Raw genomic sequence first — 72,089 nt, 5'->3', positions numbered from 1 at the left:
GTATTCCTTAGGAAATGGACGTAAAGTAGAGTCTTACAGACCCCAAATTTTAGCTATGCTTGCCTAAGCTAACCTTACCGTGAATGGTTATACGACCCCAAAACACAAGCACGACGGTCATGCAAGCAAAGAAAGGAACAACAATAATTACTCGTAATATGAAAAATTGAAATTATTTTTGTGAGAAATTCATAGTTACACTTTATAGAATGTTCCACAATGCAGAATAAGTAAGTAGCAATGTTAAAAAGGATGAAATAAATGAGTTACAGGTGTTTTGACTAGATGAAAGTAGTAATGAAACTATCATTGTGACACTATTAACAAAGATGTTCAATGGCATACATTTTTACACAATGGAAGTTAAGTGTTGACCCAAATGCAGGCTAATTAGGTTTGCTTTCTAATTCAAGACAAAGACAACTTTCTGAATAAGATCATAAGTGCGAGATACAATAACCAAAAAAAAGTTCCTAATATACGGATATAGCTGCGAAATTTAATAATTTCTGAGACAACTCATCTTGGAAGTTTTTTTCAATGTCTACAATATACACTTGAAAGTTCTAAGGTATTAATGTTAATGAAAGCATTAATACAGAGGAGAAAGAACTCCAGAATATTTTTAATGCTTGCATTTAGTTTTCATGTTATTGTTCCAAATATTTCTGCTCAGTCAAATTGCAAATGGTGGATATCACATTATCAGATTTCCAAAGCAAAGTGTGATATCAAAATTGCTGTTTCAAAACATCTGATACATACAATTTCTCGCAACAATCTATGTACAAAAAGAACTGAAGTGGCTCATAAAAATTGGCACTGAGTACTGTGTCCTTTTGTAAAAATATTTAAACTTCATACAAAACAAGATGACACATTGTTTGTGTGGATTAGTGTGTGCCATTTTTTACATCATATTTTTTGTGAGGCATAGATGTATAAATATATCTTCCTTAAAAAACTTGTGGCCTCATAATCCTGCTATATTGTATGTATACTACAGAAAGGAAGCATTTATGTTTAAAATTTTTCTTAATTCTTCTCCTAATTTGGATATTTGCTTCTCATGATATAGTTTCAATGCTGAACGACTTTTGTTTGTAGTTCATGTAACCATGTAAGGGATTTGAGGTTTGCAAGTTTTATTCAGAAGCTTGAGTTTAACAGATTGAACATTTACTTATTAGGGATCTTTGAACATTTACTTATTAGGGATCTTCAAGGTAAAAATAAAACTGCAGACATTTTTGGCATGGTTGAATGAACTGAAAGAATTTTATTTGAAAAAATGTCATTTTCAAAATGTTATATTCCACTTTACTGGAAAATGTTTGTTATTAGTACTTAACACTGTTGACTGAGGTGAGGTAGATTTCCATATAAGGAATTAATTTAGATTAGGATGAAGAATGATAAGTGTAATTTACATGCGGAATTTTTTTAGTTGGACTGTTGCAGTTTAAATTTTTATATGTAGAAAAATGAAGTATGTTGTGTAGTTGACCTTGTCATGTCTATGCAGCGTGATATTCCTAGTGGGAATTTAGTTAAATGTATCTTCCACTAAATTAGTGGTGTACTGTTGCTTGTGCCTTGCAGCATGTTCTGTATAAATTTCTATCCATGTTGTATGAAAAATTTATCACCTTTAGATGGGTCAGCTTGTTATTTCATGTGCAGTTGCGATAAGCGATGTTTAAGGCTATTCAGAAGGAAAGAAAGAACGACATGTAAACTAACATCAATTACAATCTCAGGTATGTTGTATAAGTTACAATTGTGCTATATGTATATGTTGTTCACTTCTTTCTTGTGTTCTGTTAATTGTAGTCTCTCTGTTTACAAATGCAGTGAATCTTTGGATATATTGCTGTGTGATGAGGATGTGGTTACTATTGACTTTGGTAGTGGTAATTGACGAATAGACTGCAAATGTTTATTTTCTGTTGTATGCTCAAATATTTCTTCTGTTTGAATTTGTTTCTTTGTCATCGATTCCTTTAATGTTTATTCTCTTTATCGAGTACATGTAAAGTATTATATGCATGCAAGTATTATTCAATTAGAACATTATTTGAATTATGTGTAGTATGAAAATTGGAAGTTTTGAATCTCGAGAACCATAATACAAGTATTGATTGGTATATAGGAGAGTATTCTCGCATAATTTTTTTCTTCACAATGATAAAATATTAAATCCTATGCCACATTAAAATATACGTATAGTATACATATATAAATATATACTTTCGAAGTACTGGTATTCCTTCCTTTATATCTCTCTCAAGAATGAGAACAATATTATGTATTATTTTGTGTATCTCTATTGTAAATAGAAATAACTTTTTACCCTATACATATATATTTGATAAATAGTGGGTAAACAATTGGAGTGTGTGGATTGATTACTTGAATGAACAGTTTTGCAGATCAAATTTATGCATTCAAGTAGAAGCTAATAATTTTCATAGTGATCATTTTTTTATGTACACATGTGAGTGTATGTATGTTCGTGACTCTATTCTAGAAAGAAATGACAGGGGTAGAAATGTAGCAAGTGATTAACCTTTCTTTAATTAGTATTTTTGTTTTAAATGGTAGATTTCTTTTGCCAAGGAAATACTTTTTGCATATTCTTAAACATCCCAAGATGAGGGGAGTAAAATTATTTGGAAATACTAAATAGTAAAACTTAAGAGAATGTGTGTAATGCTTCTTCACATGTGCCTAGCTTTTCCTTTCTTTTTTTAGAATTTTTGACCATTTTGTAAAAATGTTTTATGTATAGAGTTGTTTTGTCACCATTCATTGTACCAGGTATGATAATAGGAATAACTTGTCCCCCTATACACACACACATATTATGTGTATATTGACTATCCTGAATTATATAAGTAGTATTATTGCCTGAACATTTCATATATCCTATTATTCATAAATTTGGATTAGAACACACTTTGCTCAGTATTATCAAAGAATAATTTCTCTCTTCTACTTTTGTCCATTCTATGGAGCATTAGGAATAAATCTGTTGGCTTCCCACCGATAAGTCATGTGGATGCCATTACAAAAATGCACTTGCATCAGGTTATGCCAAATACTCTATAAAGAATGGCTAGCAAAAGAAGTTTATGGCTATTTTGTTTTTACTTTCATTTCTGTTGTGTTTTTTTTTCAGATCTGCATCGCATTATGTCTTTTAGCAATTATTGGTCTGTTGCTTTTGTATTGGCAGTGCAACTTGGGTTAATTTTATATATATAGAGGTGCGAGAAGCAATGTTTTATATCACTTCCTTTATTCATAAAAGAATCGACAAGATAATACTCACAGAATCTGTGATACTTTTTTGCTTAAGGCCAAGTACTTCATTTTTTATTTTTTATTTTTTTGTATTTATTATAAATTTACCTTCTGTGCTGATGTTGCCTATTGCTAGAATCAGTGTGCATAATATGTGTGCACATCAACCTTTGCAGTTATGGAAGTTTTCAGATCTGTATAGCATGTTAAGTTGGATTCATATGCATGGATTGCTGCTTCTTGCCATTTCAGTTTGTCCATTATGCATCTGTTGTGTATTTTGTGCCCTTACAATGGACCAAAAGTGATCCTTATTTAGATAAAGGTGGAAAGTTTCAGGTAGCAAATCTTGTCCAATTCTTGCAGGATTGTACGTGCACGATTTTTGTTTCATGTTTCCACTGTATATTTATATATATATACATACAAATAATGTCCATGACCTTCCATGTATTCAGTTTTGTAATGAAATAGGAATGTTTGCTGTAACTTCCTTCCTTTATATAAGTGATATATGAATATAATTTGTATATGTTGGTATGGAAAGACTTATTAATAAAGCATATATATTATTAAAATATATATTATTTTGCAGCCTCGTAGACAATAGCATTTGGTATTTCACAACAGGTTTTAGAGGTGCTTATAACTAGTGTAATATTGTAGATACATTAAAAGGGAACTATTTCGTAATAGGCTATCTATACCACGTTTGTTACAACCTGTCCCGGTTCCCACGCTAGTTGCTCCCTGGCTTTTCTCGGTGCTGGGGAAAGTCAAAGCGAGGCAGCCAATTAAAATACGCAACAGCGTCTACGTAAGCGCCTCTCTTCTGGCTTCCATTCGCTCCTCGCTGCCCAGCAGACGATTTTTTCCTCGTTTCTCATTGGCACCGAAACTGTCGAGCGCTCCCTAGCACGGTAAAGGGGACAGGTTGTAACAAACGCGGTATAGAAATAGTTTCTAAATATACATTGTTGAATGTTGCTAATTAAATTCAACATATGATGTTCTCAGAGACTTACTGTCTGTTACAACAACAAATAAAACTTCACAACACCTTCATTGCAACAATCAAACATTTGCAGGTACAAACACTTTTTTGATACAATTGTTACTGAAATACTATGTCATTCTTAAAATGCTAAGATCCATGTGGTGTAAATCTTGCAGGAGTATGCACACATAGGATGATGAATGGGTATTACAGATAGTCTGCTGGAATTATAATTATTTATTTCAGAATTATGTGTTAATTTTAAACAAAATTATGGCATGAGTTTACAATACCGGACCACTCTCCAATTTCTATAAAATTTCGTTTACTTACTAATTTCGGTGTCCTGATGACGTATCTGTAGTTCATATTTGGCGGTCACTTGTTAAAATGGTACATTTACGTGTAGAACTTGTAAAATAACCTTAGATTTACCACAGTGATTGTCCATACACAGCAATACGGAACCATCTTTCTTTCGCAATTCGTTAATGGTCTTCCTTTTCGCACAACAATCTTGCTGACGTCAGACGAGGAATGCCTACGAGGTTAGGCTCCATTAGCATAAATACAAAGAAAAAATAATATTTTAGCTAAGAGAACTACACCATGTCTTGCCTGTTGATTTCTTCGTGTTGGGAAAATGGCATCTTCCGTGGAGCTATTGTTCTTATGGTAGGGTTACGTTAAGAAAACAGTTTTATTTTTTTCTCGATTTCCATACTTGACCGCCAATTATTACATGCAGATTCGTGATTAGGAGTTCATAATTAGTGAGTAGGTGAAATTTCATAGAAATTGGAGAGTGGACCGGTATTGTAAACTCTTTCCCAAAATTATATTTGAGAACCTAACTCTTTACCCTGTCACTTTCATAGGATGATTTGATTTGCTTTATTTCACTTCGCTTTGTGTGCCAGTTTTGGCTAATTTGTGAAGATGGGGATGAGTGATGATATGATGAATGGACACTCACAAATATCCATGCCCAGGCCAGGATTCGAACCTGGGACCCCTGGCATTGTAACGCTTTCATAGGATGATTAAGTACAGTACGACTAAAGAAAAAAAGTTTATATTTTACACCACGTGTCAACATCTGAATATTAACCAAGACAGTAGTCAGTCACAGTGTGTACCTTTTTTTCACATCCTTCACTCCATTTTCAAATTAACCTAAATTTGAATTCTTTCTAAAAATCTCTTTGACCTCGAATGATGGGAGGTTGAACCAAAAATTTGGGAAGGAAACAAAAGGAAGGTATGAGCTGCAACAACTGACTGGGTTGATAGTGACTGAAATTTTTATTACTCAACATTTTGACATATTTCAGATGTGCTTCTTAAGATATATGAGGAAAATATAGTACTTGAGAAACACACCAAAATGTGTTGAAACCTTGCGGAAGAGAAAAGTTCAGTCACGAATCTTTTTCTTTGTTCAAAAATGATATATGTTTGTGGTTCTGATTAGTTGACTCAAATAGAAAAAACTTTAATTTAATATGCTTTCTTTCAGTATAAAAGTTCATGTGTTGTCATGAAGTCTAAAGATGGTTATTTATTTGCATTTCACTGTTGCATCACTTTTTTTTTGAGCTAATCTCAGTGGTGGTGATCAGTGGCGCAGGAACGTTTTTCATTTGGGGGGGTACAAAATTCCGCCTCCCATATTATATATATATATATATATATGATAATTATATTTAATTAAATTAATATATTAATTAATTAAATATGTACATTAATTAATATTGTATTATTATTACATGAATAGGTAAAAGATAGTAAAATAATAGAAATATAACAGCAACTATTCATTATCTAGCGTACGTGTAGTTAAGATCGCCAAGATTTGCACAAAAACAACTGCCCTGGCAAGGAATTTAATGTCAGGTAGAGAAATAATTGAATATTTATTGAATAACAAAAAAAAAAAAAGAAGGTAGATCCAATTAACGAAAAGTAAAGTTCCTGATTAATATTTTATGGATATTATCATTAGTAGTGTGCATAAATCTTTGGAATCCTTCAAAGCCGTATGAGCCAAATTCCTTGCCTTCCAATAAGTTCAGCGGAGAAAACCATCGAGTATACAGGGTGCAGCAGAAATAACTCCCGGATTTCATTCGTGAATAACAAAGCAACGATAGATGTTATGCAAAATTTTATTTCACAGTTGGAAAGAACAAGGATTACCATTTTGTTTCCCAAATGTACCGAGACAAGTCCACGAACGCCCCACTTTTTTGAGGAAGACGGCACGCAGTTAATGTAACGTCTGACAGTTATGTATGGATGTTACGCAACTTCCTGCAGCCGCAATCGAACGAACGTGGCAAATTGGCTGTGTGGTTCCAACAGGATGGTGCCACAGCACGCGTATCGATGAACGTGCTACGTGAAATGTTTCCAGGGCGTCTGATCTAACTTCGAAGTCACCTTCCATGGCCAACTCGTTCCCCCGAGTTCGCACCCTGCGACTTCTATCTGTGGGAGTACCTGAAGGCTAAAGTTGACCAAGGAAGGCCGAGGACAACCAATGATCTGAAAGATGGTATCAGACAGGAAAGAGCGGCAATACCGACCAGACATGACTAGGAGGGTAATGCCGAACTTCAGGGCGAGACTTCAGAAATGCGTACACTGTGCAGATCGGCATTTGCACGATATCATTTTAAAACAAAGTCATCTATGTCACACAAAATGGTGACTTGTGGCAATTTTGACAAAAAATAATTGGAACATTTTGTTCTTTGCAAATGTGCAATTAAATGGTAAACCTTGGTCTTTCCAAATGTGCAATAAAGTTTTGCATAACATCTATCGTTGCTTTGTTATTCACAAATGAAATCCGGGAGATATTTCTGCCGCACCCTAACTTTTAATTGTTACGCTGTTCAAGCATGGTATTGGCATTGATGGAAATTGAGTATAACAAATGCTAAACAATTATATTTTGATAAATTACTTTTACTACTTGGTAAGTCTTTCGGGGGGAAGGGGTCCGGACCCCCACAAAAACGTCCTTCATACCTAGGTATAATGTGAAGCCATGAGAAATATTCTCTTTTAGAACAGCACATGAATGTCCTGTTATTTAATGCAAAATATGCATAAATATTTTTCATTGTTTCTGTTAGAATTTAAGTAAAAGAAAAACAGATGTTAAAATCAGATAACAATTCTGAAACATATAAGGCTAAGCTCTGGACCTCATTCTGAGCTTATTTGGATTTCACGGAACGGAAAATCAGGAGTGAGGGGGATCTTGAGCCACCCCAACCAGGAATAATCATCTCCCACCCACTGGATATATAAACTACATTATATAGAGTTCCACTTCAGTTCCGTTCATTCTAATTTTAAAAGTCCCATAGCTACGCATAAAAATATCTTTAAACAACTTATGGCAGATGTGTACCACATCCAATGCCTTTTAGAAGCCATGTATTTGGTATTTTCTCAGACATCTATAGGGTGTTGTATTAAAAAAGAAAATAATGAGTTCAGATGGTTCCCAATCAACTCGTAAGAAGTCTAACTTTGAAATATTTGTGAAAAATTTGACAAATCATTTATTTGTAATATAATTAGCTGTACCTAATGACGCTCTTCAAGTACTGAAAGTAATATCATTCGGTAAATTTACAAAACCGAAATCCTTCAGCTCTCAGAAGTAGCAAGGAAAGCCATACGCTCAAAAGTTTATTCTTTCTTTTCAATTTTTGGTGGACAATGTGAAGAGCTGGCCAAGGTTTATTTTCGTATGTAGTGGTATTAAATGCAGACACATGCGTGTGTTTTAGGATGACATGTCAATTTCTCGTTTATGTGAAAAGGTAAACTTTAATGTAAGCAGAAGCACGTGCGCGTCACAGTTAAAGATTTTCGCATCTACAAAGAAAGTCCAAAACACATTCCCACCTAGCCGGACTTCGTAGCGGAGGGGTTAGCATAGCACGCTATGACGCCTGAGGTCCCAGGTTCGAATCCTGGCATGCCCATGGGTGTTATTTTTGAGTGTCCATCAATTTCATCATATCATCATCACTCATCCTCATCTTCGCGATTAGCCAAAAGTGGCAGAAATGCGAAGTAAAATAAACCAAATCAATCAATCAAATATTCCCATCTTACTCCCAGAGACCTTGTGAATCCAATCCAAAATCTACCAATAGAACCTGCAGTGAGTCTCATTTATCTCGTGCATTCATCTGACTAATGTAATTTTCTTACAATTTGAGTTTAGAGTTTAACATAAAATGGCGTTGTGTTTGTGTTGCATTCGATATCACAATTAGATTTTAAGCAATTAATGTCCAATTATAAGTATACCTAATACATAGGTAAAAAATAGTCCCCCCTCTGATAAAATCGCAAATTGCACCCTGTTTAAATGTCTAGGAAAGATTTCATTTCAGCTAGGAATGATACCGCGGTGCGATCAGTCGAGAATTGTCACAGCCTCATCTCGTCTCCTGTGTGGTGAGGTCCTTCTCGTTCTTGTTTGTGCTTATTTTTCTTTCGGTTTCCACTCTGAAGTTATGAAAACTTATTCCAAATTCACCTCATTCTCAGATAGGCTATTTTTTAAAAAATATATATATATATCTTAATATATAGGTTTAAGTATAGTTTTCCCAACACCCTCTTACAAATTTATGAAAACTATGGGTGAGGTACAGGAGTGCATTGTAACCCCCCCCCCCCCCAAGTTGGTCTGTCGTGTCTCGTATCGTTCGTGTAAGTGTTCCGTTTCGGAAAATTCCATTATAAATATTCAAAAGAAAATGGGGTCAGTCATATACTCTTCTGATGAAGATTTGTATCTTATCTTCAAATCGACGCGACTACTGCTTTAGAAATGTGTACCCCCCCTTACGCAAAGCAGAAATCGTCTGCAGCGTAATTGTCTGAGAGTCAATCTGATTCCATCGTTCCACACACATTTTAAACAATTTTCATCTCCTTAAAGAGGTTTCCAAGAACTTAGGTCAATGAACTAACTAGTAGCAAGCACAATGTAGTAGAATAAGTTTACAATTAAATCTTTTGAATTTCTGTAGTAAGGACTATAATGCTTAAAATGTATAAACAATAATACATTTTTTATTGGGTGAATTGATAATAGGTAACTTTAACAGTAGCACCTTCCGTCTGCTGTCAAATTACCAAAGGGGGGTACAGGGGGTACAACTCGATTTACGGATTTAGGGGGGTACAGTACCCCCCGTCAAAAATTTGCGGGGGTACAATGTACCCCTGTACCCCCCCGTTCCTGCGCCACTGGTGGTGATGAACGCTGATTAGATGAAATTGCTTGCACAAAGTAGTTTCTGCTTTTCTTAGCAGGCAAACTTATGTCCCATGTGATGATGCTAAATCATTCATGGATAAATATAAGGTAAGGTAATCATTAACTGCTTTCCTTGCCTTTTATTATTTTTAAAAAAAAATCTCATCAGTGGCATATGAACATATTTTATTTGAGAGGGGAGGGGGTACAGAGTTCAACTTTCACCCCCCCTTTCTTTCACAAAAAAGGTACAGGAACTTAATTTTTTATCAGACTGTTTTCCAAAACCGAACTCTTAAAAAATATTCAAAAGTTTTATTTTAAAAAAAAAATGCCTAACTAGACTAGTAGCAAGGAGTTGGAAACTTTTAAGCTAAAAATATGTATTTTTGAAAGATCAAAATTTCTCTCGATCAGTAGTTCATATCTGAAAACTAAATATTTTCACTTGTCTCCCAATGAAAATAAGAAATCAACTTATAGAGTCGGGAACTGTAGTGAATCCATTGAAAGTCCGTGGGATTCTTGCAATGCAGAAGTGTCCATGACTGTAGAGTGGGATGCGTAAGTATTATCATCATTATAAGAAATACATTTAGACAAAAAACAACAAAAAAACAATACTTCCAGTCAATCATGAGCAAAGGCATGTTGTACAATCGTAGACACTTCAGGTTTTCCATTGAAAGTTAAAGGGATTGTTACAACCTGGAAGTTTCCATGAGTGTATTAGCTCATACAATATTAATTTTCTCCGGGCTCAGAAGTTGTTTATAAGTAGACAAGCTTACATCAACATGTATTTTGTCCATGCTCATTTCATTTTCTACATACAGCATGCTTCCGATTCTGTTACTAGTTATTTGTTATACGGCGGGTTTTATTTGAATCTTTAACAGTTGTGATAAAATTCCAACTGGCAGTATCTGACATTGACGGTTTCCTGTTGCCATGGGACTAGTGACTCAGGCTGATAGAGCACACACACACATTATGTGCTTGAGTCAGCTGCACATGTAGGCTCTGGAACAGCTGGTGATTCATTTCCTTATCACATTGTCATGTGATACTTCTGCAGAGTAGGAGAGGAAAGAATGACTAAAGAACATCTGCTTTGAATTAATCGACTAGATATACACTAACAGATCAAGTATGTGGTTCTTGTATTGTTTGCATGACCTCAATAATGCTGTGGTTATCACTATCATTATTCACATCCAAGTTTAACTTATTACATTTCTCTGTTGGTGACAAAATACTTTGGGATATTTCTTCTTTATTATCAGAACCTAGAAAAACTGTAATAAGTGCAGATGAATCGTAATTTCATGAAATGAAACTTTAAAATGTGAAGAATATTTCTTATTTTTACATTCCAAATAGAGACGTAAACTACATTTATATCTTAACATCACTGTGCACACGTTACATGTTGATAATGCAATTACATGTGTGTGGTGCTCACCAACATCTTTGTGAACAGTTTCCTCATTTTCAGCAGCCAAGTTGTAATCACTTATTGTAGACTTTAATGGAAGATTTGGTTAAGCAATTGTACCGTTTCGAGTCATATTTTTGTAACCATTTCTGCCATTTATCAAGCAGAAAAAAATAATTTTCTGCCATGCATATAATTTCATTGTCATTACATTCGTGGGTGGTGGGATGCTAAATATATTTATTAATATTCAGCAACACGTATGGTTACTATTTTAAGTAATTTCCATTGTTTGTCTTAAGTGAAAAAAATATTCACAACCAGTTTTTCCCCTAAGAAATACAGTACTTGATATTCAAGTGGTGCAGAACTGCATGAATAAAAATGACACATATTAACCCTTACCATTATATTCCTACTACAGCCATAATCAATTCTGTGAACCAATGCAGACAAATTACTGAGACCTGTCACTGGGTAATAACCAAGTGGCACCAAGTTTCATCGAAGGATCCTGGGATCGATCCCTGGTACACACACATTGCATAGTGGTTCAGATCCCACTTTAAATTATAGGTTTAGCCCTGATTAGTCTGAAAATAATATTGATTTAATATGGCACAAAAAATTTCATGGGGCGTCATGGTCTTCTCTTTTACAATTTTCTTTAATTTAGATCTTTCGGCACCCACGGCCAACTCCTGCTGCCCCCAGCTACAGCTCTGAACTTCACAAGACGATAAGTAAAGCGAGCAAGAAAATTTTACAAAATTTATTTGTATAAAATTTGATATCGAGGGTGGCAATTGCCCCTTTGTGCCCCCTGCATGTGCTCTTGACCAACTGGAACAAATAATGCAAGAAAGACATGGAAACTAATTCCATCTTGAGTATCCTTTGTCCTGCTACTCTTAAATTCTACTAGTTTTACTTTCTTTTACCTCAATGTTTTCCTCCTAGAATTGATTTTTCCGTCCAAGGTTGGGGAGGAGCAATGCTCATTGGCTTTGAACTTTAATCAGCTTAAAAATACTAGATTTTCTTTAAGAGTATAATATCTTTTAATAACTGTGATAAGATTCTTCTACACTAAATTTCTAGGTGAAAGTATAATAATGTAGGGGCATTGACCTCTGAAAGGGGGCAAAGATGACCATACCCCCCCTCCTTAGAAATCGAATGTGAACCTAAAAGTAAATATTTTTAACGTATAATTTGATTTCAGTCATAGTAATTTACATTAATGCGATAATTTCAAATTCACTTTTATCAGGTAATATATCTCATGGAAAATACCTTGCTTGTCCCCCCGTGGTAAAAAAAAAGTCTGCGGACGTCCATGATTAGGGGTGCAATTGCCCTTCCTTCCTCCCCGTGTGCACGCCTATGGTTATATAACTGGTGGTTACTATACATTAAACTAGGATGTTTCTAAAAAAACTTGGTTCATAATACGTTCAAAACAGTTTTTCTGTGTGGTGTGACTATCAGATTAAAAATTATGGACACTAGAGTTTGGACTCCCAATTAATAATTAACCAGTAGACCTACATAAAAATTTAGCTTCAATTCTGCGTTAATCTAAGGTAACCAATTTTTTTTTAGTATGCCTTTTATTTCTTACCTTCGCGAGAACAAAAAAGTACTTTTTTTTGGTGTTTTGCAAATGATCGCTGTCCTTGAAATTCCATTAAATAAAAAATGGGTAGTTCGATCATGATGGCATTTTAATATGGTGCAGCCAGAAAAGTTTTAAACACAATTCCAAATTTTCAATGTTTAAAATTTGTCAAAATACTCGTTCTTATCAATTTTGTGAAACAACTTTTTCTTAGTATTTGATAATTCTACAAATACAATATTAGTCTTGTTTTGAAGCAAATTAATATTTACTTTGGAGTAATTACCATACCCTTTCATCTAACACCTTATTCCATGGCTTCTGTCATTGATACATTCGGAAATTAAAAATTGCATTCATGCATGTTTTTATCAGTGTTTTGATATCAATGAATTGAAATAAAGATGTATTAGTGATTTACCTGAACACACCAACTTTCTGCAATGCTCTGCAGCAAATCCCCTCCCACACACACCTACCACTGACTAACCACCCTTTTTTCCCCACAACACTGGCTTTTTAACAAATGCTTCATGAATGACTATTTTGCTCATAACCTTATCTTTACACCCTTAAAAAATCTTTACAGCACCACATTTAATCTTAACCCATGATTTTTCCCCAAATTTTACTGAAAGGTGCAAGTTACTTACTTCTCTACCTCTTGCATTTATTGGGACTAGGAGGATTAATGATGAATTGCTGATGGGACAAACTCAATATTAGACCAGGGTTCGAACCTGGGATCTAGTTCTGTATGACCACTGCAATGGGGGCCAACTAAAGCAAGTTTATGATCGTTTGGGTGGTACCATTTCCTTCCAGAGTGAAAATTGTTAACTTTCCATTCATTGGTAGTACTAAATTTCCATTTATCACTCAAATTGCCTCCATCAGGCATTGAATCTTGGACAACTTTGATTAGCTACTATGTCAGTGAAGTCCTGACAGTTTGTACTTTCAATATTGTAACACCCAGTTTCATGAAGACAGGTATACATAATTAATAGAGGCACATATTTTTGGTAAATAAAAAAGCAAAATTTCGGTACAAAAACAGTCAATTTCAGGTTCAAAAGCGGTAAATAAAATGAAATGAAATTTTGCTGTCATAGCGGTATATAAAATTACATTTTGGTTTTAAAAATGTGAATATAATCCCAAATTTATTTTAAAAACTGCACTTACTACACAAAATAAACATATTCCTTTTAATAGCACATTCAATCACTACCAGAATATTAAGTTTATTCCTGTATAAAGGGGTCCATTCTTGCTTCTCAAATATTTGCAGCAGAATTAATCAATTTTCCGTGAATTGCATAACTCACAGGATACTTCAGACTTCAGAAAATGTCACGTCTGTATATAAATGGTTTGCAGTTAATTTCGCAATAATTTCGTGACAAAACAGGGTAGCAAATTGCACCTCGCACCTTTCAGAAACATGAAAAATTAACATTGCAATGTGTTATTTCACATTTCGGGTTTTTGTCAAAAACTAAATATGCATGCCTCTATTAATAGGAACTGAATTTTAGGTGCTAAAAGAGATTAAGGACTTTATAAACTCCATTTTGGGGACTTATAATAAATTAATAGGTATAATTATTAATTAATAATAATTTTATGAAATAACTGGTTTTAAATGCAATTTGTATACAAAAGTTACTATTTTAGTGCAATAAATACTATTCTTTGATTACAAAAAAATATACACTTTGTCCAATGTAAAAACTTTGAAGTACTGCACTACCATATGATTTTCAATATTCTCAGTGGTGAAGTTCTTCGAGTCGGCCTTCTCTATATGCCGCAGGAAGTTATTTGTGCAAACTTTGTAAATGCAAGTGCTGCTGATTCCCAAGGCAGGTTTGGTTCTGCCAATGTCGTAGTGGTAATGTCATCACCTTGCAACAAAAAGGTTGTAGGTTCGATATCTGTTGGAAGCATATATTGGTTCGGATCCAACTTTAAACTGTACATCAAGTTCCGAATAGTCTATCTGTGCATAAACTGTGCTATAAAAACTCAAACCACAAGCAGGTTCGCAGTGGTTCTCTCCTTGATGAACAGCCTCTATACTAGGGCAGTTGTTGTAGTTTCCAGTGCACACCCTCACCTTTTACCTAACTGTTGTCAATGGGAAATAGGAGATGTGATTGGTCACTTGCACCTTTCCTACACGTTAGAGCAAACACACTAAACAGCCAATCAGATGGAGGTCTTCTTGGAATCTTTCAGTGCTCGTACACTATTGTTAATGCCGGCCCTGTTTTAAGAACAATGATTTTGTAGCTAGATTCAGTCCCAAAACAGCCAGCCTTTTTTTCTGTGTTTGGTTTGCTACACCTATGGTTCCTTTTATTCCCCCAAAGTTTGTTCGCTCCACATTTTTCCAATGTTGTGATGCAAGCTGGAAGATTTGCACAGACATTGATACTCCTTGCTGTTGAATTGCTTCTTTTGCTGCTCAGATTTGTTCAAAGTCAAGGATCGGTGGTGAAAATCAAGGATTGCTCTTAATGTTATTTTTAAAGTTACGCAAAAGGTTTAAAAGGCATTTTTCAAGTCAAAGTAGGGCTTTTAGGCACTTATAGAAATTTATAGTTCATTTAGGCATTTTTAGGTCCTAGAGAATTTCAGTATAGGGGTGATGTGTACATGAAGTGCAGATGTCTAAATAGCATACATCTAGGACGTAGCGAAAAAGAATAGGTATGGACCAAGAAATCTGTTCCCTAGTAATTATGAAATTGTTTATTTATTGGAAAGTTTCACGTTTGGATCTGTGTGTCCAAATTCTTCAATAAGTCTTGCATAACAAACTTTCATGGCAACAACAAATCTTTATCTCAGCACACACCATATTTGAACACATAATAACCCATAAATGCTGCCACTTGGTGAGAAAAATATACGGCAGCTGCAGACAATAGAACTGACATTTCTGCATCAGGTTGCCCATTGAGCGAGCAGTCATTCCTACTAAAATAAGGCCTAAGTTGAATATGGAAGTTTGCAGATAAAAACAGGGGAATTTAAGTAAATACACCATATCAACACAATGTATTCTTTATTTTTTCATGAATGTATGTTTTAAGGTTCTGTAATGGAAATACTTGTAAAAAAAATACCCTTGGTAACCTTCCCCCAAACCACACAGACTGGACAACAATTGTAAAGGAAAAAAATGCTACATGCATCAACTGTAATGAGAATGGTACGTACAGCTGATAAAGAAAAGTAACATCACAAAAACTGACAGGTTCCAAGTTCAACAAGGAAGCAAATTATACAGATAAAGATGGATAATTTAAGTCACTTAATTCTAAAATTTGTCTATACTGCATTTTCTCTAATTGACCGTACCAGTTTTTCCACACATTAACTGTCAGTATCAATTATCACTTGACTCACTCAACACAGATCCACTTGAAAGTCACAAATGTGCATCACAACTCCATTCACACAGGCATTCAACAGTCTATGTATTATGTCATTTTCTACTATTAATATGAATCATTCTTTCACAACACTTCTTTTAGAATGGATTTACAGCTCCTCTTTCTTTGCGTTGCCACTTCTGTCCCAACCCTTGAGTTCCTCTGTTGCGTGCTCTGCAATGTACTTGATGAAGTCGTCAACCTCACGGCCACCCTGGAAACAAGAAAAGCCTTTGTACAATTTGCTAAATGTGTGCACTGATCCACTGGATATTTCACAAAGGTTGGAGCCACTTGATGGTTGCCTAATTTTGAAAAATATACTTTCTAATGCTTACAGACTGATGTAGTTACATGATAAAATTCCTTGGATGTCTGTTGGTAAAAAATATCGAAATTACAATTGAAAACCTTGTAGTTAGTGAGCTACATAAGTAGAGACATATTTTGGTAAATAAAAAAGCATTACATCGATACAAAAACAGAGTCAATTTCAGGTTCAAAAGCAGCAAATAAAATAACATTTCGGTGTTATAGCAGTGAAAAATCGACGGGGTGGGCTGTGCCCCCCAAATTTCCATTAAAAAAGAACAAAAATCTGGACATCGCCCCATTTTTCCCCACTCCTATGGGAAAAGGACGCACTTTCTTTTTATAGTATGGACCTTTCGTAATGAAACGAAAGTTGTTTCATGTTCCTAGCTGGCACACATTTACACCGCCGGGCGGGTTTGCCAAATGTAACCCCTGATTCACAGAAGCTTTTCAGTGCAATTTTTAAATTTTATTTCTGAAAAGTTATAACTCAGACTATTGGACCAATCTGCTTCAGGTATGTTTTGTTTTGAAGCTAAGACACCAGGGCATGCAACTGTGTACAATTCAGAATGCCAAAGTAAAAACAATGGGGTGGGGTGGGCCGTGCCCCCAAAATTTCCATGAAAAAATAAAAATCAGCACTTCGCCCTATCTTTCCCCACTCGTATGGGAAAAGGATGCAAACTTTAGCTTCCTTTTCATAGTATGGACCTTTCCTAATGAAATGAAAGCTGTTTCATGTTCCTAGCTGGCACACAAAATGTAATATGAGCCAATATGTTGAAGTCTGCATGCACAGCTCGAAAAACAAGGTTAACAAGGACCTGAACATGTGACCTTGGCATATTGAAAGGGGGGAAAGTGCTTCAACCATGACAAAGGCTTTTCCCAGAAAGACTGTTAGTGTTTCTACCACAATATAAAAGTACCAAGGTGCAAATAGCATGGGAATTTTGCCTAATTCTTCTTAGAGCGCCTCATTTTGGGCGATTTCAAGGTTAAGTTTATTCCCGTATAAAGGGTCCATTTTAGCTTTTCACATATTTACAGCAGAATTAATCAATTTTCCATGAACAGCATTACTTGCAGGATAATTCAAACTGCAGAAAGTGTCACGTCAGTAAATAAACACTAAATGTAGTTAAAAGAGTCTATTTCGAATTTTGCAGTTCATTTCATGGCAAAACAGGGTAGGAATATGTACCTCACCCCTTTCTCAAACATGAAAAATTAACATTACAATGTGTTATTTCATATTTAGTGTTTCATCAAAAATGAAATATGCATGCCTCTATACATACGTATTACCAAGCAAATTGTCAATCATGTTTATTCTCTTTTTTATGCAGTGGAAGCTTCAAGAATTGTAACAACCTGCTGACAACTTCTGCACCAGAATACATAAAAAATCCATTTCTTAAAATCATGCAGGATGCAGAAAATTAAACAGTCATGGCGAATTTGCTGAAGAACACTTATGAATCCCACTGTACATCAAGTTTGATTTGAATTTTGTTATTTAGCGTAGCCTTTCTGCCACTTTCGGCTAATCGTGAAGATTGGGATATGATGCAACCGATAATGAGACAGTCACAAAGAACACCCATACGCAGGCCGGGATTCGAACCCAGGACCCTTGGCATTTTAGCATACTATGCTAACCACTCTGACACAGAGGCAGGCAATATCTTCCTTCATTTTAAATTTTCTCGCATTTTAAGTTTTTCTCAGCTTGGTCCCTTGAAAAATGTAAAATTCAGGTTCCACTGTATCTGGTCTGCACAACCAACTGCAAAGGTTAATAGTAAGCAAATTGCCCATCACCATGTTTATTCATTCTATTTTCTACAATGTGAGGGTCATGAATGGAAACAATTTCAAGCAAGCAGAGGACAATGTCTAATTCTGCATCAACATGATTCCATTTCTTAAAACACAGAATGTCATCTTTGCTGCTGATTGTAACAAACTCGTGAGAATTTAACTAGATATGTACCTAGTCTTACCATAAATACTGTCACAAAGTTTTAAGTAAATTAACACAAAATGCTGATATATATTTTAATATCCTAATAACATTACTGAAATGGATGCATGAAAAATCACAAATCATTATTCAAAATGGCCAACCTTAGCATGAACACAATCCTTAAGTCTTTGTGGCCACTCATCAATTGAATTACGCAACACATGACTGGAAAATCAGCAACTGCCTTCAGAAGAGACCAAAGCGACTTTCAATATTGGGATGCCTTCTTACTGAAGCTTGGACCACGATTTTTAGTCTAAGGGTTTAGGTCCGGACTTGCAGAAGGCCAATCTGAAGTGGAAATGAAGTCTGGAACATTTGCCTCCAGCCACAACTGTGTTGTTCGGGCCTTATGTGCTGGGGCTGAATCCAGCTGGAAGCTCCAGTTCTGCCCATGGAAGAGGGCGTTGTTGAGATTCTTGACTAGTCTCTCAAGCACTGTCTTCTGGTACACTTTGGCTGATGTTTTGACCCCTTTTTCACAGAAATGGAGCTCTGTTGAGCCCTCATAGCTGACACCCCACCACACCATGACTGATAATGACCCCTCTGGTCCCTTGGAGCCTTTTCACCAGCTTCTCTAGCAGATTTGGCATATACCCTGTCATTTTGGGCATTGAAAGTCTCCTCAACACTGAAAATCTTTTCATCTGTGAAAAGGATGTGACTATGCCCATTTGCCGCGAAGCGCTGCAGTAAGTGCTTTGATTTTAGGAGCCTCTGGCACCTCAATTCACTTGTCAGGAGGTGTCCTTTTCATCGTTTGTAAGCATGGAGTCGCAGGTCATTGCTTAACGTGCGAGAGACATTTTTGATGTTTAGCTACGAAGGTAGGATAGGATAACATTTTGAAATGAAAAATCAAGATTAGAATGAACTGTAAACAAAAGTGACATGGTAATATATCATGCTGATATGATCCACATTTTTATGTGACGTCACCAGTAGAAGATATGTCACTAATGTATTTATTTTTGTAAAAGAAAGCGTAATTTCTTTGTTATTATATGTAATAATGCACCTTGTTTGTAATATATATCTTTTGTTTATTGTATTTTATGCTACATTATAGGTAATTTAATGTATCTTTGTTTGCAAGAGTGCACTATACGAATTTGTATTTCTAAAGATGTATAGATGTCAGTTTTGTTGATAGTATCCTTTAGTAGATAGTGAATGATTCATCTGTACTTTAATCTGTGTTCTCGAAAATAGTATAAAAGCGAGGATGTCGCGTAAGAATCATCACACTTTTTCGCCACGGATCGACGAAGCTTTTAAACTTAAAAAGAACTCCTCGGTGTTGTGCATACATCTTGGTATGGTAGTTCGGGGTGCAAGCTAGGCCTATGTGAACATAGGTACGCCGATAGCCATGCATTGATGATATGCACAATACTGCAACCATTCTACGTCAAATAATAAAGTTAGCCTAAAGATTAATTTGGAAATAAAAGGCTAAAGAGCAAATATTGGCTCAGTTATCATTGCATATCTCTTGGTGTGGTAGTTCGGGGTGCAAGCTAGGTCTATGTGATCATAGGCTTGCCGATAGCCACGCATTGAGTTTCATGCGTTTTAATTGAGTCAATTCATCGACAAAGCGAAATCCTCGCCCTCGTCTCAAGTATAGTTGCATTATAATTGCAATAAATAAAGAATAAAACTTTTCAGTTTATACATACGGCAGTAATGTGGTTTTATTTCTCTGTGCTGTGAATATTGTCTTTGCCTAACACTATCCCTGTACCTGAGAGGAGTCTGTGTACTTCACCGAGTCTCATCGTTCACCGCTGAGTATTATTAAGTTAATATTAATAGTATAATAATACGACGCATCTAAATAATAGTGCATTAGAACGTATCAAGTGGCAGCTCAACGTGTTGGCTCGATTTTGTAGTGTACAAGGGCAAGACAATTGTTTAAAGTTGAGATTCATTGTGCAAGAGCACTAAACTTTTATATTTGTAGAAAAGCACAGAACTACTTCGTTCGAAATGGAAAGAAAACATTTGCATAGCGCAAATAAAAATCTTGCTTCAAATTCAGAGCTTAATGTTCCCGATTGTTGTCGGAACATTGATAAAGATAAAACCACATTTGTGTGCAAGAAATGTACAAAGCTTCTACATTATGAATGTTGTGGCTTAGATGTTCGATCTGAAAGCCACGAAGCTACCGATTTAGTTTGTAAAGAATGTTAATGATTGTCTACAACTATTACATCTGATCCATTAAATATGTTTGAAGCTTTAAAAACCATGATTGAAGGAATTAGCAAGCAGCAAGTTGAAAGTATGGAAACATTACAGGCTGATATTAGCAAACAGTCTGAAACACTGCAGGCTGATATTAAACAGCAAGCTGATATTAAACAGTCTGAAGCACTGAAAGCTGATATCCGCAAACAGTCTGAAACACTGAAGGCTGATATCTGTAGACAATCTGACATATTGAAGGAAGATATCCTCAGAGAATGTGCGTTGCTAAAGGATGATATTGGTAAGCAGCACGATGAATCTATGAAAGCTTTAAGAGCTGAAATAGGCCAGATGGCCTGTGAAATACAACTAAAGTCTGAGAACGAGAATACTAGGGCCCGATTCTCTGAAGAAATTCGGCAGGCTAGAGAGATGGACTTTGATGAGTTCCGGCGTAGCTTGACAGCCGATGTTAATAAAGCCACGGAAAGTGTTCGCATCGATGTAGAGGATATTAATTCGAGATTCACTGAGGAGTGCAATAAGATTATTGAAAAACAGCTGACGATGGAACAGATATTGGCTGAGACCGAGACTGACAAAATACAGTTCCGGGCTGAGGTCCAAGAAAATATTAAGTCAGATTTCAGTAATTGTGTCTCAAAGAAGCAAGGACGTTGAGGAAATAAAAACTCAAGTAGAACAACTTACGAATCAGTTAGAGACCATGCACGTTACCTGCCAAACGGAAACAGAAACTGGATCTCGAACAGCTGGTCATCCGTCTGCAGTTGCTGAGAGTGCAGCGTTGCCAACCATGAACGTTGAACTAAATGAAGCGATGGACAGAGCCGGTGGAGAGAGAACTAGAGAAGACAAACAAGTCTGTCGCCCACGAGTTACTGCTGATTCAAGAGCTAATGAAGTGGCATCTGCTGTTCCACCTACCTTTAGTCTTTCGGGCGATGACAGAGGTTACAGAGAGGAATCTCGCAGGGCCGGCACAGTCTTTATGAAGAAAGGACAAAGAGGAAACGTCTAGAAAGGAAGAAAGATCGCAGTTCCTCCTCTTCCAGTACCAGCTCTGACTCTCAGTATCAAGCAAAAATCAGGAAGCGAACACGAAGGCATGGAAATTCAAGGAGCGGGCCAGATGAGTCGCCGCCAACAACTCCGCGATCAGCAATGACTGGAACTCCAAGGATGGCAGACCTTAATTCCTTGTTGAAGTTCAAGGGAGACCTGGAAGCCCAGAATGCTGAGCAATACTTAAAAGAACTTAATATCAATTTTGATTTAATGCAGATTCCATACGAATACCGATTGGAAATTATTCCTCGGCTCTTCAAGGGCCAGGCTGAGCATTGGTTTCAAGCAAAACCAGTTAGAGTTCAAGTCCTATTCTGATTTCTGCCGTCGTTTTCGCAAACAATATGCTTCAGAAGAGGCCAGAGAGGCAGCTGACAGCAGTGAGATCTCGCCGATACTTAAAGCAGTCCGGTATGAGCATGGAGGAATATGCCTGGTCTATTTACTCAGCCTACCGCAATCTGTCTGCCCATTACATAGAACCTGAGATTGTGAATTTAATCATCTCCCAGCTTCCATATAGAGCTCTCAGTCTGAGTCTAGCTAATTCTCCTCAAACTGTACGGCAGCTAGCCGACTTTCTGAAAAGGTTCGAGGTGCTTGAAGAGCAGGACAGTTGGAAGCCTGTGTGGAATAGGGAAGGTGAAGGCCAGGGAAATGCTCCCAGACAAAATAGAATTGGAAACCAACAACCCAGAGTCAGACAAGTTATGCAGAACCAGAGGAATGGATATTCCAATTACAACAGACGACGTAATCCTCCTAGAAGGGATGGCAGGAACAACTACGCACGTGGGCCGCGTTGTTCCAGATCTGATCCAGAAGACCATTCCCGTGACTCTTCACGTAACGCCTCTGAACCCAGTAATTTCAGAGTGACGGCGCCTCCATTTGAACCTTCTGCTTCACGTTTGACGAACTAGCAACGTCAAAGCGTCGACATAACAAGAGACTTTTGTTGGGCACCATCGACTAGTGCTAATCCGAGTGGTGTGCAGTCGGATTTAGCCAGTCGCCCAACGTGAATTCTTCGTTCCCGATCACGGTTGGGCTAATATCTTGGACTTCTCTGGGAACCGATGACAGCGATATAAATAGTGAAGATAATCATCTTTTTGTTGTGCTGACTCTCAATGAGGGAGAACAAAGTTTAGATAGAGCACTACAACAGGCAGTTAGAAAGGAAAATTTACCCAGGGCTCCGTTAATTAAAGCAACTGTAACCGGCGTCGATTTTATTTGTGTTCTGGACACTGGCAGCGAATGTAATCTCATGAGCTACGCCATTTGGAAGAAGATTAAAGAGAAGCTGCCATCATTGCAGTTACAAACATGTCCAGATGTTAGGCTGACTGATTTCACTGGGAGAAACAAAACTAGAGTTGTAGGATGTAGACAAGTATATCTGGAGATTGCTGGAAGAAATTTATTGGAGGACATGTTTGTCTTGAAGGGTCTCGAAGCTGACTTTATTTTGGGCTACCCATTCCTCAGGAAATATGAAGCAGGAATTGACCTACAGCGCGAGAAGTTATCCCTCACCGTAGACGGAGTTCCGGTAGAGCAGGACCTCGTGAATAATGGATCTTCGAAAGGGACGTATGTAAGAAATGTCCGTGAAGATTCCCATGTCGATCAGTGGACGGCTAGTCCTGACGACATTCTGCAGAAGGTCAATGCGAATGAGATTTTATGCGAAAGGGGTAGAAGCCAATTGAAAGAAGTCTTATTGAAGCATAGAGATGTATTTTCCGAGACTTAAGGTACTATTAAAAACATCCACTGTGAGATTGAACTCACCACCACAGAACCTGTGTATCGATCTCCATATCCCATACCGATAGGCTGAAGAAAGCTCCTGAAAGAAGAACTGAAAAAGTGGAGACGATGAGATGTTACTGTGCCTTGATATTCATCTTGTATGACCACCTTAATTGTTGGTAAGCCTGATGGTAACATACGCCTGCAGTCGTCCTGCTGATTAATTATTCCATTTCTGAGACTACTGGATATTCGCCTGCTGAACTATTCTTCAATCATCCTATACCCAGAGAGATCCTAACACATTTCAATTGGCCCAAACGGGAAGAAGCCCAAATTATTCTTAGCCCAAGTCAGGAAGAAGAAGAAGCTGTCGAAGGATTTAAAACAGAAGGGAAACGCCAAGACAGTGACAGTTGGAGACTTCGTGATGGTTAAAAACCATTCCTTAAGCTCCTCATTAGATAGGACCATTCAAAAGTTATTTATGTTGTGGATAGGACCTTATCTAGTGGACAAAGTGGAAAATAATGTGACATTGCTAATTCCAAGGACTAAAGAATTATATGGTAAGGTTAACTTGGATAACCTAAAACTGGTCCGCTTTTCGGAGGATAAAAAGAAAGAATTTGTACTTTAAAACTAAGTTTCCTCCAGGTAGATAACTTCCTTCCTGAAACTTAGTTTCCGAAAGGAAGGGGCAGATGATATGATCCACATTTTCTTTGTTATTATATGTAATAATGCACCTTGTTTGTAATATATATCTTTTGTTTATCGTTTATTGTATTTTATGCTACATTATAGGTAATTTAATGTATCTTTGTTTGCAAGAGTGCACTATACGAATTTGTATTTCTAAAGATGTATAGATGTCAGTTTTGTTGATAGTATCCTTTAGTAGATAGTGAATAATTCATCTGTACTTTAATCTGTGTTCTCGAAAATAGTATAAAAGCGAGGATGTCGCGTAAGAATCATCACACTTTTTCGCCACGGATCGACGAAGCTTTTAAACTTAAAAATAATAGTGCATTAGAACGTATCAAGGCATTACAGTAGGAAGCAGAGAAGAAAAACTCCCACGACCTCAAATCAGAATGTATATAAATCTGTCATCAACAACAGAGAGCCAATGCTCAAAAAATGGCTACAGGTCAGCACAATAATAGTTAGTAATTAAGTTAGGAAAGTTGTATAAAGAATGTTTTTCAATGGAACTGAAAAATCTGTCATCTTACTGGAAGATGTCTTCTAAAACGCACAAATAAATATACAAACTATTTTCCACCCCTGTTGACAGGCTAAACAAAACTGGACTTACAGTTTAAAGAGGCCCTTAACCACTGGATGCTCCTACATGGCATAAAATAATATTGCAAAATGATGCATTTGCTGTGGATTCATATCAGGTTTAAGGTGTTTCATATTAGGTAATTAATAACAGCTGTGGTACATCTGTCACTGAATCACCAGGTGTCTTACTTATGCTCTAATTCATGTATTATAGATACTGAACTACTTTCATACCTCGTATCTAACAGGGTTTGCTTTGTCATCACGTGGAGCCCAGTAGAGAGTAGGGAAACCTCTTACATCAAATGTAGCTGGAACATCATTGGCCGTGGCATCCATTTTCACAATTGCTATATCTTCATCACTCAGCTGAAAAAAACACAAATACTACATATTAGCAAAAACAAACATTAAAATGCAATAATAATGAAAGACCTTATACTGTATGTCAGTTTGAATCTGCAGTCACTTTTTCCGATGCAAAAACTTAAAACCCAACATATTAAGGTTTTGATAAAACTTGTGATATATGTAAAGTCCTCGAATATGGATGAGTGGCAAAATGTGGACCAAAAATATCCATTAAAAAGGAATAAATTTTAACATTGCATGCCTTTCATGCAAGTGAGGATCATGAAGATCACTAATATGCCTATTTGGATGGAAATTTTCATTTTAGGTAACAAGTTTTCAAAACAACTTTAATATTTCATTTGCCTTAATAAAATCAACATGACACTACACTCCGAATTCAAATTCAAAATTCAGGCAATTATTCTTATTCAAACCAGTTCTCTCACTTACTATAAATATGCATCTAATTATCTTAATACATAACATCTCTTCATTACAACTGTCATACAGAGGTTGTTCCGTCTACGTTTGGCCAATTTCGTTCCTCCCCCCCTGCACTCAGAATGAACTCACCCAACCTTGGTCAGGCATGTTTGTCAGTGTAGTGTGTGAGCTGTAAAAGAGTGGTTGTGTTTTCTCACTGGGCCAAAAATCCCACCAAAACTGAGCCACTTTTTGGGAGGAGTGCGTTGTATAACTTTCCAAGTGTTTGCATTTTCTCGCTTGGCCGAAAATGTTGCCAAAACAGTTGCTTTTGGGAAGGTTATGTTGTAGCCTTTTATGACGCAAAGTTCAGTGTGTCAATGATCAGGAAGCAGTGTAAGAGCAAGAATTGTGACGTTAGTTTGACTTTATTCAAGAATGTGATCGGCAAGTATAAGGATTGCATGGCCCCAGCGTTCGGTTCTCCAACAAAGGGGACGAGAACACGGCCGTGCACACAAGCCACCACCAGTATGCAAGTGCAAGGTGCTGTTAACAGTTTCCAAAATCATATTTAGATGATTTTCCATCTGTCTTTGGGTCGGTGGATTCTCTTGCATGCCCATTCTGCGAAGTTTCGCCTGCATACTGGTGGTTTGCTTGTGTGCACGGCCGTGTTCTCGTCACCTTTGTTGGAGAACCGAACGCTGGGGCCATGCAATCCTTATACTTGCCGATCACATTCTTGAATAAAGTCAAACTAACGTCACAATTCTTGCTCTTACACTACTTCCTGATCATTGACACACTGAACTTTGCGTCATAAAAGGCTACAACAAAACCTTCCCAAAAGCAACTGTTTTGGCAGCATTTTCGGCCAAGCGAGAAAATGCAAACACTTGGAAAGTTATACAACGCACTCCTCCCAAAAAGCGGCTCAGTTTTGGCGGGATTTTTGGCCCAGTGAGAAAACACAACCACACTTTTACAGCTCACACACTACACTGACAAACATGCCTGACCAAGGTTGGGTGAGTTCATTCTGAGTGCAGGGTGGTAGGAACGAAATTGGCCAAACGTAGGCGGAACAACCTCTGTAGCATCCTATCAGTTTTGTTTTAAAATATTTATAAGATTAAATTATGAGATCCCCAGGGCGGCCCTCTGCTACTGGGCAGGTCACAGGTGGTCGATAGCGAATGACCTTCAGATATGGTGGTTAATAAGGCAATGCCAAATAAGTCCTGGACTGAGGTGGCAGTAGGTCTTTGGGGAGGGGGGGGAGGGGGGGTTGGCCCATGGCAGGACTATCCTCATTAAAAATGCAGAAAAGCTCACTGACAACACTGTGACATGGCAAGGAAATGCCACCATCAAATAAGCACTGCCCCTGCTGCCTTACAGGGAGGGGAGGAATCCCCAAAGGCTAAGGGAAGGATACCCTGATAGAAAACCAAAGTTAGGGAGGATTCTTAAGGCATAGCGAAGCCATCCTTCCTAGGGGAGTAAACCCGAATTAAAAATCCTGGTCCCCCAAGTTCGGGGGTTTGGCATGGGACTGACCATTCCTCCAAGTAAAAACACCAATAGTTGAGAAGCCTTCAAATCAGAGCAGGACTGGAATATGTAAGACGAACAGGCAAGGACAAGGTTATGAGATTTGGAACATGGAACATATTATCCCTATACAGAACTGGGGCCCTAAAAAACCTTATCGAACAGTTCAATAAATACAAGCTTGATATTCTTGCATTAGGTGGACTGGGAAGGATGTGTTTGAGCAAAAAGACACAGCAATATACTATAGCTGTGGAGAAAGACATGAATTTGGGACAGGAGTTGAAAAATCTTGTAATGGATTTTAAGGCAATAGATGACAGAACCTGTATTTTAACCTTTACTCTGCCGAGGGGGTTGTCAAAAAGATACCCCGGTTTTGCCGAGGCCATTGTCCCGAAAATTTTAAATTCGTATACTTATTTGACAAAAAAGGTTATAACTCAAGACTATTTGACCAATCTACTTCGGGTAACTTTTGTTTTTCAGCTAAAACATCAGGGTACGCAACCGTGCAGAAATCAAAATGCCAAAGCCGATAAGAGGGGTTCGGTGGGCTGCAGCCCCCAACTTTCAATGGAAAAAAATCAAAGATGGGGAGTTTGTTTCACATATTCGATAATGTAATGCACCGAGGAACATGAAATTACTTTTTTGGTTGAGAAGGGACCATTCTTTGAAAATAAGGCTGAATTTGCATCCACTTCCCAAAATAGTGGGGAAGAGGGGGCAAACTCTCCATTTTTATATTTTTTTCAATGAAAGTTGGGGGCCGCAGCCCACCCAACCCCTCTTATTGGTTTTGATTTCTGCACTGTTGCATACCCTGATGTTTTAGCTGCAAAACAAAAGTTACCCGAAGTAGACTGGTCAAATAGTCTAAGAGTTACAACATTTTTTCGGTTTTGCAGAGGTCTTTTGGCATGAATTTTAAATTCGTATACTTATTTGACAAAAGCCTCTGAGATCTTAATGCAAAGGAAGGCAAGGAAGCTTGGGCTAGACAAGTGATTGGAATGCAAAGCTTACAGCATGGGAGAAAAGATAACAGAATAAAAGCTGATCGATTGCACAAATAGACATCAAAGCAGGCACCTTTTATCCTCATAAAGAACATGAGAGAACTTCTGATGGGGGATCAAGTAATCAGATAGACCATGCAATTTTAGATAGTAAACACAAATCTAACATTTTAGATGTACATAGTTTTAGAGGAACTAATGTGGATACAGACCAGTACCTGGTTATTGCTAAGGTTAAGAACCAAATATATTGTCCAAAAGGGAGGCGATGAAGTGAAATTGCAAGATATGACAAATGAAAGGAAAAAGACTGAAGGAAAAGGTATGAGCAAAAGATTGCTGACAGGCTGAGGAAATTGGAAGGTGGTATGAATAGTAGTAGTAGTAGTAGTGAGGGGTGGACCAACATAAGAGATAACAAAAGTAGCTGATGAAGAAATAGGGGAAATGAAGAAAAAACCATAGGGAGTGGTTTGATGAGTGTAGGGAGATAACCAGGCAGAAAAATGAAGCTTATCAAAATATGATACAAAGCTACTTTATAAGAACAAAGTTAGAACTATATAGGGAATTGAGGTAGAAAAGAAAATACATGAAAGGAAGAAGAGGGAGTATAAGGGAAATAAGATGAAGCAACTGGAAGGATATAATGCAAAATGAGAAAGTAGATGATTCTATAGAAATGTCAATGAAATGAGAGGAGGATTCCAAACAGGAGCATATATATATTTAAGGATAAGGATGAACGACTGCTAACCAATGACCAGGATGTTTTCACCACATGGCAGGAACATTTTAATGAACTTTTGAATGACCAGGACCACAAAGAGAATGAAAGGGAGCAAGGAGAGAAACAGGATAGGGAAGGAAATCAGAATACCACGAACCTCCAAATGAATGAACGGCAAAAAGATGGGCCCAGCCTTGAAGTTAGGAGTGCCATTGCAAAGCTGAAGAACAACCGAGTACCACGATCTGACAAAATAACAACCGAGATGATGAAACTTTATGGAAGGGATTTCATGGGAAGCATGCAAAAGATACTAGATAGAATTTGGAAGGATGAAGAAATCACATCACAATATATCACATATATAAGAAAGGAGATAGTCTACAAACAGGAAACTATAGAGGTATTAGCAAACTTACCACTGGATACAATTTTTTTTTTTCTAAATACTGTTCCGAAGGCTTTCCCCATATGTAAATAAAATAATAGGTGACTACCAATGTGGCTTTAGAGAGGGGAATCAACCTCAGATCACATACATACAATTAAAGAAATACATTGTAGAGTGCAAATAAGAAACCAGCTGACAAAAATTTGAAACCAGACAAGGATTGCATCAAGGGGATGCCTCATCATTAGAGGCACATATTTTTGGTAAATAAAAAAGCAAAATTTCGGTACAAAAACTGAGTCAATTTCGGGTTCAAAAGCGGTAAATAAAATGAAATATCGGTGTTATAGCGGTGAAAAATTGGATGAAAAGTGGTATATAAAAAGACATTTTGGTTTTAAAATTGTGAATATAATCCTAAATTTGATTTAAAAACTACACTTATTCCACAAAATTAACATTTCACTTCTAATAGCACATTAAGTTTATTTCTGCGTAAAGGAGTCCACTTTTGCTTCTCCAATATTAACAGCAGAATTAATCAATTTTCCGGGAATTGCATAACTCACAGGATACTTCAGAAAGTGTCGCGTCGGTATATAAATGGTAAATTTCGTGTTTAAGAGTTAATTTCGCTTTTTGAAGTTCATTTCGCATTATTTCGTGACAAAACATGGTCACAAAATGCATCTCACACTTTTCAAAAACATGAAAAATTAACACTAAAATGTGTTTTTTCAAATTTCGTTTTTTCGTCAAAAACGAAATATGCATGCCGCTACTCATCATGCATGCTATTCAATGTTGCATCAGAAAAGACTGTCAGGGAAGCAGGCATAAACTAGTGGAAAAATAATAAACAAATCAGTGCAAATTATGGCATATGCAGATGATCTAGTAATAATAGCCAGAACAACAAGATCATTACGTAAATCTGTAGCTAACTTTCTCACTGCAGCACAAAAAATGGGGCTCACAGTAAATGTAGCTAAAACAAAATATATGAAAATAACTAAAGTGCCTACTAATACTGCAACTTTTGAAGCTAACTGGCTCTGTTTTGAGAGAGTTTGGGAATTTAAATATCTTGGTGCATATATAACGGAGAAGGGAGATTTTCCACCGTATCGATCCTCTAATATTTTCATCTATCACCGTGAAGTCTTAACATATGAAGTCTCAGTACATCAGAAGGAAAACAAAAGTTTAACTATACAAAACGTTAATACGACTCATTTTAATGTATGGATGTGAATCGGATAATAACCAAGAAGGCTGAGTCAATGATCGGAAGCTTTGAAAGGAAGATTCTGAGGAGGATCTATGGGTCGATATATGAAAATGGATTATGGAGAAGATATAAATATGGAACTATATCAGCTTTATCAGGATACAGAAATTGTAAAGGAAATTAAACTAACACAGCTAAGGTGGTTGGGACATATATACCAAATGCCAGACAACATGGTGTGCAACAAGATCACATTTACAAATATGGATGGGAGAAGAAAAGTAGGAAGACCACCTTTAAGGTGGGTTGATTCGGTGTTGGAGAAGGAAAGTTGTGAATAGAGATGGATGGCGGAAGATTCTGAAGGAGGTCAGGGTCTGTGATGGACTGTAGTGTCAGGAAAGAAGAAATTATGAGATCAACTCAAAGTACAGTGGAACCTTGATTTTAGGTTTTTCAAGAAAAAAGGTGGGAAAATCTAAAATCGAGGAAAAATGTCATTTTGCTGCATTGGGATCAAGATTGAATGAATAATGTGGGGAAAAATGTAAAATTGGGGCTCCACCATGACAACAGGAAACTAACCTTCTTTGCTAATTCTTCATATGTTGGTGCAAGTTTCTTACAATGTCCACACCATGGAGCATAGAATTCAATAAGTGTATCCTTATTATTGTTGACAATTACTTCATCAAAATTCTTTGCTACTGCGACAATAACAGGGCCACTATTATCTTCTGGAATTGCTTCAGACTTCAGGTACGGCTCCAGCTGACCATCCTTCAAATCATTTAGGAACTTCTCGAAACTTTCTACCCTGAAAGAGAACAAGAGCTTAAAAACTACCACAATGTATAAAACTACTCACATCGTTTATAACACTTAAGTTTGTGCCACAGTGCACTACAATGCCAAGGATCCTAGGTTCAAATCTCAACCTCGATATGGGTGTTCTTTGAGAGTGTCCCATCATCAATTTCATTGTATCATCCTAATCTTTGCAATTAGCCAAAAGTAGCAAAAAAGCAATGTAAAATAACAAAATTAACCAAGCTGATGTTATTTTAGGAGGACTATCTAACAGCATCTGTTATCCAAAGCAATAAAAAGAACCTAGAATATTCTAGCCAACAAATACGAAAAGAATAAAGTGAAGTGGGTCAGAGCTCATGCCTAACTGAATGGCTGGCACTCTCGCTATTATTGTGATTAATGCGGGTTCAATCTCAGTGAGGAAAACTGCAATAGATGTAGACTCCAGTCCATGAATCCAGAAAACAACTGACTGAACTATTTGCGCAGACCATGCACAACGCACTGCAAAGCTGCTTTGCAGGACTGGTAGATACATGTTCTCAATGCCTGCTTGCTTTATCATGGAGGAGAGCTTGACAGTCCTGCACTAACCCTTTTACTTGACAAAAGTCTCCAGGAGCCTTTGGTTCATCCCTATGTTCATGTTTTACATAAACCTTCTAAACATGAGGCCTTGCGATACATAGAGGAAAGAAACTACAAAAAACATTTTGTAGCAAATAATTTTCAATATAAGAATGAGCACGTGGTGTTCTAACCACCTGTAATGCTTTAATAAAAAAATGAACTTTGGAAACAGACCTTTGAATGCTATTAGCGAGTCTTTGAAATTGATACTTTTTAACCAAGTAACATGTAACTAGCTGAATACAGAATAATAATAATAAAAAAAACTATGAAAGTAGATTTAAAAATGAGTGAAAAACATTTCTGATACACCATCATTAATATCCATGTCTATCCATACGAGTATGCGCACATGTGTGTGTACATTAGAAATAAAGGACTTACGTAAATTCTTCCTTCATTGCAAATTTCTGCTTCTTATCATCCCTGGCAAACACTATTGGCTTGTCTCCAGCCACGTAATCATACCCGAATTCATTCAATTCATGTTGGAAGTCATCTTTAGCACTCACAGCAAAGGTGAAAACATCATCGAAGTTTTGAGCAACTTTGAGAATTCTATTTCTCCAATAATTGGTTCCTGTAAAGTAATACAAAAAGTATTCAACTTATGCAATGCCACAAATGTTCATATACAGTGTAGCCTTAACCTGGTGTAATATATTCAGGAAATATTTCCATTATATTGTAGTTGAACCATGAATTTACAAATGCAAAATGTAAAATACAGGTTCCACTGCACATGTATAAACATGCTTAACCTGGGGGTTTCATGACCTTGCTCCATATCCAACAAAAGATCACCTTGGGCTCACCACTAATTAATCAACATAGAACATACAATATCATATTACTCTTTCTTTTTAACTCACTTTCCTACAAATTGTCACCATTAAGAGTTTTCCCTGGACACAGATTAGCACAACTTCTACATTGCACTTCATGCGGTACTCAACTTAAAGAAATTAATGAAGTCTACTGTACTCACGTGTGGTTTATAAGTTCTGTAAAGTCCAGACGTTTTGGGTCCATAGCCATATCCTTCCTAATGAGTATCCACAAATCACATTAAGGACAAACTTTTAAAAAAAAGTGACAGGACTAAAGGGTTTGGGGTAAAAAAACTAAATTTGCTTCATTATCACCTGCAGTTTGGTATGATCGATACACATCGATGGTGACATGTTCTTCATGCAACACCCCTGAGGAAGGATCTGGCAAAGGGCCTGAAACGTTGGAACTATTATAGGACTTATATAAACCAGACTGAATAGAGACTTCATTAATACCTGTAGGCTGTGGTTATTAGTGAGACTAATGTCTACATTGACATAAAATTTGTCTTCATCAAGAGAAATGTATATACTGACAGTTACAATGTTCCAAAATGTTTTTGTGCGATATTCCACCTCAAAACATTCATGGCAAAAGAAACAAGACTATTGTAAACCAGACTGACACACAATGTTTGCAACTTTGACATGTCAAATGATGCAAGGACCAAACTGAATTCTGCAGATGTTACATCAAAAGATTTGAATAGATTGAACAAATTGTAATACATTCAACAGGACACAAAGTTTCATTTCATTCAGCCTTGAAATAAACGGAAAATTTACATCGTTTCGGGGCTTAATGAAAAAATATGCTGAAATTTCTACAACTTATATTTTCCTAACAAACAACATTGCATCACATATTGAGGTAAGATGGCACCAAAGCCTGATGCACGCACATTTAGTGCTCCGCAATTTCAACTGTTTTCGGATTGTTTTGTGTGCTATTGTGTTTGTGTTATTTGTGACGTGGATTCTTAGTATTGCGAGACATGAAATGCCGGATAACTGCAAGTGTGTGGAGGACTGGTCGTTTAGTTACAGGCGATTTTCTTTCTCGGCCATGGGTTCGGATCGGAGCTTCGGGTGGGCAGTTTCCGGAAGCCGCAAGAACAACGCTTCTCGCCAGCCACGTGGTTCAGCCCAGCACGGCCTCATCGTCGCTGCGTTCACCCTTCTGCTAGCAGGCGACATTCATGTCAACCTTGGTCCCCAGGTGGCTTCCCGTGATCAGTCTGGTGCGAAAATATACTATCAAAATGTGCAAAGCCTAACAAAAAAGCTATCAACTCTACAAATGTTCAGTAGCGAGTTTAACGAGTACGATGTGATTGGTTTCAGTGAAGTGTGGTTCAGTGAAATGATCAGCGATAATGAAATACCCCTGATGGAATTTCAGGTATTCCGTAACGATAGAGGTTCACGTGGAGGCGGAGTTATGTTACTCGTAAACAACCAGTGGCCCTGCATCAGACGCCTGGACCTCGAAACGTCATGCGAGTTAATATGGACTCAAGTAAATATAGGCTCAAACAAACTTTTAATCGGTTGTTTTTAAGAGACCCTAAATCTGGGACTGCATCCTTGTCAACATTATTGGACTCTGTGCTAAATGCTATGGAGGAAACTGACATCATTCTGATGGGTGATTTTAACCTTCATATAAAATGGTCATCATCGAACTCTGGCCTCTGCACAGAATGACGACAGGTGGTTTTTCGACCATTACATCAAGGTGATTGGACTTCAACAATTTGTAGATTTTCCCACAAGATGCACAGAAACTCTCGACCTGTTGCTGTCCTCGCACAGGTCAATGCCACTCCCAGTGAGCAATTCATCGCCTCCCCCGTGCATGCCGAATTCCAAGTCCCTGGAAAAGCCCCCCGACTCTCTCTTTCCTCCAGACCAGTCTACAACTGGAAAAAGAGTCAACTGGGAGCAACTTTCCCTTTTCACCAGCCTCATTCCTTGGACAATGATGGACCCCCTCCCCACGGAAGAAGTGGATTTCCTCGTGGACTGTGTGCAGGCTGTAATTAAAGATCACGTGCCCCTAAAGAAAACCAGAACATCCCGATTCCCTGTGTGGTATACTGAAGAGACTAAGCTTATGCTGAAGAACAAAAAGAATGTGTGGATCCTGTGGAAACAAATTCCGAACGTTCATACACTGAACACTTTTACTTATTATTCCTTACACACTCTTTCAAATCTCAACTAACTGCAATGAAGTTCAAGAATTATTAAAATCTGTTTCAAGTTCCAAAGCTACCACTCCTAATGATATTCCTGCGATATTTCTGAAACATTTAGCCCGTATTTTATCCAAACCAATAAGCACAATCTTTAATAAATGCTTTTCCGAAGGTGTGTTTCCTTGTACATGGAAGCAAGCAAATATAGTCCCTATCCTCAAACACTGAAACAAAACTCATGTCACTTCCTATCGGCAGATTTCCTTACTTCCTGCACTTGCACTGCTAGCTGAAAAATAATTTCTAATCGTATCCTTGCACATGTTTCTCCATTTCTCTCTCCTCACTTCAGGACACATGCTTTATCCAAGACAATCTCAAACACATTGAACGCTGGTGTCAAGACTGGAATCTCAAATTAAATCCGGATAAAACTTGTCATGAGGTTTACCCTAAAATCCAATAGCACAGTGCCATCCTACAAGTTATGCAACCATGTTATTCCGTTCGTACGACAGCACAAGGATCTTGGTGTCATTTTTGATAGCAAACTGACTTTCAACCATCACATAGACTACATAACTTCGAAAGCGATGAAAACACTTGGACTAATTTACAGATTTATAGACATAACACACGTTTCTGCCCTCAAAACCTACTTTACAATGTGTGTTGTTCCTATTCTTGAATATGGCTCCTGTATTTGGTCAATGGCATGTGAAACCAATTTAAAGAAAACAAACAAAGTAGTAAGTTTCTTCGTCAGAATAGTCAAACACAGATGCCCAGCCCTTGCAAACTTCTCCAAACAAGAAATTCTATCCACTCTACATATTCATGACCTTTCTCTTCGCCGTCAACTCTCAGATTTAACACTACTCTTCAGAATCATTAACGGACAACTTTTCACCAGCGAACTCTTGCCACTTCTTAATATCAGAATCCCACGTCCCAACAGTAAATGCAACAATTTCTTTTACATTAAATCTCCAAGGCTATCTTTAGAACAAAGATCACTTCTCTACAGGCTACAAACCATTTACAACTCATTAAAAGACGCTCCGGGCTTCCATTTATCAAAGCAGACTTACAGAACGGCGTGCATAAAGCAGTTGAAGTGTAAATAATATTCTTTTGCCCTATTTGTTATTATTCTTGTTATATATGTATGTGTGTGTCCATCTTATTATTTTGTTTATTTCTTTTCCGGTTGATATCCTGATGTAAAATGGATTTTTCTGTATTCAGGACTTTTCAAATAAATAAAAAAATAAAATAAAAAATGAAATTTATCATTACCTGGCTTGTCTGCCATAAATGGAATTTAATTATGGGACTTTTAGGGTGAGTTTTCAAGATTCCATTAAAAATGCCAATTTTCTCCTGACTATAAATTGTGCAGACATGTTCTGGTTAATATGGCGACAATGTATAACACAATCAGCCTGCATTAAACTAGTGTACAGGAAGTATCCTGACAACTTACTTTTAAATTAGTGTAGTGATACCACTTTTCAGTATATGGCCAACAAAGTTATGAATCTTATATTGACAATATGAAGCAAGAAGAGAAATATTCCACCTTTGTACTTATCACAATTGTTTACACACACAACACATTCCATGAACAGTTAGTGTATAGTTTTAGGATGTACAAAAGGTTACAAATTGTGAATAATTAATTATTCTTTACTAGATCAAGTACCTTCTCAAAAACTAAAAAATACATAATTACAATCTAATATATTTCGAAACAAAAGAGAGAGAAGCTTACCTTTGGGATTCTTAACATAGTCTACATTATAGTATGCAACTATCAAAGGTTCATGGAATTGGTTGGAGTTTTCTGGCTGTCTGTGTCCACAAAGACCATGGCTACAAAATAAGAAATTTAGTGTTAAACATATCTTTCGCCTGTGTGAGAAGATGCATTAATAATAAAGAACAATATTGTACAACTCAATAAAGAACAATGTAGTAGAATTGAATGTTCCTAATTTTAAGACAGTAGTGCATGCCATCCTCTCATGAAAGCACTGTTGCATATAATAATTCTCTGAATGTTAGTGACAATGGTCCTACATTAGCATGTAATGTTAATATACCACAAGGTAAACCTTTACTTTTGCACAAACCGATTTCTTCATTTTTACAGAAGAAACTACTTACGGAATAAGTTCCTGTAGCTTTGTCTAACATCTGGAAGGTGTTTTCTGTCATGTGTGGATGTATCATAGCGGAAAGAATTTTTTTTTTAAAATTAATTCTCCAATGCACAATAGCCTTTGCTTCCTGTACGTTAAAGGGATGTTGCGTGTTTTTGACGATGTAACCTCCTGTCACTGTTTCCAACCATGCCATTGTTTTCCAAAAAGATGATTTTTTAACTGTTTGCCTAACCTAACTAAACTTAACCTAACCTTAAGTCATATTTCTTGGGGATGGAACAAATTTTAAATATGTTTGCCTAACCTAACGTTACATATTTCTTGAGGCTATCATCAATGGTTAACTGTTTGTATTTTTTGGGTGAAGAAGGTTTGAAATACTGCATATCCAATGAAAATCAACAAAACAGAAGCACGACGTGCGATGATTTACGAAGGTGTACATACAATATTGTGTATTACGCAAGTGAAAAAATGAAAAGGAAGAGGTACTCGTAATGTCAAAAATTGAAATTACTTTCATGAAAAAAACATAAAGACACCTTAAAGAATGTTCTATGAAGCAGATAGGTAAGTAGGAATGTTAAAAATGATGAAACTAAGAAGTGAGATGTGTTTGTGCGATAGTAAATATTTAATTACCGCCATTCCTCATCTTTGAGATTAGTCAAAGGGACAGAAAAGTGAAGTGAAATGAACTAAATCAGTCATTGTGATACAAAAATTCTTGACCACAAGTATAATTTCTTGACTTTTATGACTTTTTGCCTGGTACACCCCCTGATCTACGGCTGGCTGAAAGCATTTTGAACTGATATCTAAATCAATGCTGAGATTCTTAAAATCACACTGATATTAATACTTGAGAATTGTAACAATGAAAAAATGTTCAAAATTACGATTAACACTAAGCATTTCGCTTTAATTATAGGCCTTAAATTAAATATGAGGCACACACAAAAAAAATGGCCGATAATTTTTTACTTGGGGCTTGCAACACTGACGAAGATGCACGTGCACAGAAGCATGCTTTAGTAGCTTTAGTATTGTGTGTCTCAAATTCACCCTCTATCCCAAAGGAACCTGCTACAGCTCTAACCTAATATCCTCACCTGCAACAGGTTCTACCTGGGAGAAACATCCACAGCCCTGAACCTCGGCTTCAACAACCACCGCTCCTCTACCCAAAACCTGGACTTTGCTGTTGCCATTCACACCAATTACCACAATATTCCTTTCAATGACTGCTTCCAGGTAGTGATCGTCCACTCCTTGCCTCAATCCACCAACACCTCCATACATAGAAGATGGGAGAGAGCCTACATATCAGCCATGAGTGCAACCACACCCCCAGGCCTGAACAAGGCCACCCAGTAATGTCCCCCCACAACCACCCCTCACCTTCCGCTACACCATTTTACCTCACCTACACCTTTCACCAGTCTTTTTCTTTCTGGACCTGGCAACCCTGCAGGCCACGCTATCACACTGTTGATGTCGCTTACTACATGAACCTTCTTTCTACTCATGATGATGTGACAATTAGTCACAAAAATTTGACTTTTGAAACACACTGTAGTATGCACAATTGCTAATAGGTAGTTTCCTGGTGCCTGATTATCAGAGCTGGTACCTAGCTTTGAAGAAAATTTTTCGAGCACTGCACATGGATCTCTAAATCAATTAAAAGTTTACCATGTTCAAATTCCTGTGTATTTGAAACCAGGTTATCGTACTTACAATTTCTTTTCAATCCACTTTTCAATTTCATCCTTCTTAGCTTCTCCACTGTAAACTTGCGTATTTGGTTCAAATTTGTTGTGCAGATGTTTTGGTCTGTACAGCACTATTCCATCTCTGGAAAAAGACTTTTCATGTAATATACAAAGCAAAATTTAAAAATACAAAAATTGAAATATAATTAATTATAGCCTCCAAGGTACAAAAAAAAAATGAAATTGATAATTACAACTATAGTAACATAAAAAGATTTCCCTAGTAGAAAGGAAGTAACGAAAACTAAAAATCAAAGTTCCCCTTGAATTACAAAAATATATTAAATATTAGGAGGGGGGGTTAGGTGGTGCCACCTCTAGTTTTTCAACTGAGAATATTTTTTATAAAAAATTGAAAATAAATTACATAGTTCCCTAGGGTGTTCCCAATATTTCTGTATTACTTTTGTTGATAGAAACCTAAATGAAATGTAAATAGGAGGCAAAATGTACTTGGTGGGCCTGGCAGGCACTCCCTTTGAATGCATGTTATTTGAGACACTAATGCCAGTCACAGTGTACAATTGGTTTGTTACTGATGGTAATTTTTGTAATTATTATAATTAAGGAATAACTGCACTAATATAATAGACAATGGAAGCAGACTCAATAACAAAATTGTTTCTTGAATTTCAGTGATGAAAAAAGTGTGGGCCTGCAAACCCCTCTCTAGCTAAGTAAGTTTCTTGTATAGCACGGGTAAGCTAGGGATAATTTGACTGACACATTGTAGTCAATAACCTATTTCCTAATTCCATAACTTGAAATATTGAATGTCAAGTCCATCTTGTCATCTAAAAATTAAATTTTCACCCCAGACATAACAGAAACTAACTTTAAATCATAAAGTAACAATAAGTGCAAATAGTGATCCCAACATTTAGATGTCTAAAAAGGTGATAACTCACCTTGCTATCTAAAATTAAGTGATTACTACACCCAGCAACACATTCAGAACACTAAGTACAGTTTCATGTAAGGCGTACATTTATTTCATATCTATCAACATCATGTGGCAACTGAAAACAGCTCCTTAGGTCAGTTATTAAGCTACATAAGGCTATTAAAAGTAACATGTGTGCTTTAGACTCCTGTATATTTATCATAATGCGACTCATTCCTCTTTGACTCAATATTCTGAACACAATTCTAGCATTTTTGTTTCACTCATCTTTCTGTTCTTAAATACGGAGAAACTAGTACTCACTTTTATCCGCGAAGCTGTTTTTTCTTCTTTTTCGATTAATTTCAGTGGCCACTGCCACCATCCTCGTTGGAACTTGCTGCGCTGTTGCTTGGCGTGCGTCTTTTGTTCGTAGTTCTCTGGCTGCCGTTAGGTGCGCTGCTAGGTGCGCTGTGCGTCTTGGTCCGTCGTCTGCTATTTCCGGGCGATACCTGCTGCAGTAGTGGAATCCAAGTGTGGTGCGCTTGCCCGCTATCGATGTTTAGTTCGTGCGGGAAGTGCATTATGGCGTGCGTTTCCTTGATTTTGGTGTCTGAGCGTGTGGGCAGTGTGTTTGACTCGAACTTTTTGAATTTTATGGCTATTGTATTTGATATGTCTAGCAAGACCAGTAGTGGGTTGGGCTTTTTTCGCATCTGCTAGGTGCTGTTGGATTCTTTCATTGACAGATCTGATGGACCTGCCGATGTAATGAGCCTTGCATTCACACTCTGCATCATATACACCTGGGTTGTCAAGGGGGGAGAGGAAGTACCGTTTGTGCTTGTTCAGTTTATCAGTTATTTTGGAGTTGGGTTTGTGCGCTACTTTGATGCCAAATGGGAGAAGGGCTTTGGCTATGCGGTTGGAAGTGGTGGGATGGTAGGGGAAGGCAAACCATTTATATTGGTCGCTGGGGGTTGGTTGTGGCTGGGTTGCTTGTGGATGGGTTGATTGTGGTAGGTTAGGGTGTCTGACCTGTATTTCCGCCTTACTGCACCAAGTGGAAAGTCTGCGGATAAAAGTGAGTACTAGTTTCTCCGTATTTATATACTACCGCGTCTCTCTTTTCCCAATCATGAATTTCTGTTCTTCGTGGAGTTTTAAGTGATGTGTTTCTAAAGTACTTATAAAGGTACTACTCTCATACACCACCTGACCACATTGATGTCCCTGCCAATGTGCGTCCCAGGAGAAAACTACTACTCGTCCATAAGAAGAGTCTGTCCCCCCTACTTGACTAAAATTAAGCGATCACCCTTAGGAACTACAGCAAATGGAACTTATCATCAAATCAAAAATTTGGAAGGTACTGCTACATTTGCAATGCGAATTATATTAAAAGATACTACAAAAAGTAACATATACATGGAAAGATAAAAACAACTTACTCTTGATTCTCCTTGTCCAAGAGTGTCTGCAAACTAGTGTGGCCAAACCTAATTTTCTCCTTCAACTTATCGGCCAAATGAGTGTAAGCTTCTTTCAGAGAACTGTCAGACTTGAAAAATCCTACCACAGCAACATCATCCTTTCCAATAAATGCCTCAAAATCTGCAACTGTCTTTAATTCCTTAGAGCTTGGTCCTACTTGAGCCTTCATGTACTTTGCAATACCACCTGGAAAAGAAAAAAACAACACTAATTTTAACAGAGAACATATTCAGTTTAATAGCAGCAGTTAGTAAAGATGGAGCTTACTGATTGCTAGGCACCACAAGCACAAAGATACATTCATTTCTAAAATCAAATTTGCCAGAAAGGTGTGTGTACATAAATCTGAGGGTTGAACAAATTAGATGAATAAACTTTCCCTCCTCGGAAGCCTGTGAAAACAGTATTGAAACAAAGTTGATACAGCAGACCTAGTCTTCCATTTCTGGGTATTAAGGTTAAAAAATTGCAGGAAAATCAAAAATTCAGGTTCCACTGTGTGTGTCAGCGGCGAAGCGTGACATTTTTATGTAGTCATCGCAAGACTTGCCAAACATCATGTTCAACCAGGGCAAGGGGGCAATATTTCTCCACAGTAAATACCAAGGTTATGCGATATGTTATGTGATTCATATTCTAGTATCCGAGTGATGATAATCTCTCACGATGATGTAAACGCATATCCACATTATCTCAAGAAAACAAAATCCAATGAGAAGTTCCGAAAATTAGAAGAACAAAATACAAAATTTCAGGTTGCAAACATTCTTTTACTATAATATTATGAACTTTATTTAAAATTCGAATTACAAGGCAGGGGTCTTCAACCCATGGCCCAGAGGTGGTCTGCAGAGCCCTTTCCAGTGGCCCATGCCCGTTAGTACTTAACAAAAAAACCCAGATTAAGTAAAATATATATACACTCCTGTTTGTGAAAATTGCAACACCCAGAAATAATGGCCCAAATTAATCCAAACTCGGAGGATGTGTAGAACAGTGTACCAGCAATAAGTGATTAGGATTGCAGAGAGAGGGCGTGCATGTAGGCCCAGCAGCACCCTCTCTTGTGTAACCGGAAGGGTCAGTGTACGCCCTCTCTTGTGTAACCGGAAGGGTCAGTGTTACGCCAAGCTCAGTCAGTGAAGAGCCGTCAAACGAAGTGAAAATGTGAAAGCAAGTGCTGGTATACCTCGTCGACGTCAAAGGGTGCAATATCAGCATGTCAGTGTGTTTGAATGGGGCAGAATGAGCGGTCTCTGGGAAGCGGGTTTGTCATACCGTGACATTTCGGCTCGAACAGGGCATGCTACTGGAGCCAGTGGATAGAAGAGGATCGTACGTAGCGACGAGCAGGTACTGGACTACGCAATGTGACCACAGCACGGGATGACCGCCATCTTGCCCGCATGGCTGTAACTCACGGTACAGCTTCGTCCACAGTATTGGCTCGATGCTGGAGAAGTGCAACAGTTGTGGACCTGTCTGCGTGGACGGTACAACAATGTCTGCTGCGGGTTGGGCTGGTGACACGCATGCCATTGCGTCGGCTTCCATTGTTCAGAAACCAAAAACGCCTCAGACTGCAATGGGCACGTGAATGCCGTCGCTGGCATGCTAAGTAGCAAAATGTAGTGTTTTCGGACAAGTCCCGCTTAAACTTGTCCTACAGTGATGGCCGCATAGGTGTTAGACGCTACCATGGTGAACGCAATCTGGCAACCTGCATTGTTGAGCGGCATAGCGGACAAACGCCAAGTGTGATGATTTGGGGTGCCATTGGACACAACATGCCATCTCCCCTCCTACGCATTGAAGGCAATCTGAACAGCAACCGCTATGTTAGGGAGGTTTTGGAGCCCGAGGCACTGACCCTCCTTCAGGCAACTCCACATGCCATATTTCAGCAGCTCAATGGCCGGCCACATGTGGTGAAGAATGTGCAAGCCGTCTTCGAAGCACGACAGTTACCACTGCTTCACTGGCCTGCACGTTCGCCTGACATGTCACCCATCGATCATGTCCGGGATATGGTTGATCGGCAACTTGTTCGTCATGTTCCTCCAGCAACCACTGTTAATGCTTTGTGGACTCTCATACAAACCGCGTGGAGGGAGATTCCCCAGGAACATATCCAGGCCCTCCTTGATTCCATGCCACGACGTGTAGAGGCTCTGTTTGCAGCACATGGGGGCTTCACACCATACTGAATTCTCAAGGTCAGAGATCATATACAGGTCTGTAACTCGAATCATTTGTGTATTGGCATGTACCAAATCTGTGGTATAAAGTTCATTTCAATCATACGTTTTCTTCTTGGTGTTCCAATTTTCACAAACAGAAGTGTATATAGGATATGTATTATTAAGTATAGACAATATCAGCAGCCCACGAGCATCATTGATTTTGTCAATGTTCTATGGAGTACATAATCGTAAAATAAGGAAGATGAAACTTTGGTAATAAATTCTACTTGAAAAACGTAAAAATTGATAAATCCCTTTCTCCAAAATTTGGATTGCCTCCGAAATCCGGGTAGTAAAATTTCAGACTCAAGATTTTATATTTTTCGGACTTGATATTTTTGCCACGTCTAGTATGAATGCAAGATCAGCTATGAAGAAAGTTCTGTCTGAGTAAGTATCACCTAGAGATCAAAAAAATCTTGATCAGTCTCATCATTTGTAAACATAGTAAATACGCCAGCCTCCGTGGTGGAGCTGTTAGCACATAACACTACGACGTCTGAGGTTCCGGGTTTAAATCCAGGCGTGGCATGGGCGTTTTAAGTATCCTTTCATCAATTACATTACACCACTCATTCTCATGTTCGCGATTAGCCAAAAGGGGCACCAAAAGTGAAGTAAAATAAACCAATGCATAGTAAACACGAAACAACAGGAAGTACTTAGTGTTTTGTAAAGCAAGAACGTTTTTTCCGAATTCGATATTTGAACCGCAGGATCCAAGAAAATTAAAAGGAGAAATACTATGAAGGAAACAAATTGATCCAGAACTGCTCTTTTTCCAGTTCTTTTCAAAACTAACCGTTGATAAATCCATGCTTTTGCTTACTTATGATTCGTTCTATGCACCCATTACTTTCATGTATTCTGTGTAAGTTGTGGAGCGTTGCATGCTTTACGTTTACAATGTTGGGAATAGCAGGTTCTCTGAGAAGTTTCATATTTATGACGTCTCAGAAAATCTGCAGTGATTATAAACATAGGGGCTGAGAAAAAGGTCTCTCCCGACTAGACCTTCAAGAGCAGGAGAAAAGCGGTCGAAGGACCTTGGTTTCACAGACCTGCTGCGATGACTTGGCCCACCTGACACCATTGCACACAACAGGAAATGTAGTGGGATGGTTGGGCATGGGTGAGAGAACTGGGCTCTTTTTATGTTGTGCTAAACTTAGCAAATCTCTTTCATATTTCTAGCTGTTGACTAATTTTACACAAATATGTGAATATTCTGAATTATTTTATCACTTCTCTAAAATATTGAAAGTGCTATATTTTTATTATTTTCCTTTGTAATCGCCACATATCCCGATGACCTCTGGTGTGTGTATACAAATATTTAAAACTCAGTAAGAAATAAAATTAAGTTCAAATTTAAAATGTAATATTTCTTCTTTCTGAACACACTTGCAACATTTCAACTGTTTAAAACAGTTTACCATGGTGGGTACTGAATATCCTTATTGCTTGCGACAGAAAACTAGAAACAATTTAAAATACTATGTAAAAACAAATGTGCCAGAAACACAAGAAAACATTATGATTTAATAAGAATTTGCTTTTTAAAATAAATCCTGTTGGTAGAAGACAACTTCCCTACAAATAAGTAAATCTGCAGTTCTTTTAAAAAAGAAACTTGTTTAGTACTGGCAAAAACCTAAATCCAATATGAGTATAATTGAAGTGTTAGTAACCTAAAAGAATGGCAAAGGAGGCGAAGAGAATATAATAATAAAAAAATAGATATGACAAAACATTACAAGAGAAACGTAAAATTTGGACATCAAGAGAAATAAACCATTACAGAACAGATTCAAAAGGATAAAGCCTCTAGACCTTGATAAAATGACAAAGAAACACTTTTACCCTATGTAGTAAAATCCTCACATAACAGTTGGGCTGAAAAGTTCGTAGGCTAACATAGTAAAAATATTTTTTTGACAAAATTCGATTTTATTATTCAATATAGTTGCCTTCAAGGGCGATACAACAATTATAGCGGTCATACAATTTTTCAATGCCATTTTTATAGTACGATTTCACTTTAGCCTCAAAATAGGCCTCAGTTTCGGCGATTACCTCTTCATCAGTGCTAAATTTCTTTCCAGCGAGCATTCTTTTAAGGTCTGCAAACAGGAAAAAGTCACTGGGGGCCAGATCTGGAGAATATGGTGGATGGGGAAGCAATTCGTAGTCTAATTCATATAATTTTGCCATCGTTTTCATTGATTTGTGACACGGTGCATTGTCTTGATGAAACAGCACTTTTTTCTTCTTCAAATGGAGCCGTTTTTTCGTGATTTCATCCTTTAAACGCTCCAACAACGCTATGTAATAATCGCTGTTGATGGTCTGGCCCTTTTTGAGGTAATCGATGAATATAATACCATGCGCATCCCAGAATACTGATGCCATAACCTTGCCAGCCGACTGTTGCGTCTTTCCACGCTTTGGATTCGGTTCATCACGTGCAGTCCACTCGGCTAACTGTCGATTGGACTCTGGAGTGTAGTTATGGAGCCATGTTTCATCCATTGTAATATATCGACGGAAAAATTCGTGTTTATTACGGTTGAATATCGCTAAACATTGCTCCGAATCATCAAAACGTTGTTGCTTTTGATCGATTGTGAGCACGCGCGGCACCCATTTTGCACACAGCTTTCGCATGTTCAAATATTCATGCACAATATGTCCAACACGTTCCCTTGATATTTTTAAAGTCTCAGCTATCTCGATCAACTTCACTTTACGATCATTTAAAATTATTTTGTGGACTTTTTTGATGTTTTCGTCGGTAACAACCTCTTTGGGGCGTCCACTGCGTGCATTTTCTTCGATGCTCATTTCGCCTCGTTTAAATTTAGCAAACCACTTCTCAACGGTTGATTTTCCTGGTGCAGAGTCCGAATAATGTTTATCAAGCCAAGCCTTGGCTTCAACAGTATTTTTTTTTGCCAAAAAGCAATGCTTTATTAACACACGAAATTCTTTTTTATCCATTTTTTCACAATAACAAAAGCTGCTTCACTCACAATGCTATATCTCACGAACTAATTATCCGGCAGCTGTGAAATTTATACACGTATCTTTTGAAGGTTAGTACTAAGTAAAAATCACATGGATTTAATTCTAGTAACGCCATCTATGAATCAGCCTACGAACTTTTCAGCCCACCTGGTATATATCATTACTCTGGTAAAGATTTGTCTATTTGCCATTTATATTCCTTTGTATTAAAACATAGGATTAATAATAGTTTTTCTTGTATGTACGTATTGCATGAGAAAAGCAGTCGAAGGACCTTGGTTTCACAGACCTGCTGCGATGACTTGGCCCACCTGACCCACCACACAACAGGAAATGTAGTGGGATGAAGTACACACAGCAGAACCTTTAGTTCCAGAACCTAACTTGACTGAAGTTAAAGAATAACAAAGCACCTGGCATTGATTTAATACTAGGTGAGTTAATTAAATATGGTGGAAATTCATTAATATGTCAAATTCATAAATTAATTTGTTTAATATGGAATAAAGAAGAAATACCTCAACAGTGGAAAGAATCCATAATTGTTCCTGTGTTTAAAAAAGATGATAAAATGAACTGCAATAATTACCGTGGAATTTCTCTACTCCCAACAACATATAAAATATTATCTAACATTATTTTAACAAGACTAACCCCATATGCTAATGAAATTATAGGTGATTATCAATGTGGATTTAAACGTAACAGATCAACTACAGATCAAATTTTTCACATAAGACAGACACTTGAAAAAAAGTGGGAATATAATCAAAATGTCCATCAGCTATTCATTGATTTCAAAAAAGCATATGATTCGGTCAAAAGAGATAAACTATATAATATATTAGTAGAGTTTGGAATACCTAAGAAGCTTGTTAGTATGATAAAAGTATGCACCAGTGAAACAGAAAGTAAAATTCGTGTGGGTATTAATATATCTGACAAATTTACAATTCATGATGGGTTAAAACAAGGAGATGCATTATCTCCATTGCTCTTTAATTTTGCCTTAGAATATGCTGTTAGGAAGGTAAAAGAAACTAAAGAAGGACTAAAATTAAATGGTGTGACTCAGTTGTTAGCATATGCAGATGATGTAGACTTACTGGGGGATGATGTGAATACAATTAAGAATAATGCTAAAATATTTTTCAAAACTGCTAAAGAGATAGGTTTCGAAGTTAACAACGATAAAACTAAATATATGCTTACAGGCCGAAACCAAGTGTTAGGTAATAATCAAAATCTAATTATTGATAACAACTCGTTTGAACCAGTTTCCAAATTCAAATACTTAGGAGTAATATTAACAAATGAAAATTATATTAAAGAGGAAATAAAAAGTAGGCTTAATTCAGGAAATGCATGTTACTTCTCTCTTCATAAACTTTTGTCTTCTCGTTTAATATCTAAGAAACTAAAAGTTAAAATATACAAAACAGTAATTTTGCCTGTAGTATTATATGGATGTGAAACTTGGTCCCTTACATTGAAAGAGGAACATAAGTTGAGAGTATTTGAAAATAAGATCCTTAGGAAAATCTTTGAACCTAAAAGGGATGAGGAGACAGGTGAGTGGAGAAGGTTACATAATTTAGAACTACATAATTTGCATTCATGTCCAGATATTATTAGAATAATTAAATCAAGAAGACTTAGGTGGGCAGGCCATGTGGCACGAATGGGAGAAGAAAGAGGAGTTTACAGGATTCTTGTTGGGAAACCTGATGGCAAGAGATCTGTAGGAAGACCAAGACGAAGATGGAGGGACAACGTTGAGATGGACCTAAGGGAAATCGGTAGGGATGGAAAAGAGTATATAGAACTTGCTCAAGATAGGGAAAGATGGAAGGCCTGTGTTGCTGCAGCCATGAACCTTCGGGTTTAAGAAGGCTAGGGAGTTAGTTAGTTAGTACGTATTGCTTGCATTCTAGAATTATTTCTCTTATAGCCTACGGTTAATACAAGCATAAAAACACAGTTTTTAGTTTTGATGATTTAGAAGAACACACGCTCACTTCATCAGACATTTATTTTTAGTTTGACTAACGCTAGTTATAACAATGGTTAAGAATTATTTAAATAAAAAAGAGAATCAGTTATACAATGAATGTTGTCAATGTTTCATTGTTGTAATATAGCAATATAACTAAAAAAAAAACAAGCAGTGTTTTATTTTTATTTCAGATAAAAACAGACTGCTTGTTTTTATTCAGTGTATATATGTACATACATACACTATATAAATTTACGCCTGGAATTTCACTAATGAGATTTTTGGTGAATAATATACAACCTTGTTTATCTTTCCTAGACTGAACTTCCATCAAGGCTCTTGTCCCCCCCTAATCAAAGGGTCTGCGCATGCCTATGTGAATAAGCTGTAATTGTACCAAACTAAATATATTTTCTTTTTCAAATTAAAAGATGAAATTTCAATCGATCCAAACTGTGGTGTACAGAATACAAACTAAATTTAATTTAAGTTACTAAGGAACACTCAATAAAACAATTCTGCAAAAAAAAAATACTAACCATGAATATGAGAAGTTTGAAAAAATTAAGAACAGTTGTGACAATCTTATAGAACTAATCTACTCACTTGCTTCTCTTGGTCCATTGTATTCCTGAGCAAGTTCACCTCTCTTAAATATTTTTAGGGTTGGGTATCCTGATACACCATATGTACCACAAGTTTCTTTTCCTCCTTCTGTACAATCAACCTAAAAGGAAAAATTCTAGGTTAGTTTGGAACACAAGATAACAAAACATATCAATCCTACACAGCAAAACTACGACAATTGAGGGAAAAATTTGAGGAGAGCAATTTAGACAGGAAAAGAAAACTAAAAAACATTGACAAAGTCCTTGCAGGTACAAAAACAATTTAATCCTCGGAAAAGTCTGCATCAAAACATGCCTCTGGGTCATTCCATGTCAAGTGGTCTAGTTTCAGAAAAGTGCCACGCTCGACCATCTTGGATTTAGCTTAAATTTTGTATGTAGAGTACCACATGTCTAAAACGAACTTTGGTAAAGTTTTAGATTCTACAGTAGAATACTTATTGAGATATAGCCATTTGTTTGACCCCATACCCTGACCACGTAACGTACGACACTGAGATTTCACCAACTTTGATACCTAATATCTCTCTTGATATTCTTTTAAAATGAGTGAAACTTAGCTAGCTTGTACAACTTTATGCGCTCTATGTTATGGTAATAATAACTATTATTTCTGTGCACGCTGTAGGTAGATAAATTACATCAAAGTCGGCCAAAAAAATGGACTTTTAAAAAAAATTGAAATTTTAAAGTTGCATAGTTCCTTCAAGAATTATTTAATAGATGTCAAATTTGATGCATAGCATGTCTACAAGTTGTCCTTTAAAGGTTTATAATTTCATTGTGGTAGCTCTTTCTGTTACTTTACAAAGTTAGTGTAAAGTTGACAATTTGTGTAAAAAGTCAAAAACTGAGGTATTTTAAATTCTATTTTGCAGAAAAGTATCTTCTAGAAACGTTTGAAAACCACTTCCATTGGAAAGAGCATGTCTTAAAGCACCTAGAAAAGTAGATTTGATTGACTAACGCCAGCATCTAGTGCCAAAAAAAGAGGGCCAAAGTTGAAAGTCATTGCCATAGCGACAAATATAATTCAAAATGCAATCATGCTGTTATTTAGATTTCTTGATTTTCTCATATGTGTTGATATTATTAGACAAGTTTTCGTTCATAAACGAGCACATTTAACCTATTATACAGATTTTTAGATTCCCATTAGTATGATATAATTTGCTAATTGATCTAATTCGAAATGGACGTCAGCGAAGCAATTGATTATGATTCTCCTATAACCGAATGCACTGTTGGGCAAAAATTGTCATCAAAATGTCACCATGGTTAATTTTATTCCAACAAAATTGGGCTAATTTCTGTTAGCAGCTTGTCAGCAAATGAAAAATTACTTATTGCTCGACGATCAGAAGTTGAGCTTATGGACAATGAATTGGTCTGTTTGCATCACCAAGGAAAATACCTCCTCAAATACGAAATGAGCCAAAAATCGTGTTGCAATCCGTTTGGAAAGCAGAACCACATGATCAAAGGTGACTTGTTAAAGGTCACTTTAGCCATGTCTGAGGAACTGAACAAAGTGACCAAAGTGAATGTAAAGCCAGGTCAGAAAATTTGCATCAAGTGCAAAGCTGAATACGTTTCTAAGACTGAAGTCACAGCAACTTCTTCTTCTGACGAATTTCATTCAAATGCATCCGATAGTCTTGATCAAAGCTTGACTGCTTTAGGCACTTCTCCATTGAAAATTCGTAGGATAAGCAGCCAAAACAAAGCTGGCTATTTGAAACACAAAATTGAACGTGCACAAAATGTGATAGCAGAAAAAAATCATGTCCGTCTCCGGAATGACAGATGATATTGCACAATCTAGTCGCTCTGCTGAATGCAGTTTGTGTAATGATTACACTGACCTTATCAAAGAAATGAAAGCTAAAATCGAAATATCCAGTAGATCAAGAAAAGTTCAGCTGCTGACTATGGCCCCAAGAAGTTGGTCAATAAAGGAAACTGCAAGGAAGTTTGGCGTTTCTGAACGCATGGTCAAAACAGCCTGGAAAATTAGGGCAGAAAAAGGTATATGTACATTACCTGATGCAAAGGTTGGCAAACCATTGTCAAAGGAAGTTGCTGAAAGAGTCCGCCGTTTCTATGAAGATGACGAATTTAGCAGGATGTGTCCTGGCAAAAAAGATTATGTTTCAGTTCGGATTGGTGGTATTAAAGTTCAAAAGCAGAAGCGGTTGATATTGTGCAACCTTAAAGAGCTGTACGTGGCATACCGTAATAAATATGGAGCTGAAATCAGTTTCTCCAAATTTTGCAACCTCAGGCCAAAGTGGTGTGTGACTGTTGGTGCGTCAGGCATGCATTCCATCTGTGTGTGCACCATACATCAGAATGTTAAGCTCATGATGCAAAGTGCTAATATTAAAGATGACTACAAAATGCTAATAGAAAAGGCAGTATGTGATCTGAGTGCCAAGGACTGTATGCTGCACCGTTGTCAAAGCTGCCCAGGTGAAGATGCAGTTATGGTTTACTTAGAAGAAATATTCCATGACTGGGATGCAGAGGAATCGATTGAATTCAAACAGTGGGTTCATACTGACCGTGAAACACTAGAAACCAATGTATTAACAGTGGAAAACTTTATTGAAAAACTCAAGCAAGATTTGGCAGCTGACAGGCCATCATTTTGTTGCAAAGCACCAAAGTGATTACTTGAAGTCATTGAAGACTAACTTAAAAGCAACAGAATTGATAGTTCTGATGGACTTTGCCGAGAACTACTCATTTGTAGTGCAAGATGCTGCCCAGGGCTTTCACTGGGAAAATTCACAGGCCACCGTGCATCCATTCGTTGCATATTATGTCGACAATATGGGCAACTTGCAAATTGTTAATTGTTGCATGATTTCTGATAAATTGCAACATGATACAGTGTCTGTACATGTGTTTATTCGAAAGTTAATCGAATTTTTGGTGACGCGGACAGAAGTTACCAAAATATACTACTTCAGTGATGGTTCTGCTGCCCAATATAAAAACTACAAGAACTTTGTGAATTTATGCAACCATAAAAATGATTTCAATATCGAGGCTGAATGGAACTTCTTTGGTACAAGCCATGGAAAATCACCCTGTGATGGGGTTGGTGGCACAACTAAACGGCTGGCTGCTCGGGCAAGTCTCCAGAGACCTTCATCTGACCAAATATTGACGCCAAAAGATCTCTGACTTTTGTGATCAAAACGTAAGTGGAATTAAATATATTTTTGTCACAAAAGATGAAATTGAAGAGAGCAGAAAGTTTCAAGAAGAACGGTGGCGAGAAAGCAGCACAATAGCTGGTACTAGAGAGCATCACCAATTCATACCAGTTGGCTTAAACTCGATTAGTGTCAGCAAAGTTTCCAATGACACGATAAATTTTGTTGCCAGAATTTCTGATACCACTATTTTGCACTTGAAATTGGCTGAGCTGTCCCCTGGTTGTTACGTTGCCTGTATTTATGACAACAAATGGTGGACTGGCAATGTTGTTGAGGTTTCAATTGAAGAAAATGATGCATTGGTAAATTTCATGCATCCGCCAGGTCCTGCTCATTCGTTTTATTGGCCAGAAAGGCAGGATATATGTTGGATTCCAGAGCAACATCTCATTTGCATGCTCCCTGCTCCTTCAGTCACATCGTCAGGCTGACAATATCAATTTCCAGAAAATGTGCTGAAGGAAGTGGCTTATAAATGTAACAGAATGTGAAGATTGCTATCAATTGAAATCAAGCTGTGGACATCGGCTTAGGAACCATATAAGATACCCACTTTAGGCTTGAGAACCTAGGATAAGCTGCTCAATCATTGGCTTGGGATCCAGGCAGACACCCACTTGAGGCTTTGGAACCTCGATTAAGAAACCAAATCAAAGGCTTGGGAACCTTGACTAAGAAACCCACCCATGGCTGGTATTGCACGGCTATCGGGCGTGGCCCCTACGGCGATGGGGCTGCCAGTTCATGTTCATGAACTGGTAGTGACAATGTCACCATGGACCAACGCAATATAATACTCATAATTTCTCTATAAAAAGCAATAAGAAAAGTCTTAACCTATAAAAGGGCAGAATTTGAATATTAAAATGAAAGCTGTAATAAGGAAATGCTTCTCACTTTGGCCCATTTTTTAGGGCATTGTATGCTGGCGTTAGTCAATTAAATCTACTTTTCTAGAAGGTTTAAGACATGCTCTTCCCGATGAAAGTGGTTTAAAAACGTTTCTAGAAGATACTTTTTTGGAATATGGGATTGAAAATACCCTATTTTTAGCCATTTTACAAAAATTGTCAACTTTACACTAACTTTGTAAAGTAACAGAAAGAGCTACTGTCATGAAATTACAAACTTTCAAAGAACAACTTGTAGAGCCACTATGTATCAAATTGGGCATCTATTAAATAAATATTTAAGGAGCTATGTAACTTTAAACTTTCAGTTTTTTTGAAAGGTCAATTTTTTGACTAACTTTGACATAATTTATCTTGCTACAGCATGCACAGAAATAATAGTTATTTTTACCATGAAATAGAGCGCAAAAAGTTGTACAGGCTAGCTAAGTTTCATTTGTTATAAAAGAAAATTAATAGAGATATTAGGTCTCAAAGTTGGTGAAATCTCAGTACCATACGTTATGTGGTCAGGGTATGGGGTCAAACAATTGGCTTTATCTCAATAAGTATGCCACTGGAAAATCTAAAACTTGGCCAAACTTCGTTTGAGACATTTGGTACTCAACATACAAAATTTCAGCCAAATCCGAGATGGTCGAGCGTGGAGCCCTAGACCACTTGACATGGAATGACCCCTCTGTGTGAGTCAATTATAATAATACTGTCAATACGAGCCATGGTATCTCAGTTGTTAGGGCATCTGACTACCGTGTGAGAGGCTCGGGTTCGATCTCTGGTTGGGGAGAACCGGGATTTTTTTCCACCTGTTCAAGCAGCTTCAGCACCCACCCAGCATAATATAAAGTGGGTACTTGTAGGAAACTGGGGTGTGACTGAAGCCAGGGCATGATGATCACATAACACCCCCCCCCCCAACACCTCTGGCCGTGATCAAGAAAGTGTGGGGCCCTAACTCCACACCCCCTATATGCCTTCATGGTGTGGTGCAAAGCACTTTAGTTTTCTTTTTACTTTACTGTCCTTCAACACGGGCTATGTCAAGTTTGCCTAAACTATCTCTGTGAGCAACAAGGTTTCCTATGTGGCCTGCCATAACACTTACACTATTTATAAATTGAATTATGTGCAGTTGACAGACAATAGTTCCCAATGTGCGGGATAACAAAGTTCATAAAATGCCTGAACTCAGTTGACTGTTTTGTGTACTGAACACATGGAGATCATGAATAGGATGTAAAATTATACAATAGAAGCTTTCACGAGAATTAGACTATTTTCATAGTAAACAGTAGAAAACACTTTTTTTTTATCTAAAATGTAGATAACTTCCAATTAAATTTTGAAGACATTCTGTCGATGGCCTTGAATCCATTGTATTAGCATTAGCTATTCAGTCTACAATAAAAAAAATATTCAATTTAATTCAAGAGAGTACACTTGGTCACTGCCAAGCATCTAAAAGGTTAAAGCCAAATTCGGGAAAACCAGAAATTCGACATGCACAAAGCTGGAGTAGTTAAGAGTACAGAAAATAACACCGTAGGAAGTCCAGGAAGTGTGGACAGAGGGGTTTTCACAATGAAATCAAGTCTTAATCAATAAAATAAGTACTGTTTTAAATATACTTCTAATGAACTGTGCTTGTTAATCATAAGTTTAAATAATAAAAATTAACAATATAATCAATAAAATATCGTAAGTAATTATTAAGTTAAAACTATCCTCCTAACCTGAAAACAATTTTGTCAATTTTAACATTTTGAAACAATTGACACATGCCCTCTAGTAAAATTTCTTGATGCCAAACACCGCACAAGGGGAGACAGCTTGTTTCACCCTTTCCAAATTAAGCAATATGTTAGAGTCTGTATGTCAAACTAAAAATATAGCTCTATGAAAAGGGTGCCTCATAATTTAGATGGTATGTGAATAACACTGGGCAATAGAAAATAATACAATTTTTCCAAAGCATAACAGACATCTGGCTAGCAGCTCTTGACTGGGTTGTGTCACATTGCCATTCTTTTCTGGCTTCCCCTACCTCTATCACATTCAAGTACCTTCTCAGTTATCAATCTCAGGATCACTCACACCAGAGGCAAAAAAATAACCATTCAGCTATGTTTACGTACATCACAATGCAAATTAACAGCTTTTGTAAAATATTTCATTCTCAGTCACAGTGATTATACTTTTTAGTTGCATAATACATACTACATTGGTAACCAAAACTTTGTCTCTAAACTAAAAATACACAAAACTGTACCTTTGCAAAAGCTATTGGTGGATCATTATCCTTAAGTAGCCCAGCAGCTTTTTCATATTCTGGTTTCAGTCTCTTGCAGTGTCCACACCTGATGGGGGAAAAAAATTAAATAAAAATAAACACAATATCATCAAACCGCTACTTAAAATAAACCTAAGTTTCATTTTTAAAAAAAATTGTTCAACAATGGGTGCATACTAACAATTTAACTTGCCATTTGCGTTCATGTTCAACTCTTTCTCCACTGGAAAGTCTGAAAGAAAAGAAACTCTACATGAATGAATTTATTTAAAAAAAAATACTAGATATAGTATTTACCATTTGAATTTATGAGTCAGTGTTTAACCATGATGTGGACAGTTGTCTATCCATCTGCAAACATCTTGCACAGAGATTTTCAAGCTTGTGCTCTTCATGTGAGCAATGTTGAGCAAAAAAATTTGCAGAAAAAAAAAAACTGTTGACTGAATGCCATTATGTTTAGTTTTGTTTCCTAAACAAACACACTTAGGAAGAAATTTAAACTTTGCACAAAAATGTATTTTTGGAACCAGTGGCTACCCAAATAAACTAGTGATATAAAATATTCTAAATGTATTGCACTTAGGGTCCTACAACCACGAAGTTGAGTTGGTAATGGGTCCAGTTCCATAGCTCATTGTTAAAAAAGTAACTGGAGTACACCACTAGCATGTAAGCAAAATACGTAAATATTGTTTAATTTTGGCCTACTGTCGCAAAAATGTAGGCACTACAGGGGTTTCCGAAAAATACTTTTAGAAAATAGCAATTTTTCTTTTTAATGAACATTTCCACTTTGTTATGAAAAACGTTTTAAATCCATTCATTTTACAGATAATGACACAAACATGAGATGTGCAAAATATCTCGGCGATATTTGCTTCGGTTCTCGAGAAACACGCTTTCAAACACCGCTGAAATTCACCTACTACGTCACGGATTTGAAAACGTCCTCTCCACAGACAGGAGGTCTTCTGACGTCATCACTTAGAAATGCGTGCAGGCGGGGCTTCTGCTCGTCCCGACAACTTAGCATGAACCGCGGAAGCGACAGAAAATTCACCTTGCTACTGTGTAAAGCAAGTATCTTGTAACTTCCAGTTCAAAAATCTGTGCTCCATTTCTTGGAGATGAATTATGCCCTAGCAGTATAGCAGAATTTACTATAATTCAGCCACTCTGTAGTGGGTTTTCCCATTAGGGTGACAAAGTAAACCTTGTAACAGTCAATGGCTGAACACGTGAACAGCCTTGTTCACTGCGAATACATAGGTTAGTTCTGACTGGCAAGAACTTAATATTATAGGAATGCCTTTTCTGGAATTACAGTTATTTTCGTCATAATACTGTCTTCACAAATTTTAAGATAATACTTTTAGAACACACTGGTTTACACGCCAATTTCTGCAATATAAGAGGTGATACGGTATAAAAAGGTATGGTGAGTTTTTCAATTTCATGCAGTAAATGACAGTTTTCTTCAGTTAATATATATATATTGCAAATTTTTGTATTTACCCTACTTTTACTTCGCTTTTCCGTTCACTTTGTTTAACCGCAATGATGAGAACACATGGTTAATTTATTTATTAATTATCATCTCTAACATCACATTTCTTCCCACTTTTGGCTAATCGCTACAATGAAGATGAATAATTACAAGCTGTATTCGAAGTCGGGGTGCAGGAGTACACCCCCCCCACACACACACTACCACCAACTGCACAATCTAATATCACCCAACCTGCCATGATAAGAGACGAACTTTTTCTTCTGTCCAATCTCATTTCGAAAACATTCACTTGTCCCATCTCCTTTTATGAGACGCCCGACCCTGTGGCCGAGTGGTTAGCACATCGCGCTGCGACGCCAAGGGCCCCGGGTTAGAATCCCGGTCGGGCTTGGTTGTTTGTGAATGTCCATTCATCAATTTCATCATTTCATCACTCATCCCCATCTTCGCAAATTAGCCAAGCGGCACAAAACGCGAAGTAAAATAAACTAAATCAATCAATCAAAAAATCCTTTTATGAGACGAGACGGAAAATGTCTCGTCTCGTGAGCAACACTAACATTAACAATAGAAGTACCCAACTAGGTGTCCCCAAAGTCTCGAGCAAACATCCTCCCGTGTAACAATTTCCAGTTCAATGAAATGTCACTCACAAGGAAACAAGTCATGCCCAGGTCGAGAGTCAAACCTGGAACATGCGACTTCTCAGATAAATCACGAATTTTGTGTATAATAATTACAATGCCAGTTCATTCCTGGTAATTCTGAATCTGCAGTTTGGTTTGCATATAAAAGCAGGAGTCAAAAAAATTAATAATAATAATAAAAAAAATATTAAGAAAGTTTTTTTTTGTATTTATAATGATAAGCCTCTGCATACGTTGTTAATTCTATATTTTTCTAGACTTGAGACGAGAACGAGAATTGCCCTCCCAAACCGAGACGGATGTTTATAAATAGAGACGAGACTGTCAATGAGACATTTACAAATAAACACGAGACAGACATTTACAACTCTCAACGAGAACGAGACCAAGGCTGCCATGTCTCGTCTCTATAGGATCCTTAGAGGTGAAGTTGTGAACCAACCAATTAATGCGTTCGGGGTAGCGAGAAGAGGCGGCTTTTTTCGCAGTACAAAATTCAAAATATCGTACCATATCAGTATGGGATATTGTTATACACATGGGCATATATATAGTTCACGGGGGGGAGGGATGGATCAACTTTTGGTATGATTAGGGTTGCTTTATTTCGTAAGTGAAAATCCAGGACACTACTGGCCGGAAGCTTGTTGGGGAGCATGGGGGAGGGGATGTTGTGTGTTTGTAGTCACGAAGTATTGATACTTTTCTGTTCATCTTGTGTCACTACGTTTTTAAGAAGCAAATTTCTTTAATATGATTCGAGGGGGGAAAAATAACTGATTTGATAGTCTCAATGCAGTTTCTTATCGCAGAAATTCCGAAACTATCAGGAAATTGCACATATTGGTCTGCAGTCCCATCTGGTGTGTGGAATTACGAAATTTCCTTCCCATCCATATCCCGTCCTATAAGTCTTTAATTTAATAGAATGAAATAAGTCCGAAGGAATTTTTTAGGAATAAGCGGATAGAACAAGGAAACTGGTAATTTTAGTGAACCAAAAAAGAGAGGGGTTGGACCCGTTGAATCCCCCTTAAATACGCCCATGGTTATATACATTATTTCCTTGTAATAATTATACATAAACTAAGTATAGATATGTACTGTTCAACTAATGTAATCTTCTCAGTGTATTTTCTCTTATCTGCACAAAAATGTTTGATCATAATTTGCGCAACAGAAATGGAACACAAACTGAAATTGTTTTATGGAAAAGAAAGTTAAATAGGCTTTATAAATAAAGTGAAAATTCCTATTTTGCACTACATAGGTTATGGTAAATATCGATAAATATAAGTTTAAAAAATATTTTTGAGTGTGGTCAGCAACCAATTTTATAAGCAATATTTTTCGCATGGCCTGAGAACACACACGTAGCTGAACACTTTCATTAATCTTGCACGTGAGCAGCACGGATATTTCATAGAAGAATGATCATTACAAAGCATAGCTTTCCTTTCTCCTATCGCTCCTTCTTCCATTATTTAAATCGGTACAGATTTGTAAAACTGCTGCACGTGTTCGCTCACCGTGGGCTACCCATTCAGAACTAGACGCTCGAAGCAGACGACAAACGAGCTCTCCCTAAGGAGTGACGTAGTAACATGGCGGCGGCGTGTTTTCAGCGCAACGCTAGCCTCCCACCTTTGGAAATCTCGTTTCTGCCTTAAACTGAACGCAGAGAAACGCGAGAACTTGCAGGGGTCATTTTTCCAGGGTGTAGTTTTTAAAATCATTGTAAAAAAAATTGAGTGGAAATGTCCATTGTGTGTGTATTGACATGGTTGTCAACATTGTACTTCCTGTAAAAGGCCTTCAAACTTAGTAATGCATTGTAAATTATCCAAATATCAGTCAGTGTTAATAAAAAAAGGTATGCTACAGTTTCGTTGTAGAGGAGCATGCATACAGACACCAATTACAGCTATTTCTTTCTGGGATGAGGTGCTGCTATTTGTTTAGAAAGAGGTGTAGGCAGGAATAATACAATTTGTTTATCGAGCTGAGGACCTAACAATCTTTTACAAGTTGTATATTTGGCATGGGCTAACTTCGTGACATTTTCATTTGTGGAACACCCAACATTCAACACCTTAGGATATTGTGATCTTTAAAAAGGGGTAACAGTTTCGCATGGGCAGAAACTACTAACGGAAATGAGTTTCTGTAGCATGTTGACAGTTCGTGGAGGCGTTTTCTTTCGTCGTGGAATCTCTCTGACCGGGAATTCATGTGTTTTTAAAAAAAAAATATATATCTGATGCACTATAGACATTGCTTTTATTCGCTTCCTCGAAGTGTACCGGATGTTGCGTACGTTTGATGGACTTAACTGAGTGTGTTCCCAACCATGCCGTTGTTTTGGAACTAGATTTTAAACTATTTTCACCTTACTTATGCTTGCCTAACATAACTCAACCTAACTTTACCAGAAATAGTTTGTGGGGCTATTTGTGAATGGTTTTTGGGGCTATGTTAGATTAGGCAAGCATAGTAAAAATTAAACAAAAAATCTGTGCATGGTGTACAATTTGCACATGTGACGAACACGAAAGTAGGTATCTTTTTGGTGAATAAAGTTGGAAACACTGCAGACCCACTGATGATGCACAACGCGACTCAAGTGGAGCCCACCATATTGTGTGTTACGCAAACGAAAAAAGGAAGAACAATAATTGCTCAATGTGAAAAATTGAAATTATTTCCATGAAAAAAAGCAAAATGCAACCATGAAGAATCTTTCGCAATGCAGAATACGTAAGTACGAATGTTAAAAATGCCGAAATAAACTAGTGAGAAGTATTGTGCCCATACGAAACCTTACCAAAAAAGGTTCTTGCACCATGTTGATCGTTACAATATTTCAAGTATTTGTATGCTATTTTCTTCTTTTTTGTGCACAGAATTTATTATTATATTATATAGCCTATATTATTTACATCCTTAGATGTTAGCAAGACAATTTTAAGTCTTCTTTCATCTCTATTGCGAAAGAATGCAACAATTGAACATAGATGCCTCACATACTGTGTTTCAACTGTTTAGTCAGCAATCATATATATACACTGTATGTACCACATTTTCTGGCATATAAGATGCACTTCTTACCTTCAAAAATAGGTTTGAAAACCTATTGTGTCTCATACACAAACTCAGTTTTTGATTACCTCCATTTCTGAAAATTTTCACCGTTCTAAGTTACATACCTTCGTTCTTATTTCCTTGCGGTGTGTGGTGAAGAGGATTAAAATATATTCTATCCTAGTCACATAAGGTAAGGTATTTGTTGAAAGTAGACCTGCATGTCATTTTATATTTGAAATACTGTAAATTCATTATAATATTAAGTGACAAAGTCCCGCACACGTGCAGGTTCAAGTCTCCTAGGAGAAGCTAAAACTTTTCTCCTCAGATTTCATACTTCGTATGGGACTGATGGCCACCCACCCACCCATCCATCACAGTGAGGAAACTGGGAAGCTAAGAATGAGTAGTGTAACCCGGTCATGGAAACCTAATAAGACAGGCAGTTTGTCGTGCTGACAAAACATCACCCCATAACTGGTCGGATGACCTCCCACCTTCCGAGGTGGGAGTGAGGCCAGAAGTTGGTAGTCAACTTTTCATATTACGAGTCATTATTTGTATTCCTTGTTCCGCTTGGGTAACAGACAATATGGCATGCACTCGTCACGGATCATCACGCGTCGTGCTTGTGTTTTGTCGATTGGAGTGGGTATGCAGTGTTTCAACCTTCACCGAAAAATACCTACTTTCGTGTTCATTATGTCATCACAAACCATTGACGGATAGCCCGAAAAACCATTCACAATAACCCCAAAAAACATTCACGATAGCCCCACGGACCATTTCCGGCAGGGTTAGGTTAGGCTGGGTTAAGTAAGCATAGTTAAAAAAAAAATTCTTGTAAGAAAAAGGCACGTTTGGAAACACTGGCGAGACCGCGTGACTTTCGATGCTCGCGCCATCTGCAGGTACATAATGGAAACAACGGTATAATGTCAGAAAATGCAAGTTCCTTACATAAAAAGTGATTATTTCTTGTTCTGCAACATTGCATGGTGAAGTTTTACAACCTAGGTTATACAAAAACCAACAACTCTCAACATGCTTTATGTCCAAGTCATTGCTTGAACCTTACCTGATTTGATGGGCTCATATAGTATTCTTTTCGCCACGGTATAGCTTCCCTAACCCATTACTCCTCTTGCCGAAAACCACAGCACATGCCTTCCCCCCCCCCCTCATCTCAAGTATCAAAAGCCAGACCTCCTCTGGATATGGTCACTGCATTACCCAGCAGCATGAACAATATATGGGGGAGGAATGAAGACAAGAAGATTAAAAAAGAAAGGGACTGAACCAAGTTTTTCACAACCCACCAAAAAAACACTCAAAGGCAGCAACGAAAGAACGTTCACCTGCCCACCTGTCCACCATTCTCCATGTCCTGTTTTTTGAGGGCAGTGGCAAGATGTTTGGCAACTTTATCAGTGTGCACTACATACATAAATTGAAGGCTGTGGTTTTCTATCAGATAGAGGAAACTAAGGACATTTAAAAAGGTCAAGAGGAGTTTGGGCTTGACTCACTCTTGGGTTTCCCTTCCACCTAGTTAGCAAAATTTATGGTTCCAAGTTTTCATGCTCAGTAATTGTAAATGATCAAGTCAATGTAACATTTTGTATAATAGTTAGGAGTGCTAGATAATCATTTTAACGTTTCTTTTGAGTTTTCCGCATGTTGGAACCAATTTTATATTACATAAAACATCAAAGATCTGTCAATTAAAAAAAATGCAACACAATCCTCGAGGTGGTACAGTACGTCAAAGGCCATGAACTATGTTCTGTAGATATACATTCTTCTGAAAGTAACTATTTTTTATGAACAAAGCTCGTGAAATTCCTCCCACCTGGTCCAAATTTATCACACCCCTCTCCTCACATTTCAGCAACTAGGCTATATAAGGAAAAATCATTGTTCTAATATGCAAAAATTGCATAGAAAATGTGGAATCTTAATAAACTTCGCAGGCCGACCAATGATCAATCAAACTTTGAGAAAGAACAATGCACATTGTAAAATGATTGTCACTTAGTACGAAAAAATAACTTTGGTATCGATTGTGTATGCTTTCCCATTAAAACTGCAAAATGTAATCATGTGTCATGGACATTGGGTATTTAACAAGCAAGTAAGAGGGATGGGGGAATAAACCGGTATAAATGCCTAGATGAGCTGGAAGACACCTCGCTTATATTTCATATTTGAACTCCACTTATAATCTAAAAATTTGGTAAGCTAATTATTGGTAGAAAAATTAGCAAATCCAGGATAATAAAACCTCGAACAAGCATTTTCAATTGTCTTCTACTCACGTGTGGAGTACGACATGAACATGTCTCCTCGCACTTTTTCAATTTCTTTTACAGGCGGCGCATAATTCTAAAAGACAATAGCTATTGTACTGGAAAAACAATACAATGAATCAAAGCTCATTGCTGCTAAAATCGCACTTACCAAGGAGCAAAGAACATAACTAGTACAGTGTCATGTTCTGCTACTTGAGTGGAAAAGTCATCGTCCGTAAATACTAAAACATCCTGCTCTGCAGCAAGAGATGCTGCAAATAACGAAAGCAGCAATAATAATTTTCCACACGCCATTTCTCTTCCAACCGGCGGACTTCTTCAACTGTTAATGTTCTTACTACTTCTCACACACGCTTTTCACTTTCTATTTAACAACTCATCAAGACACCGGCTAGACGTGGCCTCAGCGTTGCCAGGTCAGATTTTTAAAAATCAGGAGATTGTCCCCTGAAAAATCAGGAGATCTGCTTAAAAAATCAGAAGAACTAATAATAGCGGATTATCAACGTTTTGGGGGGTGGGTAGAGTGGGAAAAGCTTTCTACTATCATTATTGAACGTTAATTATTAATTTTTGGATGTCAAAAGATAAATTTATTACTGTTATGTTAATACAAATTTTATTATGAATTAGCACTTCAAGGGTACGATAACCACACCCCCTTAATTCACCTGAGGTAAAAGTACAGTTTCCCCAAACCAGTGGCGATGATCCGGTGCCAAAGCTGAGGGTGGTGCAAGAATTGCCTCCCCTAATAGCCGGCACTGCCCCTACACATTGCGAAAACCAGTGACATTACTGGAGAAAATCCGACCTCGATTTTCTGTCCATCTCTAACAAATATTCTAAAATAAATTGTAGTGACTGTGCGTGGATTTATGTACTTGGCGATTAAAAGTTTATGGAAAGATTTCGTGATTTTTGTGTTAACTAAGACTAGAGCTTCAGCCACTACGCATTCGAGGATATGTTTTTTAAATACTATACCTGATAACACCTTACATTTAAAACTAGCCAAAGTTACAGGATGTAAGAAAGCCCACACTTTTTTTAACAACACATTCAAAGCATACTCGCATTAACGGTAATGGAGAAGGGCTATAATGCCTGAACTCCCGAAATATCCTTGAATTAAAACTTTTGTTTCAATCTCGGAAGATAACCAACCAGTATTAGACAGATTGATTGATTGATTTGATTTATTTTACTTCGCATCTGCCACATTTATCTAATCGCAAACATGAAATTGACGAAGGGACACTCACAAAGAGAACCCATGCCCAGTCTGGTAATCGAACCCGGGACCCAGTTACAGACAAGTCGCAGGTTTTTTCTTCAACTTTTTTCCCAGTCACTCCAGACAATGTAAATGTTAATTAAATCAGCTTTTTGCATTCGAGGATTACCTGGTATAAAATCGGGAAAGAGAATTTCTACCGCCACAGTATTGATTGAGTATAAAGGGACATAAGACCAATTGTAGTAGTAGTTACGCTCAGAAATAGCTTAAAAAAACAATGCTATAAAAACACGAACTATTATTTCTAAGTTAAGAGATGAGTAAGAAAAATAAAACTCCTACGTATAACTGTAGTATAAGTATGCAACAGCAGTTTACTAAGCCAACCTCCGTGGCTGAGTGGTTAGCACAGCTGTATGAGATTAGGGATCCCGTCTCGCGATCGCATCTCGGCCTGGGCATGGTTGTCCCTTCATCAATTTTATCATATCATTACTCATCCTCGTCTTCGCGATTAGCCAAAAGTGGCAGAAATGCGAAGTAAAATAAACCAAACCAATCAATCGACAGTTTACTAAGAGCTTTTGTAACCATAACCTTTGGCTGCATTCGTAATATGGACTCCCTTTTTTATCAGAGTTAAAAACCTGAACCTGTATCTAGCATTTGCAATAAACATTACCATAAAACTGAATACTTGTTCGTATGTGTGGGTGGCAACATTGGTATTTAGTTGTAACCAGTTTCCCGTTGCCTCCCCTTTGACAAAACCTCACCAGATGGGGAAAGTTAGGACACCCGCCTTGGAGTTCCCAATCACAGATCATATTTCCCAATGCACAAAGGGCTCAAGAAGCCGCGCGTCTTTCCCAGTATCATCAAACCTGGTATGACCATCCTCCCCCACCTCTCTCTCTCTCTCTCTCTCTCTCTCTCTCTCTCTCTCTGCGGAATATTCATGTGTCTTTGCATTCCATCAGCTGAATAAGTAAATTTTAAATCAACTTTCGATTTTTTAAACATAATTGTTCATTGTAAATATTTAAGGAAGGATAAAATCAGGAGATTTCCCCATTTTTCTGAAACTTGTCAGGAGATCAGTAGACCGTGCTGAAAATCAGGAAATCTCCTGCGAAATCAGTAGACCTGGCAACACTGCGTGGCCTCTTCTGACCGCTGCAGCTCCTTTGTGTTGTCGTGTTGTGATTGGTTAGAATCGTTTCTAAGGATCAACTAGAGGCCTCTGTAGGAAGAATCTGTAACACGGAGATAAAAGCAGTGTTGTCGAAAAAGGGATAATTCGATGGTTTGCCTGAATGGTGTTCAAATTAAAGAAGGGAAAATTTTACATAACATTGCCATATGGAGGGAAATTGTAGAACTTTGAAGTATGGGCCTCAGCAGTGACGTGCACTGAGGAGTAGCTAGTCTAGCAGAGATAGATCAATCAATCTCACATCTCTAATTATTTTCAAATCACAATATTTATTATCTTGAAGCCTCAGTTCATATGCAACATTTCTTTCCACGCGCTTCTCGTCCCTCGATGTGATCAGCTGGCAAGGCTGAATACCCTAATTTAGCTGGCTCTTCTTCCGCCTTACCAGTTCCAGGTATAGACAACCGCCCGAAGCGAAAGGGAAGATTTCTGCCTGTACCTCCCTTGCCCCTTCGCCTCCCGCTCCCATGGTTGAAAGCCCGTGGTTTCAGGTCCTCCAGTCTATCTCCTATAGGACAGATAGGGGATTGGTTTCCCTTCGATTCCTTTGTAAATCCTCTAAAGAACTCGGGGGAAAATTTTCTGCAGTACTCATGTTCTCTGTATTTACACAAACTTTTAAACGTTGTACAATATTATGTATAATATGGGATGTAGTTTTATTTGTATATGAATGGGAACGTACTTGTATTATGTGCAGACAAAAATGTTATGGTTTCTTTTCTTTTTTTTTTTTTTCCAAATATGGAATATATAATGATTAAATAACAAATATTTGCTCACGCTCTCTCTCGCTCTCGTTTTAGTAGTGTTTTATTTAAATATACTAATAATTTGGCCTCCAATAAAAAAAACGGGTAAGTTAAACAGTCATGAATACGGATGTATTATTTGGGCAAGAAAACCCGCATTCTAATTGTTGTTGTTGGTTTGGTTTATATTACTTCACCTTTCTGCCACATTTGGTTATCGCGAAAATGAGGATGAGTGATGATATAATGAAATTGATGAAGGGACCTCACAAAGAACAATTCAGGCCGGGATTCGAACCCGTGACGAGCGGGCATTCTTGTTCCTATGTGTTGTACTCTGCAGGGAATAATGAAATAATTTGGAATGTAAAGTGTATCCCAGAACTAAAAAAGCCAAATGAATATGGTTGAAGAAACTACAAAAAAGTGTGTTTTGTTACCTGTTCATCCCCTCTAATATATTTAAGCCCGACCCTGTGACCGAGTGGTTAGCACATCGCGCTGCGACGCCAAGGGTCCCGGGTTCGAATCCGTTGTTTGTGAATGTCCATTCATCAATTTCATCATTTCATGACTCATCCCCATCTTCGCAAATTAGCCAAGAGGCACAAAACGCGAAGTAAAATAAACTAAATCAATCAATCTAATATATTTAATTTTTGCCACCTTCCATCACTTTTTCTAGCTGTATAGATTTAATCGCGATAAGTAGCTAATGAGCTCATGGAAGTCACGAGGGACAATCATAAACAGAGAACTCTGGACTCCTGATTTCACAGTGGCCTGCAGATGCACTGGGAGGAAATTATTTGTATTTTATCTTTCCTTTCTTTAGCGTTGCTTTTCCATCACTTTACCTAACTTCTGCCATGACGATGAACGTTGATTAAATTAAACGGATGAAAAGTGGTTACAAAGGAACACTCATGCACAGGCCAGGGCTCGAGCCCGGATCCTTCAGTAACGAGATCGTGAGATGAAGAAATTAGGGAAATCAAGCAATGCAAATTTTTTGGAAAAACGTTAATCATATGCAAATATGGTGTTTCAAAAATCCAATTGAAATTTACGTACCACTGAGTAAATACGCAGTTTGCTTTACCGATACCCACGTATCCGAATAGTTAGAGCTATCCACTCATCCTTGTTGTCGGCCGACCTCCGTGGGGGAGCGCAAGTGGCCCCGGATCGGTACCAGGTGGACGCACATAGTGGTTTGGATCCCACTTTAAACTGTGGGTCCAGTCCCGATTAGCTCTTATGTACATAAAGTAGACTTAATGACCAAATCAACCAACCGCGGGGTAGTGGTTATCACTGCACGCTATGATACCAGGAATTCCGGGTTCGAACCCCGACCTCGGCATGGGTGTTTTTTGTATTTGTCTCTTCATTAATTGTACAGTATGCGCCAAAATGTACAGTACTGAAATTAAAAGACGAACATTACATTGTTGTCATCTGTGAGTTTATTTATCCTGAAAGAAACACTACATACACACTATTAGCGAGTTATTTCACTACTGAGAACACGAGCAGCTGGAGCTATGCCCCATCGACAAACGCACATGCGCTTTCGAGGTGCGCGAGTTTCAGTACTGTATATTTTGGCGCATACCGTATTGTATCATCTTCGCGATTAACCAAATGTGACAGCGACGCTAAGTAGCATAAATCAAATCATTGATTGATTGTTTAATTTGGTTTGTTTTACTTCGCTTTTCCTACACTTTTGGCTAATCGTCAAGATGATACGATAAAATTGATGAAGGGACAAACACAAATAACACCCATGCCCAGGTCGGGGTTCGAACCCTGGATCTCTGGCTTAATAGTCAAATCAACATGTTTTGGATTTTCGAAAAAGGATGGGATTAAGACGTGCTTCTTTTCAGTAGTCCTTCCTCATTTTGCAATCCTTTCCTTTCTTTGACGTTCTATTTTTAGGAATACTGGGCCCTAAAGGGGGGAGGGGGATTATGACCCACACCAACCTCCCTTGGGCAAGTCGCTGATTGCTACCCTAAGTGTCGACATCACCGCACGTCACTGGGCCTCAGAACAAGGTAGCGTAAGGGGCCACAGATCGTATATCCCCTAAGGGTAAGGGGCATTGCAAAATCCATGTCCAGAGGACAAATTGTCTCCATAATTCTAACGGTGTTTTAAAAACGCAGTGAAGCACATCCCTCATCGCTAATTGCCTGAAACTCGCAGCGCAGGGACAAGTTTCCGGCAATTCAAAACCATGGAGTTAAATGGGGAAAAACATAGTGGAGCCCCGCTCTTCGCAAGATGTTCCCAGGATCAAACACGGTTTGATTTTGGGTCCCTTTTTTCAAGTGGAAGGTTCTGCGATTGGTCCACTCAAGGTCACTTCTCCCCTTCGTGGAAGACACCCTCCTCTTCTCCCGCTCAACGGAAAGAATGGGGACCAGTTTGAGTGGGAGAGGCTTGTTCGAGGTGCCTGTCCGACATCTGGTTCATTCATTATATCCTGACATTTTTATGGCTTGACCGGGCTTCTTTCGATTAGCAAGGTTCCTTGTGCCGCACTGTGTTTTTACCCTTAGGGTATACCGGGAAGTGTAAATAATATACTTCCTATGAATTGAGGCAAAAAAAAATTGTTCTTTACTACTCAATATTTTGTTCCGCAGGGTTTTATCCAGAATTTTACATTTGGGGATGCAAGGCAGGGGAGTAGGAAAAATGTATAGGTACAGTGACCATAAGTTGAGCCTTTATGAAAAATGTAGGGGTGTTACGAGTGTGTCGATAAACCACTACTGATTTTCGCAAGACAGTCCTTTTTGCGATGCCATTGAAAAAGCCAAAAGTTACAAAAATGTCCCTTTTATCGACAGTGTCTTGTGAAATAACCTCCAAAATATGCTGCTGATCTACGTAGATGATTATTTTTAAAAAAACACACACACAATGAAGTCCTCCCTTTCGTAACAGCGCCTGATCAATTACCGTGAACTTAAAATATTTAAAATCATATGTAAATAGGGTGACCAGACACACACATTCAAAAAAGAGGACAGATCATAATGAAAAAGGAGGACAAAGTCATAAAAAGGAAGACACCGCAAAAAATGGCAACTCATTTTGCCATTACTCACAATTTAATCAATATAGAAAATAAACAACCAACACTTTGCTCACAGATAATTCTGATGATTTTTCAATAATTTACTCTTACCTTTAAGCAAAGATAGCATTCTCCTAATCTATTCTTTAACACATGACAATCATAACTAAGAATATATATAGTTTGAAGCACAGAGTGTTATTATTTTTCCAATTCTTGGATATTAGAATGCAATATCTCCATAAGTGAATGCAAATGTAACAAGTCAGGTTCGCTTTAACTTATTTCCAAAAACCTAATTTAAATTTTAGGTAGTTCAGAGTGGGTCAAGAAATATGATTTTAATGCCAGGATCATTTCTAGAACTCTTTCAACAGGGGAAAGTGACAACCACCTTTCACTTTATCTCATATTCGTTTCTTCCTTTCTTTAAAAGCTGGAAATTTTCTTGCAAGATCATTGATGAATTTACACTTTCACTTCGTTATTTCATAAAAGTAAATATGACTTAATAATCAAAATTCTCACTACGCGTTTCTGTATCGTGTATGTATGACTCGAGAATGAAGTGGCCGCTCCCTGTGGCGGAGTGGTTAGCACACCATGCCACAACGCCAGAGGTTTCACGTTCGAATCCCAGCCTGGCCATGGGTGTTCTTTGTGAGTGTCCCTTCATCAAAATCGCTCATCCTCATCTTCATGATTAGCCAAACGTTTCAGAAAAGCGAATTAAAATAAATCATATCAATCAATCGAAAAGGAACTGCTCAGATTACAAGCAACAAGTTAGAATAATACGTACAAATGACTAGGGGTGTGTGGAACAGAACTTTTTTTTTTGTCGGGACAGGAAAATTTTTAAAATCCAGACGTGCGGGACGGAAAAAAATCGCAATTTCCCGACCAAGCCGGGAAATTTTCAGCATGGGAAATGTTAAAAATTTCTCGATGCTGTGGAAATCACGAATTTAACACGTCATTTTCCCTTGCTTTTTTAAAAAAAAATCTAAAATTTCTGAAATAAAAGCTAAAAATTCCAGAGAAGTGTCAAGACACTTACAATGCAAAAAACATCAAGAATTAACCACTTTTCAAAATGACCATTAGGAAGTTCCGGACTGCTCGGAATCGTGTATGGTCTGGAAATCATTTCCCGAAATCGGGTTGGGGGGGGGGGAAACATTTTTTTACTGATACTTTACTTGAACCCGCACACTCCTACTAATGACTCAGTCAGGAAAGTGATCGTGTTTAGCTCCCAGATGCTAGGTGAGCATTGATCGAATACTTAACGCACCCCAAGTGATATGATGTTCGTTATAAGTGTGGAAGCATTCTCTATGCAGCACATTTGCTACGGTCATGCTATACTCTTTCCAAAAATGGAGGACATTTACAGACTTCTAAAAAATCAGCCCGGACGCCGGACAAGCTCCTCAAAAGGAGGACATGTCCGGATAAAAGAGGACATGTAAATGGGAGTACACGTTCTCGTGTACTTCCTTTCCACTCTGCCAATATCACTGGCGTACGCACAATTTTATTTCGGAGGGCTGGAATTGTAAAGCTGGATATTAGTCATATTACATAGCTGCATTCTTGGGGGGAGGGCGGAATACAATAAAATACGTTGTATTTCATTATTACTGAGTACTGAGTCGATACCATTTTGGGCCGATATGCATACCGAGCCGATGTCGATACTCTTGATGATTGTCATAATTAAAAGTGAGTGGCGGCGATTGAGTTCCAAAACTAGGGGGCAGGGTGTAAAAAGTGAGGCAGGGGGTCAAGAACAATTTACTTTTCCTTGGTACATAAGGTTTAGAAGAGTGCCCCCCCCCCCCAATCGCCGTCAATGTTAAAAGTTGTTCAAAATATTGACTAATATCAGTGTGTAAGTAACTACTTCCGATCAGGCATATCTAGAAATACCAAGTTCAACCAAGTATCTAAAAGTAATAATAATAATATAATTAGAGTAATTATATTAAATTAAATTTAAATAATATTAAATATGTAAATTAGTTAATGGTGGTCGCGGTGGCTCAGTCGGTAACGTGTCTGACTGCCATGCTAAAGGTCCCGGGTTCGATCCCCGGCCGGTTCAAATCCTGGAACTTTTCTAACGGTGGAAGCGGCCCCGGCGCACACCCAGCGTCGAATAACATGGGTACCTGGGGGAAACCCTGGGGGGTAAAGGCGGTCAGGGGCGTTTAAATTAGTTAATATTATATTGTTATTATTACATCAATAAGTCAAAAGATGGTAACAGAATAGATATATGACAGCATGTATTCATTATCTAGCTTACGTGTAGTTCAGATTGCCAAAAATTTGTGTAAAAACAACTGCCCTGGCAAGGAAATTAATGTCAAATAGATAAAGATTGAATATTTTTTGAATACCAAAAATGAGTTAAATCCACTTGTAATAGGCAAAAAAAAATAATTGTACGGCTTTCACTTTAAATTTGCCTATTACAAGTGACGAAAATTAAAGTTGCTGATTATTATTTTATACATATTCTCATAAGTAGTAGTGTGAATAAATCTTTGGAATTCTCCTTTCAAAGCCGTAGGAGCCAAATTCCTT

At 37.6% G+C, this 72,089-nt stretch overlaps 2 protein-coding genes across 2 annotated transcripts in view; one reads left to right on the top strand and one right to left on the bottom strand.

Annotated features, from left to right (window-relative positions):
• The window catches only part of LOC145994718 (27 kDa hemolymph protein-like), a 6,692-nt gene extending 2,808 nt beyond the window's left edge, over positions 1-3,884 (top strand). Inside the window, exon 1 of the mRNA XM_083130909.1 lies at positions 1-3,884. This exon is cut by the window's left edge and continues 2,808 nt beyond it. The gene's annotated coding sequence lies outside the window, so the exon portion shown is untranslated.
• Positions 3,885-15,720: 11,836 nt separating this feature from the next.
• LOC145994717 (protein disulfide-isomerase A3-like) lies at positions 15,721-65,638 on the bottom strand. The gene is made up of 11 exons (XM_083130908.1): positions 65,591-65,638; positions 63,335-63,588; positions 55,610-55,697; positions 49,180-49,300; positions 41,265-41,493; positions 38,896-39,012; positions 36,762-36,862; positions 32,338-32,533; positions 31,096-31,327; positions 25,037-25,171; positions 15,721-16,321 (listed from the first exon to the last, which is right to left on the bottom strand). The coding sequence occupies exons 2-11, from the start codon at positions 63,478-63,480 to the stop codon at positions 16,217-16,219; spliced, it is 1,470 nt and encodes a 489-aa protein (XP_082987034.1). The 5' UTR covers positions 63,481-63,588; positions 65,591-65,638; the 3' UTR covers positions 15,721-16,216.
• Between the last annotated feature and the right edge of the window lie 6,451 nt (positions 65,639-72,089).

This window comes from Lepisma saccharinum, chromosome 11, assembly GCF_977018435.1.
Source record: "Lepisma saccharinum chromosome 11, izLepSacc3.1, whole genome shotgun sequence".
Lineage (NCBI taxonomy): Eukaryota > Metazoa > Arthropoda > Insecta > Zygentoma > Lepismatidae > Lepisma > Lepisma saccharinum.
This window is presented reverse-complemented; position numbering and strand designations above follow the sequence as displayed.

Bases quoted from the DNA above. Each gene is read 5' to 3' on its own strand.
- LOC145994717 (XM_083130908.1), bottom strand. From the start codon at position 63,480: ATGGCGTGTGGAAAATTATTATTGCTGCTTTCGTTATTTGCAGCATCT. The intron at 39,013-41,264 runs GTAAGTTGTTTT...GTCTTTTTCCAG, and splicing joins TTGGACAAGGAGAATCAAGA to AGATGGAATAGTGCTGTACA. The intron at 36,863-38,895 runs GTAAGTACGATA...CTTATTTTGTAG, and splicing joins AAGTGGATTGAAAAGAAATT to CCATGGTCTTTGTGGACACA.